The sequence below is a fragment of the Pimephales promelas genome, chromosome 15 (assembly GCF_988280905.1).
Source record: "Pimephales promelas chromosome 15, fPimPro1.hap1.1, whole genome shotgun sequence".
NCBI classification, from domain to species: Eukaryota; Metazoa; Chordata; class Actinopteri; order Cypriniformes; family Leuciscidae; genus Pimephales; species Pimephales promelas.
This window is the reverse complement of record NC_142783.1, coordinates 6,338,077-6,410,165: the sequence shown is the minus strand read 5'-3', so window position 1 is coordinate 6,410,165 and position 72,089 is coordinate 6,338,077. Positions and strand designations below refer to the sequence as shown.

General features: G+C 38.5%; 2 protein-coding genes across 4 annotated transcripts; both read left to right on the top strand.

Annotated features, from left to right (window-relative positions):
* Positions 1 to 1,451: 1,451 nt before the first annotated feature.
* On the top strand, positions 1,452 to 3,076 carry LOC148973465 (uncharacterized). Its single transcript, XM_089120310.1, has 4 exons — positions 1,452 to 1,561; positions 2,073 to 2,409; positions 2,538 to 2,660; positions 2,743 to 3,076. Exons 1-4 carry the CDS (start codon positions 1,452 to 1,454, stop codon positions 2,896 to 2,898), a joined length of 726 nt encoding a protein of 241 aa, XP_088976436.1. The 3' UTR covers positions 2,899 to 3,076.
* An 8,977-nt stretch (positions 3,077 to 12,053) lies between these two features.
* On the top strand, positions 12,054 to 48,835 carry kiz (kizuna centrosomal protein). 3 transcript variants are annotated; one of them, XM_089120059.1, is made up of 15 exons: positions 12,062 to 12,315; positions 12,890 to 12,952; positions 15,639 to 15,801; positions 17,095 to 17,175; positions 20,673 to 21,240; positions 21,399 to 21,639; positions 26,058 to 26,174; positions 26,551 to 26,718; positions 27,080 to 27,230; positions 33,915 to 34,080; positions 34,595 to 34,657; positions 36,012 to 36,095; positions 36,611 to 36,668; positions 47,543 to 47,586; positions 48,449 to 48,835. In XM_089120059.1, the coding sequence occupies exons 1-15, from the start codon at positions 12,251 to 12,253 to the stop codon at positions 48,550 to 48,552; spliced, it is 2,136 nt and encodes a 711-aa protein (XP_088976185.1). In that variant the 5' UTR covers positions 12,062 to 12,250; the 3' UTR covers positions 48,553 to 48,835. The 3 variants fall into 3 exon arrangements, 2 of the variants coding, with proteins under 2 accessions (XP_088976186.1, XP_088976185.1); XM_089120060.1 differs by lacking the exon at positions 34,595 to 34,657 and having other exon boundaries at positions 12,059 to 12,315; XR_016146635.1 differs by lacking the exons at positions 36,611 to 36,668; positions 47,543 to 47,586; positions 48,449 to 48,835 and having other exon boundaries at positions 12,054 to 12,315; positions 34,595 to 35,370; positions 36,012 to 36,096.
* Positions 48,836 to 72,089: the final 23,254 nt, after the last annotated feature.

Genomic DNA, 72,089 nt, shown 5'->3' with positions numbered 1-72,089 from the left:
GAAGTTTTACCTTTCACTGTGAAGATCTAAACATATTTAGATATACAGGAAATCGCAATGGAAGACGAAATTACTGTTAAAAAAATATATTTGTCATTGAATCATTCATTCAAGACATTAGTTCAAAAACGCTGATTCCCCATGTAATACAGGGAACTACACTGCGACCAAAATGGTCGCATATGAGACCTTTTGAAATGCCATTGCGACCATAATTTCGAATGGGTCGTATTTGTATCACTGATTATTTTTGTACCAACCTTATGTTTTAGGCAATATGCTATGATTTACTATGAGCATTTATTAAAACAGAAATGTGTATTTTAAAAATAAGTTTTATAACGTGCTCTGAGCATTCAACACATCAAGTTGGGTTCAGACCCGCGACTCCCCATCGCCCCCTCCCGGTTTGGTCTAGACGACGGCGTAGCCTACGTTGATATAAAAACAAAAAAACTCTCGTTAACACGCAGCAATTGCATAACGTTATATATCTCATTATAGCCTACAATCTGCACGTGTGGAAATGAAGCGGACAATTGACTCCTTTTTTAAGAAGGGAAGTTCAGGTGTAACAGAACCATCACTTGATGTCGATTCGACATGTCAAACGGAGCCTGTGAGTGAGAATGAGGCTGAGAAGGATTCGTCAGGAAAAGCACACGCGGGAAAAATGACACGGACATATGAATTTCGACATCAGTGGCTCGAAGAATACCAGCGGTTAAGGTGCCAAGACGGAGCAATGTACTGTGTGTACTGTAAATTCTGTGGGCCTTCAATTGCAGGACCGTCCAAATTTGTAACTGCGTCAAAACAATTCAAACACGAATCATTGAAGCTTCACAATGACAGTATGAAGCACGCGAAGTGTAGAGATAGGTACATATCCCGTGACGCAGCAGCACTCCCCGCTGCATTTCGGCATCAAAATTGAGCAAACTGAGCAAGTGAGGAATCTGAATTGATAATTAAGTTCAATGTAGCTTATAATATAGCTAAAGAGGAAATGCCTTTCACCAAATTTAAATCACAAATTATTCTTTTGAAGAAGAACGGGGATACGCTAATCACAAATCTGAATTTATTGGAGTAATCTCAGACACTCTCAAGCAAAAGACCTGTGCCAAAATTTCTTCGACCCAGTACTTGTCATTCATGATTGACGGCGATACCGACGTCACCACGAAAGAGTGTGAAATTGTTTATGCTCGAGTCATTGAAAAGGGAAGACCTTCCAACATCCTCATTGGCCATATTGAGGTTCAACATGCCCATGCAAAAGGTAATTTTCATTACTCATATATATTGATTTATGTAGGCCTACTGTACAATTCTAAAAAGCAGTAAAAACACTAAAAAAAATTATCTTAGGTATTTATGCTGCAACCAAGGCAGCCTTTACTGGTCTTGGGCCACAATGTGTGGACTGGTCTGACAAGACAGTATCTATGGGGGCAGACGGTGCTGCTGTTAACCTGGGTCACAAAGGGGGAGTGACAGCCCTCCTACAAGCAGATGCTGGAGACTTTATCATCTCGTTTCACTGTATGCCTCACAGGTACGCTGTAGTAGTACAATTGTGTTTTACAAAATGATTATTAAATAATTTCCTTTGCATTATTTTAGGTCTGACAACACCACATATTTTTGGTTATTTTGACCAGTTGTCATTTTGTGCAATTAAATGCTCTGAATCTTATTTATTTTGACTTTGAGAAATATTGTCAAAAGTTGATGGAACAAAACAAGATTGTTCATATTACTGAAACACATACCCATCAACAGTAAAAAAAAAAAAAAAAAAAAGAGGAAACATTGCTTTTGCAGTGGTCTTTTAATTTTTCAATAACTGTAAATATATTTTTTGGTGCTGTTAATTACATTTTTTATTAGGGTTAGTCTTGTATTATTGCTTGTTTTTTTTCTATTATTATTACTATTCATTTATTATTATATCAGATTGTATTGCTAGAGTATAGCATATCACTGTGATATGTACAGATGTTGTAACTGGCATAGCGAAAGTAGGTTAAAGCTTATTCTGACATTATATACTATTTAGTCTACAGATTGGAGCTGGGGTTGCTAGCTATAAAGCGGGAGATCCCAATGATAGGGCAGGTGTATGACCTGCTAAACTTGGTCTGGAAAACATACCATTTTAGCCCCAAATCTATGAGGGAACTCAGGGAGCAGGGAACAGACATTGGGGTCAATGTGAATGCTCCAAGTGGAGTGAAGGGGACTAGGTGGCAACCCCATGTGTCCAGGTCTCTGGAAACATTCCTCAAACAAGGAAAAGACCGCACTCTCCAAAGCCCAGGACAGTTCACTGCTGTTTATTTGCATATGGACCACCTGGCAGGTGCCTCAGCAAATGCAGAAATTGCTGGAAGAGCCAAAAATGTAATACTTTTCACATGGGGACAAGTCTTTCAGTATTTTATAATTTCAGAATGATTATTAAGTCATTTTTTACATAGGCAGGAAAAATGAATAATGTGGTTGATCTGTGTGTTTACGTTACATTACAGATCAAACTCACTATGGAGGACGGGACTTTTGTGGCATTCTGCCATTTCCTGGCAGACCTTTTCTGTTATATTAGTCAGTTCAGCCACTTTTTTTTGCAGATAAATGATATCATCCTACCTCAAGTAAGGGTTGGGTAAGAGGGGGGTTGGGTGAAATCATTAATCATTAATAAACATACATGCTAAACAAATGATTGTGTGGCAGGCTGTCAGTGGGATTGAAAACCTTTTAATCACCATAGAAGCCTTGGAAGCCCAACCCAAACCTGGTGCCATGCAAGAGCAGCACCACCAGAATCAGGACAATGAAAGACAGGAGTTCAAGTTTCAAGTAAATATATTTAGGTTATCTTGTGTTTAATATTAGAAATAAACTGTAAAATGTACAGAATGTTCTACTATTTCATAATTTTATTTTAATCCAGGAAGTCAACCTTTCAAAAGGGGCGGCTACAAAACTGGTGGAAGGCGAATCCATCAGCCAAGCTGCCCCCAGACTGCAGCGAGCAATCGAAAGGACATGTGAGTCCACTGTGAAACACCTGAGAAACAGATTCAGTAGCCTGCTGTGTAAGTTGTTTGTAATATTGCTATTACATCCAAAAGGACACACTTAACTTCTATGTTGATATAATGCATTGATTGAAACTCAGAATTTTTCTTTCATTTGTGCTGAAGAACACAAAGGACACACCAACAACCACAGCGTTGCAGTCCTTTAATGCCTTCAACCACCATGCCTGGCCAGATGACAAACGTAGGCTCTGGGACCACGGTGTGAAGGATGTAGAGTTTCTCTTGGAGAATTTCTCCACAGTCCTGAAAAGGTACCACACCCACCCCCTTCAGACTGTTTTCAAGTTAAAGGACAACTCCGGCGCAAAATGAACCTTTGGTCTAATTACACATTGCTACCTAGTCAACCGTTATCTGAGATTTGTTTTCATGATTGCTGAATGTAAATAGTTTTATCTCTAAAAACAGTTTAGCCTATAACGCTATAATGCTAGTATATAGGGCATAGAGTAATGACAAATAAAAATTGCTTGTTATTACAACTAACAAGGCTCAAAATAGCCCCACTATAACACGACAGCATAATAAGGGTCCCTACATTCAAACCGAAGCATTGAGAACGTTGTTAGTGTCCATACAGTTTAATAAGAAGATATTTTATACACACAGTCAACTTCGCGAATACAGGAAGAAGCCATCTTTGAATAATAGTCCCTATCAGTCGATCTACGAACGCCGATCCATGCGCTGAACTGTGCAGAATCTCATATGGTCCGTTGTTTTCGGAAGAAACACAAACACAAACCGTTTTCTTCTCTTCAATATGTACACGTAGCCTACTGTTCGCGCTCACCTTATTCACATCTCACCAGCGCACTTGGATCGGCGTTCGTAGATCGACTGGTAGAGACTATTTTTTAAAGATGGATTCTTCCTGTATTCGCGAAGTTGACTGTGTGTATAAAATATCTTCTTATTAAACTGTATGGACACTGACAAAGTTCTCAATGCTTCGGTTTGAATGTAGAGACCCTTATTATGCTGTCGTGTTACTGTGGGGCTATTTTGAGCCTTGTTAGTGGTAATAACAAGCGATTTTTATTTGTCATTACTCTATGCCCCATATACTAGCATTATACTAGCGTTATAGGCTAAACTGTTTTTATAGATACAACTATTTACATTCGGCAATCATGAAAACAAATCTCAGATAACGGTTGACTAGGTAACAATGTGTAATTAGACCAAAGGTTCATTTTGCGCCGGAGTTGTCCTTTAACATAATATAACACAAAATGAATAACTATATTCAATTTCTATTAAAAATCCCAGGAATGGGTGCAATCCAGAACTGGCCAAGGAAGAATTTCAGGCCATGAAGATGATGATATACACATCTTTTAAAGACAAGAGCTACCTTGGACTCTGGGAGGTGATGTTAATCACTGAGCCATACTGCTCAGATTATAAGGCAAGTGGTTTTGTTTTTAGCAGATTATACACACACACACACACACACACACACACACACACACATTCAATCTATATATTATTATACCTGTTTCTTTGTGTGTTTTTTAGAACATCCTACACCTGATCCAGATCATGCTGGTACTCCCTATTTCTGCTGCTGTCTGTGAGAGAGGTTTCTCTAAACCGAAAATAATTAAAACAGACATAAGAGCAAATCTTCACTCAGACACTGTAGAAGACCTTATCAGAATCAGTGTAGAGGGGCCTGAACTGATTGACTTTGATGCCAGAGAGAGTGTGCAGAACTGGCTCTCGCAGGGGCAAAGGGCAAGGAGGCCCAACTATACACAATGGCCAAATTCAATTTTGGCATGTGAGGGGGATGTCCTGTGAAGTAGACATCCATTGTTTTTTTGTTTTTTTTTGTATCTTTAATACCAAAAAGTCAATAGCTGCTGAAAATCTATTATTATATTATTTTATGGATTATATTTATTTTATTTTTAAATAATAAGAGTTAAGAGTTCAGGAGTCTGCCCATCTGTGCCAACCATACCATGTTGAAATCCAAAAGAAATTAATTTTGCACTTTATTGTGTAGGCCTACTGTATTTTCTATTGCAGTAAATCTATCCCATCAATTGTAAAGAAAACACGAAGGCATGTGGTTTAAAAATGGCAAGTAAAATAAAAAGCACATTTGCAGGCAATACAGTTTCATTATTGTTCAATATTATCCAGAGTGGCTTACTATAAATAATTTGTGCGACCAAATCATGTTTTCCGCCAGTAACTGAAAAAGTTAGTAGCGCAAGCGCCACCAGTGGAAAAGGTTAGTGTGGTTCCCTGTAATAAAACAAGTCTTAATAAGTGAGCCATTGAATCATTCCTTCAAACAGTTTTTTTTTTTCCAATAATTTATTAAAATTAATTTTAAAAAGTTCAAATAGACTGCAGTCTGCAGCAATTAACATTTTTTCAGTCCTGTTATTTTGTTTAGTTATTCTGTTCAGAATCTCTATTAGGAAAAAAATAAAAATAAAATGTGATTCTCAATTCTCAACTGAACTAAAGTAAGTATCTTTTACAGGAAAATGCCATGTGCTGTCACAAATAATTAGAAGACAGCCTCTTCTCATAGGATAAGGTCACGCAGTCTGTCACCTGTAATCTGATCTCTTGGACTCTCTGACCCCGTTTACACCTGGTATTAAAATGCGATCTGTATCCAGATAAGTTATCCGGATAATAAAAAACGCATGTTAATGCAAGGTGTAAACGCGTTGTGATCGGATCTGCCTGACCACATCTGGAGGTAGTCTGGCTCGCATTGTGTCCGGATCTTTACTAGGTGTAAACACAATCTGGTTGTTGAAACCACATATGTATATTTTACTCCTCCCAAAAATGCTAAAAAATAAACGAGTGAGAGCGTGTTATATAGGCTATGTCATGTTATAGCCTAGTCAGATGCGACACGCGACACACATCACCGCAGATGAGCAGCTGAGCGTCTATTCAACGTGCAAACATCGCAAATAAAAGTGAAAGTAAGTCACAGACGCAGTTAACACATCTTCAAGTAAAGAAATGAAATTATCTTACCAGGCCTGTTGCCACTCTCTCTTATTGATGTCTCTGATTTGGAAATTAGCTGATGATCAATAAAATGCCGCTCAGATCTGTTGCTTTTGGTGGCGTGCAATCCAATAAATCTGCATATAACGCAGGAGGTGAAGATCGGATTTATATCCGTTTTGCAAAAACACATTTATGTGGCCAGGTGTAAATGGAATCAGTACTTATTATCCGGATAACTTATCTGGATACAGATCGCATTTTAATACCAGGTGTAAACGGGGTCTCTGACAGATCCTCACACCATATTGAAAAGTTCATTACTGTTAGATTAAAATATTGTGGATGTGCAACATCGCAATCGTTATGTCTCCAGATTATCTTATGAAGTGACTTATGGACCTGTACAAGTGTGCAGTCGTACATTTCCTGTCCTTTTACAAAGAATTAGCTTTTTCCTCTCTATCATCATAAGACATAATGCCAATAAATGGCAACTGCAACTGTAGGTTAGTAGTCTCAATTTGCCCGTTCTGAGGGGAGTTTCCTTCTCTATAGTAGAATAGTCTAGCTGGGAAATGGAAAAAACTGCCAACATGTGTAATAGATGTCAGAATAAGAGAGCAATTTACAGTAAGTGGGTTTAACTTCTTTCTTTCTTATCTTAGAGAAATGGTAAGAATCCGGAAGATTACCACCTAAAGCGAATCTCAATTGACAGCCAGTAGTGTTGTCCCCGTATCCCTGACAATGCTTGATTACTCACCTCTATCAACTTGAGAGACACTTACCTTCATGTTCTGAGCATCTATCTAACTGATGTCTGCCTCTGTGCTGATAGAAATACCCAATAGACACATGAAACTCTCACTCGGCTGTCTTTTTTTCCCCGATGTGGACACCACACAGCTAGAGACAGAAAAGATAATTTAGTGGACCATTTGGACGAGGGTCAGGAGAGTGTAGTTATTTCTGAAGGCAGTGACACCTGTGTGTTTACCTTGTGGACATGCCTTCATTAAGTAGTGTGGAAGAGCCTGAAGACAGAATCACAACAAGCGTTGAAAGGAAGATGAAACTGAACTGAGGAAGAAGAGCGGACTTAACCAATATCTCCTTCAAGATTCCACCCAGTGACCCAGTAGTTCAACAGTAAGCAATAGGTCTTAATAGGTCACAAATCCACACTTGTGACGCAGGAATTTCAATAGATCTGTTCAGTCTTTAGTCCCAAAACACAGAAAAGGATAAGCATTTTCAAGCCATGAGCTTCCTTGGTTATTTCTTTTGAGTTTTTAGAATGGTGTTTTTTGATTTATGTGCAAAATAAGGTATATATTTGGCTAAAGTCAAGATGGAAAAAAAAAGTAGCACACACATCTTTTCTTGTGTTTTGTGATGTACACCCAAGTGTAACATATCAAAAATAAAATAAAAATGTAGGCTAGGGCAGAGACTTTTATGCCTCAGTTGTTAATTGGATGTGGGAATGACTCTCAAAAGTGCAGGCAGATGAATGTGAGCTTGCAGGGACAGGGTTTAAGTGGACAAAATTATTGGAGAAGTTACGCATATCATTAGAGAGAAATCTGTCATTTTCATCAGAAAGTCCAGATATGACATTTTCATTAAACATTACAAGGTCAATATTTATGAAAGATGCACAGATTAATTATCACAATAAAATCTATAAGATGCATTTAGAAAATAGATTAGAGACTGACCGATAATCGGTTTTACTGATATTTTTCATGCTCATAGTGCCGTTCACTCACTGGGTTGATGATCAGAAAATGCTCCAAAAGCATGGCCACTGTATGAAGATTTTAACATGATCCACACGTTTAAAACTCCTTAAACTATATTAACATATACCATATTTTCGCTAGTAAAAATGAATAAAAATACAGCTCAGTAGAAATGAATAATTATCTCCACGAGAGAAGTTCTGTGTAAATGGACAAATAAAAACAGCACTCTGTCAGTCTCTGTCACTCTGACCGACAAAAAACATTATTAATAATTCTGATTACATGCCAGAAGAGATGGACTCTGTAATTGTGATGATGTATTCGCTGTTTTCTTCATTCTTCTGACAATGTTTGCGTATTCCAGCGAATGTATGTGTAATATATGCGTTTTTATATTCCACCATATTACAAGTATATAATATTTATGCTCATATTTATGGGGAGTTGATAGACTCTCCTGTCATTTATTTATGTTCTCCATATGAAAATATTAGACTTTGTAAATGTATTTTGCCTGTTGTTCATATTAATGCTGTTGTTATACAGTAAATAAAAACATGCAAGATTACTACACTAATGTTGAAATGATTTTTATTCAGGTTGTTTAGAATGTTTTATGCTTTAAAAATTTTAGTTTTTTGTTTTTTTTACACGCTAGGCTATATTTGTTAGAATCGTTACCTTGTTTGTTGTTTACCTGATCAAAGGTTTTATTAAAAAAAAAAATTTAGTGACAGTGCACTATATTTTTTCTATTTTTCGCACTCTTTCAGACTATTGATGTAGAAGTGTGTTTTGTTTTGTATGCAAGGAGGGAGTGGAATAGCAGAAATTACAGTATAATATATGTTAAAACAGGTTGTTCTGATGTCAAAACCAGAAATATTGGTTCTGTATATTGGTTATCGGACACACAAACATGCAAATGATCAAATGATAGTATTGTCTTACTCCTTTTTTGATCCAATTCCGGATTTTAAGTTGTTTCTGCTGACATAAGGAATCTATGTGATCGAGCGGTGCCTCACGTGCACAATATCAGTTCTTACTGGTTGACATCGTAGCAACTTATGAAACAACTAAAATAAAAGTTATGTGGTTACTGAATTTAATTTCTTTGTGACATGTAGGCTGTCAGTGTGAGCATCACCCACACTCTAAAAAATGCTGGGTTGTTTCAAAATGGTTGGGTCAAATATGGACAAACCCAAATGTTGGGTTAAAAATGTAATTGAAAAAATTACAGTTGAAAGTGAAAGTTGAAGTTGGGTTAAAATTTTAAATTACATCTTTAACCCGAAATTTGAGGTGAAACAACCCAGGTTGTAGAGTGCAGCCGTGGGGTGGGTGGGGACCTAATTTCCAAACAGATTTGTTGTGTATGTGAAGGACGATAAAAAATAAAAGTTTAACAACCAAATGTTACACTGTGACTATAACGATTTAACAAAAAGAACGGTGTGCGAGGCCACCATGGTGTTCAGTTTCAGTTTCGCTTTAAATAAGTTTGTTATAGGCTTGGCATTTAAAATCAATTTTGCTTTAAAAGAATGACACAACTTATTTTTATTTTATACATAGGCGATGGTTAGAGCAAGCTCGGACATATTCGGTTTGAAGTCGTTCATTTTCGATGCTGCACCGATGCTGCACCGTGCGCGCTGTGGCGAAATGATCAACTTGTCATTTTTGCCGTGCTCGTGTGGACTCGTCAAGTATAAAGGCTTTATTTACTCAAGTGTCAGCGCGCGCTCTGATTGGTAACTGACCTCAGAATCATCTTCAGCACTCAGCCTTCGAAGCACCACTACTCCGCCTCCGTTTTCTTCGTAAGCTGATATTAGTATTTAAACATTCTCTATCATATTATTTTTTTAATGACACACTGTCTCTTTCTCTCTCATACACACACACACACAGTCTCTTTCTCACACATATGTAGGCTAGTTATAAACTCTTTAGACTTTTAATGATTAGTGTTTTATTTTTAAAGTTTGTGGGTCGTGTAAAAAATCAAAAAAAAAAAAATATCCCTTATTTTGGGGATGGATTCCGGGAAATCTCCCTTATTTTCAATGATCAATGTTGACAGCTATAGAGCTGGTAAGTCCCGCCCCTTCCGCTAGCCCCGCTGGACCTCTAGGTTGAAAAACCGTCAATGCAAGTGAATGAGAGAAAATAATTATTTTCTAATCCCGTTTGAATTGTGCAATGAATGTAACATATGTTGTCTGTGAATTTTTTATATAATGTTTCGTGTAAAGAATGCTGCAATTTAGCGGGTAGGATTTTCATACGGTTAGACTTTGTGTGAGAGCACTTTGTGGACTACAACTCTTTCGACGTGTTTGATATACATCACCCCCACTAGCACACGGATCCTGCTAAAGATGCCTGTGTCTTTGGTGCACTTCACCACCTTCTTTCAGGGCGAGGACAAACTAGTTGAGCGTGGTGAAAACCGTGATTTGTGGAGGGAAAATGTGTTATGCGACGACGTCACATATGCGACGTGTAGTCTTTCTCGTTATGTCTATTCCACAACTGCTTGCCAAAGAACCATACAATATACTGCCAAACTCGTTACATGAGAAATTATATAAAAAATTCACAGACAACATATGTCACATTCATGGCACAATTCAAACGGGATCCGAAAATAATTACAATTGCGTGTAGAGAGAATTTGACAACCGTTTATCCCGCCCCTGGCCCCTCCCAGACCAAACATCTTGATGTAGGTCTGGCATGCCACGCAAACAAATCATGGCACAGAAAAGGAAATAACAAAAGTTCACACAAGACAGGAATCATGACAATAACTTTGGGTTTATGTTATGATTTTGACACGATCCTTGGAAAATGTTCTCCCCTGTAAGGAGTCAAAAGAATGTAGTAACTACTATAGAGTAGCTGCATCCCTATTCAGAGGCTACATCCTTCGAAGAGCGGAAAATCAGACCGGGCGTTCGTGAGGGGCTGCCGCTTTACTTTCGTTTAGTTGTTGGCTTATTTGCATCATTGAGTTGATCGTTTGCAGGGTCTCCCCCTTTTGGTTACCGCCTCCCCCTTTTCCCCAAGCCTTTAAAGGGGAAATGAAGCAGTGAATCAAGTTTACATGATTTACAAGATGGATTTCCAATGTATTCAACAATTATATAAGGAACATTACAAATGTAAACATTTAGAAGAAAAAAAGAAAAAACTTTGTATCTTTCGCCGCCAGCCCAGATAGCAAACTGACATTGAATCAACGTGGAAACGACGTCTCTCATGACATTGAAACAACGTTGATTTTGCTCATCGAATTAACGTTGAACCAACGTCAGACGCGGCATTCTTCAAAGCTAAATGAAAATCGAAAATTGGTTTGCTTTCATAACGTTGAAACAACGCGTTGATTTCAAGTTGATTTTCCGTTAGTTTTGAAAGAATGACGCATCTGACGTTGGTTCAACGTTAATTCGATGAGCAAAACAATGTCAGATCAACGTTGTTTCGATGTCATATTTCCACGTTGATTCAATGTCAGTTTGCTATCTGGGAGGGCGCCGCCATTGTGCAGTTGACGTCACGGGGTTGGTTGGCTTAAGTTTAACAGGCTCTGGGCATTGAAAATCGCGACATCAAACTGTGTTAAACTTTATACCAGTGTTTTGACCGCGAACGACTAATGTTAGGTACAGATATTAGACAAAAAGACGACGTCTCATGTTATATGTTGACAAACTGCACATAGAAACATCTGGGATAGGCAAGGTCACGATGGTTCCATCTGTTGCAGCCTATCTTCATTGCACAGTAAACTTATTTGTATTAAAGATTATGATAAAATTGATCATTTTAAAATATTTTCTTCAGTAATAAATAATTTTGAGTTCATACTGAAATCCAGCTCAGAAGAAGTTAGAAATGAAAGATTCCAAATAAAATGGTGTTGTCGCTTTATGAAGCACCATTTTTAGCACAAAATATAGCTTAGCTCTACATATTTAGGAAATACTATTTTGACAGTTGGATTAACAATAATCTTCATCGTCTTGGTCGATTTTACCTTTTATTTCGTGTAAAACAAGTCTGTTTCAGAGACAAAACGCTTGTAACTTAATTGGTGGCTATCAGACTTTGATCTCGTGTATGTTGATGTATCTGAGGGAAAACGTGGCATTTGTACATTTTATATCGAGCTAACCTGGATGTCTGAAGTAAAATTCACCCTTTCGTCCCGGTTTCAGCTGTTTCTTACCGAGGTGTCTCCCCGCCGCCTCAGCATCAGAGAAATTCGCGCCCTTCTGTCAACTTGCTCGCGCGGTCTCCTGGGTAACGGTGCGTATGGTAACCATTGTAAACAACGAGCTCTAACAGCGCTGAGGTGAACAGCGAACAAAACCAGCCATGGCTGTCTGCAACACCGAGTATTTCGATCAAATTGGAAATATTCAAACGAGTATACACGAAAGGTAAGAACGCGGTGCACTTTTTCCTTGAGCTTATTCGTAATGAATGCTGTATTGTCTCTATTAAATGTTTGGAAATTGAAGTGGGCCTTGAATGAAGCAGCGCGGTAGATTTCAGCTCTCGCGGACTGTAGCAGCTGTCTGGCTCGGTGAGCAGGAGAGTGAGAATAACCAACGGGACAGCGGTGAACGATTCTTTAGCTTTTGAAAAGACATGCTTTTTTAATAATCACCCATGTATAGCAGAGAGCTCAAATATTATGTCGGATGTCTTAGCTATCTGTTTTGGATGTCGCCTTTTTCATAATTGCTGTATTATGATGACAGATTCAGTAAGTTAGCCTATCACAATGTTGGTTGTTTTTCTCTTTAGTTTTTGCGGAGGATGTAGCTAAAGTTATAACTTTACCTAATGTAAAGATGTAAAGAACTATTAATGTACGTACTATTATAAAGTTCGTAAATTTGGTAACGCTCCCTGGATTCATCTAGTAACTTAGTCAAGCTCCTTCTTTTTTTATCTTACTTAATTTAGTATTTGTGGAGACGAATTGTTTAATACTACTTTTTTGTTTAGGGAGAGAAGAAGACATGAACTGGAAGAAAAACTGTTTGCCTACTTAAGATCAGATGAAAGACTGTAAGTATAACACAGTTGACTCGTACATTATGAAATTAATAGTAAATATATCAAGAAACCTATGTATTTGCATGTTTTTAAAATACCACCAAGGCTGCATTTATTTAATTTAAAAACAGTTATATTGTGAAATAATATTGAAATTTAAAATAACTGCTGTTTGAATATAAATTTAATTTATTCTGTCATTACTCCAGTCTTCAGTGTCACATCATCTTTCAGAAATCACAAATCTGTCTAATATGCTGATTTGCTGCTCAAGAAATATTTATTATTATTATGATCAACGTTGAAAACAGATGTGTACAATTATAACAACAGCATTTAGCTAAAATAAAAAGCTTTATAAAACGCTTTGAATGGTAAGATTATACACTACCAATCAAAAGTTTGGGGTCAGTAAGATGTATTTATTTATTTATTTTGGAAAGAAATTAATACTTTTATTCAGCAATGATGCATTAAATTGATCAGAAATTACAGTAAATACATTTATAATCGTATAAAAGATTCTATTTCAAATAAATGCTGTTTTTTTAAGTTTCTATTCATCAAAGAAACCTGAAAATATTTACATTTATTTATATTTAATATTTATATTTACTTTTTTCAGCATTAGATAATAATCAGAAATGTTTCTTGATGCAGCAAAATAAGAATATTAGAATGATTTCTGAAGGATCATGTGACACTGAAGACTGGAGTAATGATGCTGAAAATTCAGTTTTGATCACAGCAGGGATGCATTACATTTTAAAATATACTCAGATAAAAATAAAGTATTATTTATATGTCACAATATTATTTTATTTTGTATTTATAATTAAATAAATGCAGCCTTGGAGAGGTATATATATATATATATATATATATATATAGTAAGTACATTTAATTTATAAAGCACATTTATACACAGTGCAAGACTGACCAAAGTGCTGTACAATGAATAAATAAAAGAAAATAAAAACACAGAAACAATAGTCATAAGCATAAAAAACATGAAATAAAAAACAAAACAAAATCTTCAATATCAGGGCGTACAGCACAGAAATACAAAGAACAAACAGGAGTTCCAGGTTAAGGAACCAGGAAGGCCATAGAATAAAAATGGGTTTTTACCCTGGTTTTGAATATAGCAATGGAGGGGGCATATCTAATATCCTGAGGGAGCTGGTTCCACAACCGTGGAGCAGGAACTGCAAACGCTCTGTCACCCCTCTGCTTGAGCCGTGAGCGCTGCACAAGCAGAAGCCCTTGCTTTGAGAATCTGAGTGACCTTTGAACTGAATATGGCTGTACAAGTTCAGTGATGTAAGTTGGAGCTAGCCCATTAAGTGCCTTAAAAACAAACAGTAAAACTTTAAACTGAATCCTAAAATGAACTGGGAGCCAGTGCAAGGCAGCCAGAATGGGGGTGATATGCTCACGCCTCCTGGTGCCAGTTAAAAGACGTGCTGCTGCGTTTTGTACCAACTGCAAACGTCTAAGTGATGATTGTAGGAGGCCAAGGTAGAGGGAATTACAATAATCCAGCCGTGATGTAATAAAAGCATGGATAACTTTCTCAAGATCGTCATGAGATAGGAATGACATCAGGCGGGCAATCATTCTTAGCTGGTAAAAACTATTCTTGACAACAGAACATATATATATATATATATGATAAATGCCGATCTACTAACCTCTCAAACATCCTCCTTGACCATCATGGCCCCATATCAAAATTCTTTATTTTTATAAATGCATTTAATTGAGCCATCATAAAAACAAACTGGCCTCAAGTACTTAAACAGAAACAGATGACCCCAAATCATCAATAAATGCTGATCGATAAAAAAAAATATCAATACATTTATATATGTGTGTGTGAATGGATTCCGCTCAAGTATAAAATATATTGATATTTTTTGCTCCATATACTACTGTTTCTAGTGTATCCAACACTGACTTTCAGATTACAATTTTAGGGATTCTTTTACAACCTGAAAGAGGCCATAAAGAAATGTTTTGCTACAGTATTACATTTATTGTGCTTTCACTTATTACTTTGATAAATTAAATAAAAAAATCGTTTGTTTTTTTTAATCATCTTGTTTATAAACATTTTATTTTATTAAGTCTATATTGTAGTGACATACGTCTTTTGTTCCCGCCACACTTTCTCCAAAAAATGGTTATTCCAGGATAAATAAGTAGACCGATACGCTCACTCATTGATGATTTGGGGTCATCTGTGTCTGTTTAAGTACTTGAGGCCAGTTTGTTTTTATGATGGCTCAATTAAATGCATTTATAAAAATAAAGAATTTTGATATGGGGCCATGATGGTCAAGGATGTGTGAGAGGTTAGTAGATCAGCGTTTATCATTCATTTGAACATTTCAGCCATTATTATCCATTTTCGCCCTTTGCTAGTCACAAAACTCCATCTTAGCTGCGGAGAATCCATTAGTACTATTGTAAAGAGGCTCTTGACAAATATGTAATTTTTTAGTTTGTCCTGTAATATGCACATAGCACGCAGCAATTAGTAATACTAATAAGCTAGCATTAACCTATTTATAGTAATGTTTGACCTATTTGTGCATGTTTCTATATTTATTTTTATTAATGCAAAGTCAATGCAGCCTTTTTCTATACAGTGAGTAGCAAAGCTGTCCATTTCACATCTGTCTCTTGCACACAGGACTAAGCTGAAGTGTGCCAAGATGCGCTGCTATTACAAGGAGCTGCGCGAGAGAGAGCAGCGAGCAAAGACACGCAACCTTGAGCTACTGGGGAATGTGGAAAACTTGGCATCCAAATTGAAAGAATTCTCCATTGATTGTAGTGGGCTGCTTCAAAAGAGGGTAACAACCTTGGACAACCAATATTCATCGTATGTGCTTCCTAAAAAAAAGTACTGAGTCTGTGTCAATTGTTATGCTTATTTCAAAGTTTTATCTTAGACGTATAGATGTATTATGGTTAGTGCATCGCTTTATCATTCCAAGCTGTGTTTTGGTTGTTATTCTCATGTCAAAGCACATGTTTGCGTTGTTCTGATCATAGAGGTGAAATGAAACGTGCGTTGACCCAAACGATAGCCGCTCAGTACCAAACATATTAGTGTTGTCTGAATGTTTGCATTTCCCCAAAATAAGGCATTTATATTTCTCCCCTCCCCCGACATATATTCTGAGCCTCAATTAGACCATTGCCATAATCCTGTAATTGTCTGTCTAATTGTCTTCCAGTGTTTAAACTTTCACACTTATTGTTGTTTGGGAACAATCATAAACACTCCAGCACTCATTTATCACCGCACGCAAATGAGAAAAAGAAAACAACAGCTCCGTCAGATTGTCACTTAAAACTGAACAGTGCTCCACAGCTTAATATCAAATTAGACAAATTGTTTAATTACACTACTACCACAAATTAATCGCCCTGTATTCAGATAGTGAAGTGCCACCGAATGTCCCTTTTTGTGAAAGAAACCCGTTTTCCTCCTTTTTGTGTGTGTTGTGTTTTGTTTGGTTGCTGCAGCGCTAGCCTAAAATTGCAATTGTAAGAGATACTTGCTAATCTAGCTGCCAGTCAAAGAATATCACTTTAATTTCTATCACACTAAATTGAACTCGATTGCTTAATTGCTCAAATTCATACCATCACCTCATTTCTCTTTTCTTCCCACTCTGATTCGCTAATATTTGTCTGCTTGTAACTGCACGGAGCACTTTAGATGTTATCGTGTGTAAAATCGGTGTAAATGGTAACTCTGGTCTCTTTTGGGAGCGCAGATATTGTCTTACGAGAATGAAGTGGGAGGTTGGAGGTAATCCCAGCGCCGTCATCTCTGCCACTGGTTAACTCGCCAAACTGATTAAGAGCCTTGGCAGGCACTATTAAGGGCACTCACAAAGGAATACACACGCTGATTGGCGCTACATTTAGGGGCAGAAACATAATCTTCCTCTTCCATTGCTTTGTTTGCAATGTTTCATGAAATAAGAGGTTATATTGGAATTGTTTTGTGTCATGTGTCCCGTAACTGCTATGCTATTAAGCCAGTGCCGTGTTACAACTAAGCAAATTTGTTTTGTCATTTAGATGGTTGAAACGATCTATATTAGTGATGATTTGACTTGAATTCATTTCAGTTGGAGTACAAGAATCATATTACCAGACTAAAGAAAGACAAGAAGAAAACGGAGGCCAGGGGGGAATCAGAAGCGGACGAGGTAAGAGAAAATTATCATGTCATCTATGGAAATTACAGTTCAGTGGGGAATTTACAAAGCTATCTGTGTGCCTTTGATAAAACTGCAGTGCTGTGATGGGATCCAATGGAAGTGTGTCTCTTTTTTTTTTCAAAAGAAGAGAGTTGAGAGTTGTAGAGAAAAATACCACAACCATTATTCAGCTCAGCCTCCCTCTTCAGGAGACACTTTTGACAGTTTATATGGGGTATCAGTGTTCAAAGGCCACAATTAATTTATAATCAAAAGCAAATTGGAAAGTGCTTGAAGTAATTTCTGTTTTGCTCAAATGACTGCTTTGGTTTAACAAAGGAGTATCACAGTCTTAAAACAAAATGATATTACACATTTTAAAAGGCCATTTACAATTAGAAGGGGGGAAAAAACACAAATGGAAAAGAGTATTTTGAAAGCCTCTTACAGCTACAGCAATCCAACTGACCATGAGTCACGTTTCTCGTTGTGACAGTCACATCACACGTATGACGGCTAAAACAATATGCGTCCAAACTCTTTCTGTCACTCCCTGGAATAAAAGTCGCTGTTATGTAGATTGCTCAGCGGTGGTCGTGAGGCTGTTCATTTTCCCTCTCGTATCTGTAGTGCCACAGGTGTCTAATCCTGGCTGCTTTTGCCCGCACCGACAATGTAGTTCAAGCCCGTGGCTGTAGCTTTCCCTCTCTTCAAGCGACTCGAGCTCTCTCGGATGAAATGTGGAAGACAGCTCATAATGACTTAGAGCATTCTGTCTAGAGCAGTCACTTGTGACTGTGCCGTATCCCCCCCTTCCTCCCCATTTCCCAGCCCCCCCAAATCCAGCCTGCCGATATTGTAATGAGCAGAGATGGGAGGAATCACTCCATTATGCATAGGCGCCACCACTGGCTGCGTGCATGTCCCCGAGGCTGCAGCATTCATTAAGGGGAGCTTACCAGCCTGAAAGCTGGGAAGCCATGATAACGGGATATGATTTTCATATTTAATATATTCCTTGGAAGAGCAGGCGCGTGCCGCAGATTGATAGAAGAATCAATTGCTACTTTAGCGAAACACTTTCTACTTTGCCCTGCAGCTAGCGATGGAATCACTCAGCCAAGAAATTAACTTTTCCTCTCACTCCATTTCTTTTTTCCTTTCTTTTTTTTTTTTACTTCCACACTGGATCTGCCAGACAGACCGCGTGGTTTACAGTGGATGTTATTAAGCAGCTAACGGGTTGGTATTTAAGACCCTTATCAGAAAAGAAACAGAAGCCATGTTTTTTTTTTTTTTATTATTATGTGTGCTGATTTTTTTTTTTTTTTCGGTACACATCCACCACTCTTCCTCCGTAGTGCAGTATTTCTGTCATGAAACAGAGTTTAGGAGCATAGGATTGTTAATAAGATTAAAAGTTAAGACACTGATCTCAGTGCACTCACCTGAACAGACAGTTGGAAGAAAATCTAACCTTGACCAAAAGAAATCAAAGTCGGTTTGTATAAAGCTACAGAAATGATACCTTGAAATGTTTTGGATTAAAGTTTATTTGAAAAGAAGCCACCTTAACCTGAATTGTCAGGGTTGAGTTTTGGGGCCAAGGACTAGTGGAAGTAAAGCAATGAGAGAATGATATAGCAGACATTTAGCTCCCACTTACTGGCAATGAGGTATCCTTGACCGGCCAATTAATTTTAGCACTTTGTAAATGCTTTGACTCTTTGTACTTGACATGGCTTTTTTTGTTTTTCTGCAGTTTTACTTCCTTTCATTTTCATCACATTTTTACAAATGTATGTGAAGATATATTTCACTTTTTACATTGGTTAAACTCTTCCCATGAGTATTCAAAAGGAAATGCTTCAAAACGTTTAGTTCGATTACCCAAAAATGAAAATTCTCTCACTTTTGTGTTTTTTTTTTTTCCAAACCGGTATGACTTTCTTTTTTTCTGTCATACACAAAAGGAGATGCAAGGGTATTCAAAATATACAATAGAATAGAAGTCCATTGGGACTGACTCTTAGTATCAAGCGTGAGGCGCACGTAACTTTGTGGGCTGGTCTTAGGCGCTGTTGCTATTTTACCAGCGGGATGAATGAGTCTTGCACCCGACGCAAGTTTAAAAGGGGTTGGTCTGAAATAGCTTTATTATTCATAGGTGTGGTTTGGGTGTAAAGTGAAATAAACCTATCAGAGCGTCTTCCAACACACCCTTTAAGAGCAGTTGTGCATGTTGCATGGCGGATTGTTATTGTTATGGCGAATTTATCAGGCGCACGCTAGGAGCGGTTCACAGCTGAGGAGACCGACGTTCTAGTCAGGGTAGTGGAAGACAGAGAAGTGATTTATATTTGAAATTTTCTTCTAAAATGACCATTTTTATCAAGCTTGTATATTTAAGTTCAGTAATTTCACTTAAATGGCAATGAAGATTATCTATTAATTGTCATTTAAGTGAAATTACTGAACTGAAATATACAAGCTTGATAAAAATGGTCATTTTAGAAGAAAATTTCAAATGGCATTTAGAGGCTTTTGCATCTGAACTCTTCATATATATATATATATATATATATATATATATATATATATATATATATATTATATCTATAAATTAGGGCTGTCAAACGATTAATCGTGATTAATCGCATCCAAAATAAAAGTTTGTTTTTACATAATATATGTGGGTGCACTGTGTATAATTATTTTGTATATATAAAAATACACACGCATGCATGTATATTTAAGAAAAAGATATTATTTATATATATATATATATATATAATATAAATATATATATATAGTATATACATGAAAATATTTCTTAAATATATACAAGCATGTGTGTGTGTGCGTGTGTGTGTGTGTATATATATATATATATATATATATATATATATATTACGGCTGTCAAACGATTAATCGTGATTAATCGCATCCAAAATAAAAGTTTGTTTTTACATAATATATGTGGGTGCACTGTATATAATTATTTTGTATAAAAATACACACGCATGCATGTATATTTAAGAAAAATATATTATTTATATATATATATATATATATATGTATGTATATATATATATATAATATAAATTTATATATATATATATATATAGTATATACATGAAAATATTTCTTAAATATATACAAGCATGTGTGTGTATATATATATATATATATATATACATATAATAATAACACACAGTGCACCCACATATATTATGTAAACAAACTTTTATTTTTGATGCGATTAATCGCGATTATTATTTGATTGATCGCGATTATTATTTGATATTTGATTATTATACACGCCAGCATTATTTGCATAGTGCATAAACATTATATTGAACACTTATCGAACTTTTGTTATAATCTTATAGAGGAAAATTATGTCAGGATAGTAATCGTTAACGTTCTTGTGCCTAGCCCTAATTGCCATCATCTCCTTTCTGCCACCACTTATATCTACCATATCTATTGTTTCACTTGAACAGCACCTGAGCAGGTTCCAGTTCCCCAGCACACACGGATCATCACAGAGTGCTGTCATCTTCACGGGTCACCAGACCTCCAGCCGCTCATCAAGAAATGATCAACGTTCACCATCTCAAACAGAGCTGATGCCTAATCATCCTTCACTCTCTCCTCTACAAAGTGGCCTTTGTATGCACTCCCATGTTTCAAAAGCCAGTGGCGCTGCCATTTTATCTGATAACATTCTAAACTCAGGTGATTTCCTTGAGGACAAATGTTTGAGTGACGTGCATGAAAAGCAGATGGAGTCTGATTGGGACTTCTCTCAGAGGGCAGGAGAGCAGCGAAGATGGGAAGAACGAATCTCACCTCACATGACCCTGAGGGAAGCTGAAGTGTCCTCTCTATCTGTGACCGTGAAGAAGCCTGCGGACATTGTGTCATTACAGCGGTGTCCGACCCGCAGTCCTTCCCCAGATACCACCGATCCAAGAGATAACTCGCAGTACATGAACTCTGGAGATGAGGATGAGGAAGTGTCTGCAGAGGATGAAGGTGACTCTGTGCCGAGACATCAAGATCTTCCAGGTTTGAAATTCCACCTCAGTTACTTTTAATTTCACATTGTCAGTAAACAGATGTATTGACATGACTTGCCAAGTTTCATCGATGTTTGTCACTTTTTTCAATTGATTAGCCCAATTTAAGAATTATACTTACTCATCGTGGTCTTATATCAATTTCAGATCACACTAACAGCAGACGTCCCAGCATTCTCAATCCAGCTGGTGAAATTAAACCAGACCTCTCGATGCAGACGGATAGTGATGTTTCACTTTCACCGAGTCAAAGTGAGCATCACACCTGGAGAGGAGATGTCGTAATTCAAGAGGAGAGTGTAATACCTATTCAAACCAACAGTGGCACACATGAGCAGGTCAATACACCACAGCATGGAAGGCCTGACCCTCTCCAATCCCCCAACAGGTACAGATGCTTGGATTGCTCCACGGTTTTCTCTCTTCTGAAAGCAGCTAGAAACTCTATAGACCTAAATACTGGCCCTGAATGTTTACTACGCAGTAACATTTCTCATTATCAATGAGATTGCAGTATCACGTTAACTTATCTAAGTATTATCATAGAGATGCACCTGATTATTACTCTAGTTTAGAAGATATGATGAAGAATGAAACAGAAACAAAATTTTAAAAGATTAAAGCGCCGTCTAATGGATATTGGTTTCCCTTTAAGTTAGTATTGTTTTTATTGCCCGATTGATAGTATTTGCATAAACCTAAAGAACTTAGTTTTAAGTATATTTGGTTATTTTTTAGGGGTATAACGGTTGACAAAATTCACGGTTCGCTTCGATACGACACAGTGGTGTCACGGTTCGGTAAGTTTTTGATTCAACAAAAAAAAAAGAAAGAATTCAAATGCTTTCTTTACTGGATCTCTTAGTGCTGTGTAGTAACAGTGTTGCGTGATCAAGATCGCTTTGCGCTGCACTGATAAACGGTCCGTGAAGCACCAAAGTAGCACATTTCTGTTCCGCTTTTATTATGTTTGCCATTTGTTATCATTGAGGCAAGGTTGTGGTGGTCGCGACTGCTAACAAAATTTTGCTCGCACCGGCAGTAAAAAGGTCCAGCGAATCGTTCGATTTGTAATGCGATACCGAACCGAAAGCCTCATACCGAACGGTTCAATACGAATATGTGTATCGTTACACTCCTATTATTTTTACTTGAGTCCAGATATCAAGCAAAGCAAAAATCTTTTTTAGTAGTAAGCATGTTAAAAACACTCAGCTGATTCAGTCAGTAGTAGAGTTTCTACTCAAACCACAACAACAGGGAGGTTTTTTTTCTCTGTGTGTGGTTTTCTGGGATGGGGGATGCGTGTACATGTGCACATGGGTGTACAGATATAATGAACTGGGGTTCTGCAGCCAACAACCTCACTCAGCGGGGCTCAATTGTGGCTTTAGGACACCTTGTATGGATGGCTCAGACCCTGAATCCAACATTATTGCCCTAATCCCAGATAATGCTGTAAGGGAGCAATTTTCTCCTCCGGAGATTTGACCCCAAGTCCCAGGAGACTCAAATATTTCTTGACTTCATAGAATGTTCTGAAGAATGAAAGTGTGGGCATCATGAAGGCTCCGCTCAGACAGATAGTTAGTAGGTTTGCATGATGTGCATGGACTTATACTATTTACAGTAGTATATATTGTACATTAACATAAAAATGTACACATCTCAAATGGACATAGATCTTTTGAAAGTAAACTGTTATATATTATGATGAATCTAAAAATCCCCATATAAAAGCTGGGGCATTTGCACTAATGTACTTGATATATATATATATATATATATATATATATATATACATTTCTGGATTAGATTGTTTTTTTGTTTTTTTTTCATGATTGATACCACTATAGATTATGTTTACATTATAGGTTTTTGTATACCTCAAAATGAATAAGTAACTAATAGTGTGTTGATTAAAAACAAACTGGTGCGATTTCTCTGTTAGTGCTGTTCATATGAATACGGTAAGTGTGAATGCTACGATCTGAACCCTGGTGCACACCAATCAAGCGGATCGAAATGAACTCTGGTGTTATCTGGTAGCGCATCACGGATCAAAGACAGCAAAACGAACCAAAAACGGCACATGATGTCACGAGATGTGACCCTAGCAAGGACAGAATGCTCAACCATACCGTTTTTTTTTTTTTCTCACAAGTGTCGGTAGCCTCAATATTTATGAATCGATTAAGTGGAAAAGTGCAAGTACTGGTTAAAAAATATTGAGCAAACGGATTAGCTGGCTATTTTGACTCTTTTTTTCTCTCTAGTGCCACTCACTGTAGAGCGTAAGCAGAGTATATACAAAATTTCTACGATTTGCCACTGCGTTCTCCCTTCAACCCTATTGTAAAACATGTTCCTGTGGTTATAGACATCACATTAGAAAAAGAAACCATGATGACATGCAGAAATTAAAACAATGTGATGATGAATCATGACGAAATTCGCAACCCTCCAGGACAGTGTAAGTTAAGGTTTATACGAATTACTCCAGCCATTTTGCTCTTTATTACTTATTTTATTATTTCTGCGTTGAATAAATCGATTAATGAAGCCTGCTTTATCAATATTGCCAAGTGTATACATGGAGTGGATTATCCACTTTAATGAGTTGGTTGAATAGATGTTTAGCACAAAGGTATGCATGCAAATTCTGCATTTTTGGCAGAATAATTTGTTTGCTTCATGCATAAAGGCCCTGTGATCAAATGAGATGACTATCAAAACAAACAACCCCTTCACTTTAGATGCTAATGCGCATGCAAAGCCCCAGTGGTTCCCTATGGAGGTGATTGTAAAGTGTTTCCTAGTAATTTAAGACCTTTCAATAGATTAAAATGACATTTTATTGACAAAACCCACCACTTGGGCTACTGCGTTTCCTGCCGTCTGTTAAAAGGATATGGTTCGTAGTGACCTCTCTCTCTCTGGCATATTATTCGTCTTTGTGAATGTGAGTTTCTTTGGCCTTGTGAAGAGGTCTGGCTAAGAACAAAGCTCTTGTAACGTTATTGTGCGTGTAAGCAAGAGAAGGAGAAACCATTAGTATGAATCTTAGCATTTAGTAAATACCGTGTCACACATGTTGTGATGCGAAAGTGGAGTCAAGGCTATCGTGCGCTCAGGTCTAGAGAGGAGAGTGTATCATTGTATTCTTTCGAGCGTTCCCTTCATGAGGCTGTCCTCTCAGCCTCTCATATGACGGCACGAGTTTGTGTTTTCAAAGATCTCGATGTGCTTCAGTTGATCTTTTGACTAACCCATTATACTTCTACCTTTGTAAAAGGAGAGACCAGCACTAAAACACCCTGTAATGGATCCGTTGTCAAGCCCTTTCAAGTATGATGCTGCTGTATCCTTCACCGATTGATTTGTTAATATATTTTTGTCTATTTTCATGTTTTAGCTACTTTTCGGAAAGAGTCACATCAGTTCCCTTGTTGCGTGATTCTGTCTCTAGGGTGGGCTAGAATATATGCTTGTGGATCCATTATTGCTGTTATGGAGAAAACAAATAGCTGAAATATAGAGAACATGCTCCTCATAAATGGTCTCAAGCGCAAACACCTACTGTATAGATGTTGCCCACAATACTCTGTAATCAGCTGCTGTTTGGGTGTGTTAGGTGTTCTGAAGAGCCCTGGCGAATACACTGTGGGAAGATGATGACGGAGCAGAGGGATGTATGGGGGGTGTTTCAGCCGCTCTGAAGAGGACTTTGCCCAGATGGATTGTGCTCCACAGAATGTCATGGATATAATTCACACAGGCAGCTTAATCAGGGTGTTTCCAGGAAACAACCTGCCAAAGAGAGGCAGCGATTGTTTGGTGGCCCCTGACCCCAGGGCCCATTATAGATTGTCATAAATTCTTTTTGGCCATTTCATATGGTGGGGGGTTTAGGTTTTGCAGAAGCTATTCTCTAAAGGCCACCCAGTGCTTAATACGTCAGTGTGAGAGATATGGATTCGCTAGAACAAAATGAGCCCTGTAATATGTCACATTTCTGCAGCAATCCAATGCCAAACCTAAGAACAAGATGTTTTATTTTATTATTCTTTGAAAGTGCAAACATTACAAAAAAAATGTTTGTACTTGATACAATATGTTTTTATTATACAGTACTTAAATTCAATGCAAAATCAAAATTGACTCAGTACATTATTGTCAGTACACATTCCTGGACAATTACTGGGGATCTGTGCATGATATTCAAAAAAAAATTGTCTTTGTAACCTTGTAATGTAATTAAATGCTCCACTTCTGAAATGGTTTTCTGTGAGCTATTGGATGATGATAAACATAGGCATGCATTCCCTTATGCTACTATTATAGAGAATGCAGCCTTTGTAAAATCACATTAATGCTAATTGATGTGAGAGCAATAATAGCATATAATGGTAGAGACGAAAAAGGAAAGGATAAGTCTAGGTGCTGTCGAGGGTGATCTCAACCTTCAGCCTCCTCATCCCAGTACTAAATTCCCTTTAAAAGTGGGTTCTGGAGGTTGTCTGGAGGAAAGTATTCCTCCACAATCCACTGCAAACTCACTTTCAGGCCTGGCACTGTTCTGAAATCGATTGTTCACTGTGATCATGTCAATTCCCAGTGGATAATTTTAAGTTCCACCCTATTTTTTTTTTTATTCCACATCCTTATTTTACTCAGAAATATGTTGCATTACATAATCTCTGTAACATTAATGCAGTAGGAAAACACAATAAGTTAATACAAATAACACTATAACTATAAACCAATAATTGACTTTCTTGTTTTTGTTATTGAACTTCTCACCAGGCTCTCCATGGAAGGATTTTGTCGTCTTCTGGAAAGCATTGAGCGCCGTCTCGGAGAAAAAGACGTGAACCTCTACAGAAGCGCAGTCGATGAGCAGAAACTCAGTGATATCATCAGGTCAGAGAAGGAAGATGTTTTGTTCCCCTGCTTGAGTCTGTTGGTGTTCACAGATTCAGTGGAAATTGCATTATCCTGCTGTTAAGAGCTCTCGCTATAAATTAAGTGCCATTACTTTGCCACCAATAACACTCTAGCAATAAATCTTGGTTTCTTAAGGGGTTTTGAATCACAGTGACCATTTTGCAGTGGAGTTTTATTGCTCTCCGGGGTTTGTTTGTGGATTGAAGGACGTGGAGAATATTTATACTAATCTAAAACTTGTACTTTTGGTAATACCGCATTATTAGTGAGGTTTTGAAAGCTGAAGCTGAAATGTGTGTGCCTGCACTCCACATGTTGTCATTTTTAGCCTGTTTCTTCATGCCTTCCCCAGTATATGTGGTCAGTGTGGGCGTGTGGATGGTGTGGATCTGCATGCGTGCGGTGCTGTGGTTCTGCAGCAGCTGCCCCTGCTGTCCTGCAGTCTGTCTCATGGATGCCTGTTACCCAGTGATCTAGTCAGCACACACTGGTCATCAGCTACAAAGCCAGAAGAGATCAGGTATAGTGCTGTACTGTTGTCTGGAGTCATAGCATCTATTCAGGTCGTTTCACTGTTATACAGGATACGGTATAGCAAGATATTGTTTGAATAATATCGTCGGCTAATATTGGCAGGTTTAATTCAATAAAAAATGCATTAAAAAGTAGTCTTGCGGTCCAAGAGTCTTATTTTCCCTTTTATTTATTTTGAGAATGATTTAAAGTGAGTGTAGCTGCTGTTTACTGTATTTGATTGAGTGGCTTTTTAGATAACAGTTCATGTCCACCTTATTGGTGTGTTGTTTTCTCATACTGTCATAATTAGATCATGGAAATGATGTGCCTGTGTTAAATGAGTTTGTCCTGGTTTGGGCTTGTAGGTTGAGCCTGTCGGCTGAAAGCGTTCCGCTGTGGGATTGCTGTTTCAGGCACTTCCGTCAGCTTCGACAACACAACATCCTCAGTACTGACCACATCATCCAGCTCTTCACTCGACTCCTGGTGACAAACAACGCCACCTACACTGACAAGGTCTCGCTCTCACTTGCTTTCTGCTTCACAGCAATCTCCCAAACTCAGCACAGGTGTTTTAATACTACAGGATTTTTTGTCACAGGCCTTTTATTTAATTTTTTAAATGTTCTACAGCCACAAATCAGTTTATGATGATTAAAATGTGTCAAATTTGAGTCAAATGTAGTTTTTTGTTTGTTTGTTTTTCTTAGTCTTAGTCCTGTAAAATGTACTTTTTTAGTCTTTCTTGTCCTGTTTTTGTCTGTCTGAGCATTAGTGTATTTTTAGTCAATGAAAACTTTGTCACAATTTTGTCATGCTGCATAATAATAATCAGGATTAATTTGCTCAAAATTCTAATAATTTTTTTTTATTACATTTCATCCAAATTATTGCGCTTTCACCTATAAGCAAGACGATGTCTATTCATGGTTCATTTTACCATTCGTAAATGGTTCATATCTAGTTTCCTGATTTTTTTTTTTTTTTTTTCATATTCTCAGAAATTAAAGGGGTGGTTGATTATAGTTTCACTTTTCTAACTTTAGTTAGCGTGTAATGTTGCTGTTTGAGCATAAACAACATCTGCAAAGTTACAACGCTCAAAGTTCAAAGCAAAGGGAGATAATTGCTTTTAAAGAAAATGCTTTTTTTTCAAGGACTACAACAAACGGCTGGTAGGAACTACACAAGCTTCCTCCCGGGTTTGTGACATCACCAACCCTAAAATTTACATAAACCCCGGGAACATGCAGTCCATGTTGAGAAGAGTAGACTTGTAGTCAAGCACATTTGTGAGTCAGCTCAAACTGTAGGTCTTTCCACATGCAATAGAAAGTCACTTTGTGTGCATCTCACAACAGTTCCTATACAAGCAATTTATAGATTATCCTGACAGAATGTGCTAATTGAAGATAGTTAACTCCACATCAGCAACACAAATTCATCAACTAACCATTCAGAGATGTCCTGTTGCATTCTACATGTTTCCACTTCTTCTTACTCTCAGTTTAAACATAAAAGGCAGAACAGTTTCTGACATTTTAGCGTATGTCTGCATGAGGAAATCAGAGCTGCTAACACGCACACTCTTGAAGCTCCGCCCACTGTGTTGGGAGGTGCAGCTCATTTGCATTTAAATGGCCAGACACAAAACGGTGCAATTTTGCTAAACGTGACAACTTTAACATGCTATATGAAAATATATGTGGGGTATTTTGAGCTAAGACTTCACATACACACTCTGAGGACATCAGAGATTTATTTTACATCTTGTGAAATGGACATTATACCATCCCTTTAAAACTAAATTGAAATTCCTTATACTAATGATGAGGGCGAAAGATCTGAAAACACAGGCAAAAAAAGTCTCTCAATTTGAGAGATTCTGCGTAAATTAAAGTGTCTAGAAGCACTTGTGCTCTCAGTGATGAACTGTAATCGTCTATATTTGCGTTTGGGACAATACAAAAGCGTTTTTTGCTGTTGTTTTAATAGAAAACCTTAATGTAATTGGGAAATGTACTTGGAATTTCACTTTTTTTAATTTTTGAGAGAAGTTTCTTGTTTTACCAGTTGGCCTTAATGATAAATAGCCAGTAATAAATTAGGAAACTTGATGAGGTAAAATAAACCACGCAAATTCTTCTGATTTGTGCTTCGGTGAATGTGCAAGTAAAAATTAATTTCTGTTTATTATAATTGATTGCAAAATAATCCTGATTATCAATTTAACCATAAAAAGTACATTTGACACAGGACTGAGGCTTTTCCACCTTCGGGCCAAACCGTTCCATTCTGTGCCGATTAGTGCTGTAGCGGCGCGTCGATGATTCGACGTCAAAATTGCGTCGACGTCATATTTTTGCGTCGACGCTTCTTTATTTATTTATTTTTTGCATGTTCCCGGCGGTACAGCTTGCCACACACACGTGGGAGACCGAAACATTGCAGAATAGAGGACGAAGACAACTAGAAGTGAATGTGCTATCCATTAAATGAATCACACACAGTAAACAAACCAAATTGCAATTTAGATGCGCAAACTGGGTGCCGGTGTCGTGAGACGTACAAGCTCGCGCAGATTCGGCTTGAAGTCGTTCCCGGACGCGGCGCCGGGCGTGCTGTTACAAAAAAAGGCGTACACACAGCCAGCCACAGTCTTCCTGGTCTTGCGCACCCAACGCGTCATTTTTGCCGTGCGCACATTCGCGCTCGTGCGGACGTGTCGAGTATAGACCATTTCACAAGATGTAAACAACACTGGTCCAGAAGCACTTCCTGTTTCAGTTTTTTAACACTACATAAAAGCTGGAATAAAATACAACCAACAGAACATTTAAAACTGAATCAAAAAGGTAAACAAACATCTTCAAGATGTTTTCTTTACATGTGAAATAAACTGAAACAGGAAGTGCTTCTGGACCAGTGTTGTTTACATCTTGTGAAATGGTCTATAAACAAGGCTTTACTCCGTGTCAGCACGCGCTCTGATCAGTAGGTGAACTCCGCCTCCGTTTCCCTCCTCAGCTGATATTAATATTTAAACATTCTCTATGATAAAAAATGTTTGTAAAAAATATTTTAATACGGTTTTGGCGGTTGTAGAGTTATAATGATGGTGTTCAAATACATAACATTAGACTAACGTTAGCCAGCTTATAGTATCTTGATTCAGTATGCTAGTATTTATTTGAAAATATTCTTTATATTAGTCGTCCAATTAGTCATTAGATTAGTCGACTAATCGATAAAATAATCGCCTAACTAATCGTTTAGTTAATAATCGTTTACCCCAGCCCTAGTGCCGATCAGGGCCAGCCGGTACTGATATGGGTTCGTTTTCCACTGGGCGCTCTCTGGAATGTAAGTCTTATGTGTCAGTCGTTGCCTTGGTAACACAACGGTTTACTGATGATGTCAGATGTAAATAGCGACCACGTAAAGGGCCGTTCACATATCGAGTCTTTTGCACGCTCAAGTTCGTTATTCAAAGTTTCACAAAGGTTGAGAATTTACTTCTGGTGGTGGTGGGCTGGGCGAAGTGTTGCAGTGCTTATGAGTGGGTTCAGAATAAACTAGTCGTCCAGTGCTTTGATTTGATGCAAAAAAGTTTTTCAAAATTGGACAAAGGTACAAGTATGGCCACGATTCAGCTGTGTAAATCTGTCAACCGGTAGACATTTGGACTATCGTTTCTTTCGTGGTTACGGTCGCGTGACATTGCTGTGCTACGCTGTCACGAAAGCTTATCATTTGCATGTGTTTTTAAGTACGTTTAAAGCCTAGTTCACACTACATGATTTTAAAATGTCGGGCTGAACTGTGCAGTTCACACTACATGACTTGCTCTCAGTGAAATCATGAGTGTTCAAGTTGTTTAGCTGTTCACACCACACAACACAACGTGATTGATCCACAACAGGAGGTAACTCACTACACGAGTTAACAACGCACTACATAGAGATACAACCACGATCGGATGATAAGAGCATATCATTTGTGACTCAATGAGAGCTGTTTCAGTACTATAATACGGTCTAAATCCTGAAAATAATCAAACAAATAACGAGTTGACAACAACACGATTCTATCTGGTCTAGAAACCATGTTTTGTAACGAAAAACCACGCAATAAAACGAACCAGAAATGACGCGAAACTGCAGAGAAGAACACAACACGCGAATATGGACGTCAGACAGAAACTAGTGCTGCACACTGTTTGCTCGACGATCTGCTCTGAGAAAAAAAAAACGCAAAAAAGAAAAAGTAAGATTTACCTGGTGTCCTCAACCCATGCGTTGCTATGATTGGCTGTACTCATGACATCACTGAGATTGAGTCGCGCGACTGCGCGAGATATCTAGCATGCTAGATATTTTTCTGAGCTCGGTGACCTGTCTGCGAGCTGTCTGCGAGCTGTCTTTGATGCGTTGTTGGCTCTTTCACACTAACTGATTGGCGAGCGTTAATCGTCCGCTAATCGCCCGCGATTTGCACGCGATAACACCCTGACTTGTCGGCGACTCAACGATTTGCAAATCGGGCTTAAATCGGGCTTAAAATCACGTAGTGTGAACTAGGCTTAAAGCGCTGAAGTGCAGTAAGCAGCGAAAGAGAGCTTTCGGAGAGACTGTTTCTCAGCACTGACAGAGAGACGTGTGCACTTCAAGATAAAGTGTGTGAGAACTGAAATGAGTGATACTTATGTGTCAAAGTAACCATGTCTTTGTAAGTAAACACAGTAATTTATGTCTTGAACCGTTTAGTATGTTAAATTTGGATCTGTGCAGTCTGTCATAAAGTAACAGCATCCAATTTATCTGCTGTCATTATTAATGTTAATCACAACAAAAAAAGTGAAAACCTCTCATTGCTCTTGACTGAATCACTTTTGTAACTTTAATTAGAATAAATGTATATTTAATTTACTATACAGTGTTTTTATACATTTGATTACTTTATGTAGTATTTTGATCACCATTAGGTTCAAGACTGTGTGCCTAATGGCTTTAGTGAGGGAAAGAACTACAATCGGCAAAAGCATTGCATATGACATCGAATTTAAAATATAAAAAACTACTCTTTTACAATTACAGTACCTTTACCTCACATGTAATAGATTTAACTATTTTGAGAGCATAAAGAGATCGACTCGATTCTGTCATTCACAGTGCTATATGGGAATGGGTGGAGCTAAAGAGATTTGTGTAATTTTCTGTACAGCATCATGGGTATTGTAGTTTTGATCCTGCAGCCAAATTAATGATTCATTCTTAAGATAAATGATGCAGTCACTCTAGCTAGAACAAGCGTGGCAGCACACACAGATACAGGACTCATTCGCTCTAAAAGAGCGCAAGAAAAACATGCACATGAATGGAAAAGACCACTGTATTTTTCAGACAGGCTCTTTTAAAAGAACTATTTTAACTTGACTTGGTACATTAAAATCACAGCGCTGAGTGATTAACCCCCTTCAAGCCAGTCGCGACGAAAATAGTCGGAGCGCTTATTATGATAACTACGGTAATCTGCAGGCAGTGCAAAAAGACCGGCTTTGAGGTGTGAATCCGGCCCCAGGAATTCCACTGTTGAACATGATTATTTTGAAAATAAGCTGAAATAATGCAGGCTGACGGCTTCAGCAGAAGCAAATAGCATGGATTTAGTAGCTCACAGTGGGGCTGACTTTATCAAGTCATTCAAAATCAATTTCCCCATGGAGAAAATGAATGGGGTTTTTACTTCCGGAACCTGACTGTTGCACTCTATTGCCGTTTCATTATATGATGTATGGAACTGCCATCATGAAGTGCCAACATACTGATACTGATAACAGGGCTGTGATTACAAAGATTAGACTAATGCTAGTACAACCAGACATGAATGTTTTCACGCATCGCAACAAACCTTAAAAAACTTGATTGATTGAGATATGTATATGTATGTGTGTGTATTATTATTTTTTAATATGTCCTATGTATTCCTATTATTATTTAATGATTCCTATCCATTTATAGTTGCATACCATTCTTCTAGAAGAAGAAAAAAAATGTTCTTTAATAGATTAAACTGGAAATGTACTTTAGCAGTGCCAAAACTGCTTTTAAAGGTTCAGTGATTCATGTTATTTTCCATAAAATCACTTTTTAATGTTTGGTGGTGTGTACGGAGACATTATTATCCTGGAATATGGAATAATTACGAGGAAAGGATGTAGAATATGATGCACCTGGTTTAGTAAAACGACCTCATCTTGTAAATGCAGATGGGCTTTGAAAGCAGTCTTTCTTTGTGGCATTACATAAATTCCAGCTTTTTTGTTCTAATGTTCTGGTGATACTCTCATGTTGTTATTAGACTGTGTTATGTGGCATTTGGCCTGTAAGATGGCATGTAAATCTTTTGCAAGGGCTTGATAATATTTGATGACTGACCCCTATTCCTTGTCATTGTTTGTGATAGTTTTATGCACATAGTACATAAAAATGTATACAGTCCTGGTCTTATGGTTATGGAAACCCTGAAAATATCAGGGAATTTTAAAACTGTGATTTCCAAGACTGCAAAAGTCATGTATTGCTAGGGTTGGGTATCGTTTGAATTTGAACGATTCTGATTTCGATTCCGGTTCCTAACGATTCTCGATTCCGATTCTTTTAAGAGGCAGGGTCAAAAAAGTTTAGCTAACCTTGCTAACCAACGGCCTTTCTGAAGGAAATAATCCTTTCTGAAGGAAATACTCCTTCTGTAAAAATACTCCTTTTGTCACAAATTTTGCATTTTGCCGAGATTTCGTTATTTTTAGAAAAGTGAAGCCACACTTTGGATCGCCGACGTAAGGTACTCGTGTTTGACTCGCGTGGTTATGCCAACACTTCCGGTAAATGCTTCTTCGTTGGTGTTGTTCAGCGGTTTCTTCTTCCGCTCGGCGGACTGTGAATATCGAAACTAGGAATCGAAATTTTAACTTTTGAACGATTCCGGGAAAAACGAAAAGTTAGTCTCGGTTCCAATCGATTCTCGATTCTCGATACCCAACCCTATGTATTGCTAATGTCATTTTTTTGCTGTAAAATACTTAAACGGTTAGAAATTGCCAATGTAATGTGTATATACCCGGTACAACTTTTTTAAATAAGAAATCATGAATGACTGAAAAATTATGTGAGAACCCTGAAATTTCTTTGTGTCATCCAGGCAGGAGAGCTGTTGAAGAGGCTTCTGACCCACGAATCTGAGACCCATCAGCCTTCAGAAAGTGAACTCTCATCTTCTTCCAGCCTGCCCTCCCTTCTGCGTGACAGTGTGGGAATAAAGCCCGCCGGGCCTTCCGGAAAAAATCGTCCAACCGTTGGAACACAAGGTACGCTTGTTTGACATTTCAGCTGGCATTTGCAAATCCTGCTTATCTCAAATATCTGTTTATTTATTTATTTTTTATTTTCGGATTCAAATGAATAGCCTGTAATCCATGTATTATTGAGCAGTTTAAATACACACAGATGTTAAGAGCCGTGCCCGGCCAGATAAAACGGAGAGAGAGAAACCGAGAGGGATGCTCTAAAATGAGGCAATGGCTCGTTTTCAGTGGCAATGCACAGAAACATCAGCTCGGTGGCTCCGTTCTGATGAAGGACCTCGAGTACTCGCAGGATGCCAGAGCTCTGACCCTCATGAGAATACACTTTTGCCCAAATCTCATTTCTGACAAAGCCAGCCAGCCTTCATTCTCTCTCTAAACCTGTCTCAATCAGTCCTGCTGTTCAGATTCGAAAAGCTCAGCCCCCCTTCACCAGATCTTTCTTTTCTTTTCTCCTCTGTCTCACTCTTCCACCATCTCTCTGAGCTGCGCTTTCCTTCTCTTTTCTTTGTTTCAGGAATTCAAAGTGCTGAAGAGGACAGTGCCGACCAAAGCCCAGTGGAAAGTATTCCTATTAGAGGTAAAAAGGCAGATCGAAGAAGCGCCCGTTCGGGAGTTCTTCTGTGTCTGTTTTGTCTTTCTCCTCACGCAGTAGATAATGGGGGTCCCCTTTTTTTTTCCCAACTGGATGGCTACTGAAAAGATGATCAAGGTGAATCAGAGGTCAAAGTCCCACCTGAAGAGTGGAACAGTTCCTCTAATTATCGGCAGAGAAAACAAACCCGTCTCTTTTCTTCTGCCCTAGGTATGGGTGAAACTGAGATTCTCAGAGCGCATAATGCGGAGGTTTAATTGTCCGCCGGCCGGGTTGGGGGTGCCGCGCGAGATCTGTCATTGGTTCTCATTATCTGCTAAACAATGCCAGCCAGAGGCGGACTTGAAAAGACTGGATGTCAAGGCATCCTTTGAAAAGCCTCGGGGTAGCAAGTCCCAGCGCCAGCTCAGAAATGTAAAACTATCCATTATTCCACTTGGCTATCTGATTTCAAACTGTGCCTTTCATGCGCAGGGCTAGCCCAAGAGCGCCACGGAGAGAGAAGTCCAGCTTCTCACTGCAACTAATCAAAGGCATTATGGTAGTGGAAAACCGCCTCTGCTGTCCCTGGCCGCTCATGAGCTGTTTACAGGCGGCTAATGAAGACTGCATTGAGTTCTGTCGCCTTTCGCATTACATCACTTTGCAATCATCCGTGGAAACGTCGTCCGAACGTTGGCCCTCCGCCGTCCTTGTCGGTAAAGCGGCGTTTTGCACAATAGTCATTTATGTATATAGAGAGCCAAAGGAAATCTTTTTTTAATTTATTTTTTGAAACATTCCTATATCTTGCAGTCATTACACCAGGAGAAACGAGCAACATGTTTGTTGCAGCCATGCTACAAAAGTCTGGATAACGAGATGGCGGAATGTATTTTGTCTTTGGGGATCATAAGCACTTTGCGATTTGTTTGTGTGTTTGCTTTGAACATTTAAAACTGACATTTTTTTTTTTTGTTTGTTTTACAGGGCACGTTTGTTTCTCTTCGCTCGTTTTCACAAAGTATTTTAAGCTTGAATGCACGCTGCTTAAAGATCTCAATTTTGAAAGTTTATTCGACATGAAAGACAGGGTTTTAAATGGAATCCTACAAGATGGTGCGGAAACACAAAAGCCGACGGGTTCTTTTTTTTTTGTAGACGGCAGCCTGCATGTGTGCGTCTGGATTAGATCAATAGTTTAGTGCGCACTCACTCTGTTTTTCACCTCCTCTCTTTGCTCATCAGAGGCCTTAAAGAGCTGATGTTAGTTCATCAAACATCAGGGCTCTGGAAAGTTGCAAGTTGAGGTCTTGGCAAATATTTGACTAGCTGCTCTTTCTGCCTCTTTTTTCTATAGAGACCAAAGCATATCAGCTGCTTAAACAGTCTGTGGCACAAGAGAGGCACTGGAGTGACTCGGAGGAGGAATCGGAGCCGTCAGGTAACGGGGAATGATAGCAAATAAATATTCGCAAGTTTGACAAAGCATGTGTGAGCGAGTCTTATTCCGAAGAGGCTTTGTTTATTAGCATGGAAACATTAAAATGTTTTATATATAATAGAATTTATTTGTTTCAATTCTTCTTAACATCACTATTCCTGAATTTAATTAGTTCAGTTGACTCAAAAGCAAGTTGTGTGTTCCGATTGGATTTGTAAATAATTATTTTTAGGTGGCTCAATTAAATTCATTGTTCCCCCCAACTCAGGTGTCGTAAATTCCAAAGACATATAGGGAAAACCTTAAAACCTTGATTTATTTTTCTTTAAAACAGAAATTATTACCCCTAATTTTACATTACGTTTTAATTGCAAAAATGTTTTGTGCAATAGCCATTTAGTTTGAGTTATTCACTGTCAATATTGATCATACAAATGAACAAGAGTATAAATGTGTAATAATAATCCACCCTTGTCCTTCTTTTTTTATTGAAATGATTCATTTGTTATTCAAAGACGTCAACAGATTAAAGAGGTCTGAGGCGCTCCGGGACCCAGTAACACAAAATAGCCAGTAAGTACTTACAAAATAATATTTATATAAAAAAATTGTTTCCATTTGTCCTCTTTTAATAAAAAAAAGCAATGTGTGTTTGTCCTTGAAACACTCTTAACATCATTAACATAAGTTCACGTGGGAGGCATCAGTCAAGCTGTATTTTCATTCAGGGCTTCCTCTCTCATCGTCGGCATTATTTGATTGCTTCGGTAAATCAGGACTTTGAATGATGAAAAACGATCTTCAGGGTACATTGTTTAGGTTTTCACATCAACACAAGTTCACACAATCAGCTAAGACACGCAAGCCCTCCCAGCAGTGCCTCTCCTCCATGAATCCATTAGGGCAGGTAATGGATGGGTAAACCTTGTGAAGAGTAATCGTCTCTGATTTCACATGCTTTTCAGAGCATCACGCTGACACAAGGGTCGAAAGTCTCTCTCCCCGTCTCTCCGTCTTTTTTTTTTTTTCTGCCCAGTCTTTATGCCCACTCTTTGCCCGCCTCCCTCCCCCCCTGCGCTCTCTCAGCTAGTTTACACTATTTGCAGAGGAAAGGGTATAATGATTGCACTCTGACAGAGCTCTCTGATGGATGCCACAGTCTGCCCAATGAATGGCCTCATTAATAAACATAAGCCGTCTCTAGTGCGAGATGCTTTCGGGAACATCCCAGAACCTGGTAGTCTCGCAGAGCTCCTGAGAGAAGACCCTCTATGATGGTTAAAGATGATGGTTAGCATCGCAGCATTCGCTTTGCTTTCAGGTAAACCGTTTCGTGGCGTGCTGAAGAATTCCTCTTGCCAGTCACTTCTTGCGCTTTATTGCCTCTACAAGTGCCCTGCACTCGAGCACCAGTAGAACACTACATGTGCTGTTCCCCCTCTCTCGCTCTCTCTTCTCCGTCACTTACTGTTGTCATTCTGTCACCGAGCCGATGGGCACATTAAAAGACCGTCTGCTTCGGTCCAAAACTCACAAAAAAAAAAAAAAAATCGCAGTAAAGCAAAATAAAATAAATCAAGTGCCTCTCTTGCTTTGTCATAATTATGATTTTGCGCTTAAGCCGGGACCGTAGCTGAAGAATCGGAGTTTAAAGCAGGCACTTTGGTGCAAAAAAATGCATTTATGGGCCTTTGTGCGCCTCCTCATTATGTGTGGGGCTGATTCATTAAGTAATTGGTTTGCAGTTGTTTACATGAGTATTAAGGCCCCCTATTCAGCAGTCTTTGAGAGATACATTGTGCAAATGTTGCATGTTATGAATGCCCAATGAGAGGCGGGGGGCCAGGCCTATTGGCCAAACACTGCGCTGGGCTGAAAAGACCAGAGAAAAGCGTCAGGCGCTGCTTTGCATAGCAATGACTCGCCCATAATAAGCTTTCCAGATTAAATACATGCAGTCCATACAAGATGCAAAGAGATACTCTTAACACATTTATGTGTGTTCATTTCACTATTATAGCACTGAAGAGAATTGGGGTCTTTCATATCCATCCCCATTTTTTATTATTTTTTTTCCCCTTAATTCCCTTCCCTGCGCTCGCCTCTCGTCAACGTGCCATTTTTACTGCTAAATACTTTTATGGAAGACAGCGTTTTATTGTGTTATGATTCAGAGGCTGTGTGCGGACGGTATTTGTTACGCCTGTGTGCTGCAGTGATTCGGGAAGGGGAGAGCTGCAATAAGCAGCTGCACTCCATGTAAAGACCTCTTGTTCCTGCGCTTTGTTTAAGGCTGCATGCCACAGCTTCCTCCTCTTCAGCGGCTATTGTGTCCTCAGCTACTGCAGGCATGTAGCGCAGGTCTCGCCCGCTCGCTGGATCTTAGTGTCCCGCTCTGTTGCTTTAGGAAAAATAACAGGTTGACTGGTTAGCGTAACATCCTCACCAACATTTCTTCAATTTAAAACAATTGTGCTCGTGTAACAGCAGTGCGATGTTAATATGTAAAGGAAGTTGTTTGTATTAACAAATTTGCATCATTGAGATACTATTATAGTTTTTGTTTGTTTTTAAATATGTCTATATATTTGTATTAATTTTATTTCAGTTTCAGTTATTTTAGTACATCAAGTTAACTAAAACAAAAATCAAGGCAACATTTCTCATTTTCATTTAGTTTAACTAAAATATCCCTGTTACGGGCGTCTTCTGTTGTCTAGAGTGAATGAATGTGTTGGGTGGTGGTGGGTGGGACAGCGGGTAGCACTAAATAGCAGTAGCCAGTCTCTTTCTTTGTGCCTCTCATTATCCGCCTGCTTTGTCTAACAAAAAAGAATATTCTATACACAACATAAGCCCTTTTTTTTTACCTAGATGAGTTCTTCAATTTGTAAACTGAAACAATACAGGAGGAAAAAAAAATGCAGTGGCTCAGTTCTGGAGGTGATGTCTACGTGTACACAGCGCATTTAAAAAGAAAAGTCCCCTGCCTATCCTCCTGCAGTTCTTGCCGTTCGCCAGCAGAGGGCACTCATATTTAGGCCAGCTGTGTGGTACCCAACAGTGGCAGCTGCTGGCACGTAGAGGGCGCTCTCTCTGTGGCTCTGAATCATTACCTCACTCCAGAGCTCTTGGCTTTTACAGGGGTCCAATCAATGGTAAATCAGTGCTGCTGTGGGTCACAGATGTAGGAGGTGCTACTGCTACCTTGCACAAATACTGATCTAAAGAGCATGTTCTATTAGCATAGCTGTGGAGGCGTATAGATGTTTATCTATGTTTTTATATGCTAAATTCTTATGATAGGTATAGATCTTGTACTCATACACATTGGTGTAGAAACAATCTTCCCTCAGAAGTAATTACAAAGAATCAGCAAGTAACAAATTGAATCAAACATGTTTTTATTTAAACAACATACACAGTCAACTCAACCAACAACAATACATGTGTACAGACATTGTGCTTTACATAGCATGCCTATCAAATATCTACAAACACACATTTATATATATATATATATATATATATACACACACTGTGTATATATATATATATATATATATATATATATATATATATATGTGTGTGTGTGTGTGTGTGTGTGTGTGTGTGTGTGTGTGTGTGTTTGTAAATTCAAAGTAAATAGTAAATTCAAGTAAATAATAAAATATAAATTAATAAAGAAAAGTAAAGCAACATCAGTGAATTACAGGCAAAACCAGCCATCAGTATCGATTCATCCCCCTTCAGCTATAGCTAATTTTGAATATAATTTTTTTGAAAACACTTAAATTAAGTCTTAAACATGAAATTTTAAAGTGGAAAGGCTGAGAATATTTTCTTGTAAAACGTACAATAATCAGATTTATGTACAACTAATTTTCAACCTTTATTATATTTTTTTAAATATGAGTGAATATCTGTAAAATTTGACATGACATGCATACTTTTTCAGCGGTTAAGTCCAAATTTTCTTATGAGACTCAATTGCTTTATATGATGAACAGACATAATTTAGGCTTTTACTCACATTTAAACATTGATCAGCGAACATAAACAGAAGCTCAACCGAACTTGCTTAATGCTCGAAAACAAACCTTTTTGATTCTTGCAGAAGTTCAAACGTGCTGCGTAACACAAAATTATTCTCATTGGTTCTTGCTGAAGCTCAAACGTGCTGCGTAACACGAGAATGAACCTCATTGGTTCTTGCTGAAGCTCAAACGTGCTGCGTAACACGAAATTAATCTCATTGGTTCTTGCTGAAGCTCAAACGTGCTGCGTAACACGAAATGAATCTCATTGGTTCTTGCGGAAGATCAAACGTGCTGTGTAACACGAGAATGAACCTCATTGGTTCTTGCTGAAGCTCAAACGTGCTGCGTAACATGATATGAATCTCATTGGTTCTTGCTGAAGCTCAAACGTGCTGCGTAACACGAAATGAATCTCATTGGTTCTTGCTGAAGCTCAAATGTGCTGCGTAACACAGGAATGAACCTCATTGGTTCTTGCTGAAGCTCAAATGTGCTGCGTAACACGAGAATGATCCTCATTGGTTCTTGCTGAAGCTCAAACGTGCTGCGTAACACGAAATGAATCTCATTGGTTCTTGCGGAAGATCAAATGTGCTGTGTAACACGAGAATGAACCTCATTGGTTCTTGCTGAAGCTCAAACGTGCTGCGTAACATGAAATGAATCTCATTGGTTCTTGCTGAGGCTCAAACGTGCTGCGTAACACGAGAATGAACCTCTCTGGTTCCTGCTGAAGATCAAACGTGCTGGGTAACACGAGAATGATCCTCATTGGTTCTTGCTGAAGATCAAACGTGCTGCGTAACACAAGAATGAACCTCATTGGTTCTTGCTGAAGCTCAAACGTGCTGTGTAACACAAGACTGAACCTCATTGGTTCTTGCTGAAGATCAAACGTGCTGCGTAACACGAGAATGAACCTCATTGGTTCTTGCGGAAGATCAAACGTGCTGCGTAACACAAGAATGAACCTCATTGGTTCTTGCTGAAGATCAAACGTGCTGCGTAACACGAGAATGAACCTCATTGGTTCTTGCGGAAGATCAAACGTGCTGCGTAACACGAGAATGAACCTCATTGGTTCTTGCGGAAGATCAAACGTGCTGCGTAACACAAGAATGAACCTCATTGGTTCTTGCGGAAGATCAAACATGCTGCGTAACACGAGAATGAACCTCATTGGTTCTTGCGGAAGATCAAACGTGCTGCGTAACACGAGAATGAACCTCATTGGTTCTTGCTGAAGCTCAAATGTGCTGCGTAACACGAGAATGATCCTCATTGGTTCTTGCTGAAGTTCAAACGTGCTGTGTAACACGAGAATGATCCTCATTGGTTCCTGCTGAAGCTCAAATGTGCTGTGTAACACGAGAATGAACCTCATTGGTTCCTGCTGAAGCTCAAATGTGCTGCGTAACACGAGAATGATCCTCATTGGTTCTTGCTGAAGCTCAAATGTGCTGCGTAACACGAGAATGAACCTCATTGGTTCCTGCTGAAGCTCAAATGTGCTGTGTAACACGAGAATGAACCTCATTGGTTCCTGCTGAAGCTCAAATGTGCTGCGTAACACGAGAATGATCCTCATTGGTTCTTGCTGAAGATCAAACATGGTACTTGACATGAGAATGAACCTCGTTGGTTCCTGCTGAAGCTCAAATGTGCTGTGTAACACGAGAATGAACCTCATTGGTTCTTGCTGAAGCTCAAATGTGCTGCGTAACACGAGAATGAACCTCATTGGTTCTTGCTGAAGCTCAAATGTGCTGCGTAACACGAGAATGATCCTCATTGGTTCTTGCTGAAGATCAAACATGGTACTTGACATGAGAATGAACCTCGTTGGTTCCTGCTGAAGCTCAAATGTGCTGCATAACACGAGAATGAACCTCATTGGTTCTTGCGGAAGATCAAACGTGCTGTGTAACACAGGAATGAACCTCATTGGTTCTTGCTGAAGATCAAACGTGCTGCGTAACACGAGAATGATCCTCATTGGTTCTTGCTGAAGCTCAAACGTGCTGCATAACACGAGAATGATCCTCATTGGTTCTTGCTGAAGATCAAATGTGCTGCGTAACACGAGAATGAACCTCATTGGTTCTTGCTGAAGATCAAACGTGCTGCGTAACACAAGAATGAACCTCATTGGTTCTTGCTGAAGATCAAACGTGCTGCGTAACACGAGAATGATCCTCATTGGTTCTTGCTGAAGCTCAAATGTGCTGCGTAACACGAGAATGAACCTCATTGGTTCCTGCTGAAGCTCAAATGTGCTGCGTAACACGAGAATGATCCTCATTGGTTCTTGCTGAAGATCAAACATGGTACTTGACATGAGAATGAACCTCGTTGGTTCCTGCTGAAGCTCAAATGTGCTGTGTAACACGAGAATGAACCTCATTGGTTCTTGCTGAAGCTCAAATGTGCTGCGTAACACGAGAATGAACCTCATTGGTTCTTGCTGAAGCTCAAATGTGCTGCGTAACACGAGAATGAACCTTATTGGTTCTTGCTGAAGCTCAAATGTGCTGCGTAACACGAGAATGATCCTCATTGGTTCTTGCTGAAGATCAAACATGGTACTTGACATGAGAATGAACCTCGTTGGTTCCTGCTGAAGCTCAAATGTGCTGCATAACACGAGAATGAACCTCATTGGTTCTTGCGGAAGATCAAACGTGCTGTGTAACACAGGAATGAACCTCATTGGTTCTTGCTGAAGATCAAACGTGCTGCGTAACACGAGAATGATCCTCATTGGTTCTTGCTGAAGCTCAAACGTGCTGCATAACACGAGAATGAACCTCATTGGTTCTTGCTGAAGATCAAACGTGGTACTTGACATGAGAATGAACCTCATTGGTTCCTGCTGAAGATCAAACGTGCTGCGTAACACAGGAATGAACCTCATTGGTTCTTGCTGAAGATCAAACGTGCTGCGTAACACGAGAATGAACCTCATTGGTTCTTGCTGAAGATCAAACGTGCTGCGTAACACGAGAATGAACCTCATTGGTTCTTGCTGAAGATCAAACGTGCTGCGTAACACAAGAATGAACCTCATTGGTTCTTGCTGAAGATCAAATGTGCTGCATAACACGAGAATGAACCTCATTGGTTCTTGCTGAAGATCAAACGTGGTACTTGACATGAGAATGAACCTCATTGGTTCCTGCTGAAGATCAAACGTGCTGCGTAACACAGGAATGAACCTCATTGGTTCTTGCTGAAGATCAAACGTGCTGCGTAACACGAGAATGAACCTCATTGGTTCTTGCTGAAGATCAAACGTGCTGCGTAACACAAGAATGAACCTCATTGGTTCTTGCTGAAGATCAAATGTGCTGCGTAACACGAGAATGAACCTCATTGGTTCTTGCTGAAGATCAAACGTGCTGCGTAACACAAGAATGAACCTCATTGGTTCTTGCTGAAGATCAAACGTGCTGCGTAACACAAGAATGAACCTCATTGGTTCTTGCTGAAGCTCAAACGTGCTGCGTAACACAAGAATGAACCTCATTGGTTCTTGCTGAAGCTCAAACGTGCTGCGTAACACAAGAATGAACCTCATTGGTTCTTACTGAAGCTCAAACGTGGTACTTGACATGAGAATGAACCTCATTGGTTCTTACTGAAGCTCAAACGTGGTACTTGACATGAGAATGAACCTCATTGGTTCCTGCTGAAGCTCAAACGTGCTGCGTAACACGAGAATGATCCTCATTGGTTCTTGCGGAAGATCAAACGTGCTGCGTAACACAGGAATGAACCTCATTGGTTCTTGCTGAAGATCAAACGTGCTGCGTAAAGGCCAATTTATACTTCTGCGTAGGGTGCGCGCAGTAGGTACGGCGTAGCATACGCACAGACGCGTCCCATACCGCGTACCCTTCGCCGTCGCCTGACGCGCACCTCTTCAAAAATGTAACTACACGTCGCGGCGACGCGGACCGCAAGATCGGTGATTGGTCGGCTTGGTAGCATCGCATTTCCTCCTACGCATTTCCGCACGTACCTTCTCACGCATTTCCACCACTGTCTATGATTTCCACACGTACCATCTCCTCCGACGTCTTCTGTCATTTCTGCCTTTCAGTTTTAGTAATTTCACTAAAGTGAACTGTTTTTCCACCTCATCAAGCTCCAACTCCAACATGATCCACTCTCTTTCAGTCAATATTGCTTGTAGTAACCTAGCCGTGAGGAATCTAAACACAGTGGAACATTAAAACCCTCCGCCGCCAACTAGCGTTTCGGAGCAGTACTGCAGAGCAACCAAGACCTGAACGCAGAAGTATAAATGCTCACAACGGCGTCGCCTACGTGCGTAGCCAACGCCGTACACTACGGCGTACCCTCGACGCAGAAGTATAAATTGGCCTTAACACAGGAATGAACCTCATTGGTTCTTGCTGAAGCTCAAACGTGCTGCGTAACACAGGAATGAACCTCATTGGTTCTTGCTGAAGATCAAACGTGATGCGCAACACGAGAATGAACCTCATTGGTTCTTGCGGAAGCTCAAACGTGCTTCGTAACACAAGAATGAACCTCATTGGTTCTTGCACATCAAGCGAACATGCTTGTGCTTCTGTTTACCACAACTGATGTGTGAGTTGATGAATGTATCTATGTAAATAAAGAACTAAATTTAATGTTTATCATTTAAAGCAGGGTTTCTCAAACTCGGTCCTGGAGGGCCACTGTCCTGCAGAGGTTAGCCCCAACCCTGATCAAACACACATGAGCAAGCTAATGAAGGTCTTTAGGATCAGTAGAAACTCACATGTAGGTGTGTTTGATCAGGGTTGGAGCTAAACTCTGCAGGACAGTGGCCCTCCAGGACCGAGTTTGAGAAACACTGATTTAAAGTGAAAATTTAGACTAAACCGCTCAATTCATATGGATTACTATTTATGAACTTTTTGAAGCGTCACAGTGGTAGTTGCATAGCTGTCAATGGAGGGGCAGAAAGCTCTCAGATTTCATCAAAAAGATGTTAATTTGTGTTCTGAAGATGAACAAAAAAACTTACGGGTTTGAATCAACATGAGGGTGAGTAATTTTCATTTCCATTTTTGGGTGAACTAACCCTTTAATAAATATAAGTGAATATCAGTAATATTTGACAAGACACGCATATGTTTCCCCTTTATAAACAGCATATTTCAAAAGGAATGATATTACAATGATACACTTTCATCAAAACTAATAGAAGAGCTGTAATCGTACGTGATCACAGGTATTATGAAAATAACTTTGTCCAGACAACAAATGCAGACTAACTGCAGCCTATTTGCATGACGCACATTGCTGCATAGGATGCCGAGAGACGTCTTTTATTCATAGCTCAGATATCATAACAACAACCCACACACCCCATATATTAATGTATCAAATGCTTGCCTAAAAACGCACAGGGCACTTTTCATCAAATATCGCAAATACATCCAAATGCTCAAAACAATGCGGAACAGAGGGAGAGCGGAAAAAGTAAACGCTGGTGCGGAGGGAAATAGAGAGAGGTTGCCGTCAAAGCAGTAATTTGCATCATTTTACACATTACATTCACCTCTGTGTATGAGAAGCAGCCAAACAGTGGCCAGCCCTGTCTTACATATTCAGATTCGTTGCCTCAATTAAGTGAACCTCAGTGCAAGATGAACTGGCATAAATGTTTATGGAAATGGAATATTAGATTGGAGGGTCAGTGCATACACAGCTCTCTGTGATAATAGTGTCTTGAAATCAGACTCGTCACTGTCAGAAGTGGTCTAGCCGCGGATCGAGCATTCCCATGGCAAGCAAGTTATAGAAAAGAATAGCCCTATTTACCCACCAAAACATGTATTTATTATTGAGCTCATCATGACTAAAGGGGGGGGGGAGCCCTCTAGATTTTTCTTTAGCTTTCAATATTCAAAAAAAGAGAATGGCCTCCCATATTTTCAATTTGAACAGAGAAAGGGAGATGGAAAATTAGACATAATATGTTAGTTTTTTTTGTTTTGTTTTTTTTCGAATAATGTTATACGAATAATTATTTGAATAATGTATTATGTCGAACTCTCTAAAGTATTTTTTTTTATACACCAGGACAGGACAAAACTTGATAATATATTTATACTTTTATTTAGAAAGTATGCATTTAATTGATCAAAAGTAACAGTTGAACCTTTATAATGCTTTAAATGAATTCCGCTTCGAATAAACCATTTTTTATAAGAAATTCTGACCAAAAAAAAGTATCCTGATTTCCACAATTTGTCGATAATATTTAATAGAAATTGATAATGATTTCTGTTGTATTGTTGTGCTGTGCAAAATTGCTGCCTAAATAGTCTATAAAAAGAATTCAGCCGCCAGTATCTGTTTCAGAAAGGTTTTTTATGAGTTTATGCCAGTAATGTCCCTTGACCTCGGGACTGAATACATCTACGTGGCACTTTTTGTATCCGTCAACTGTAACTTTGATGCTGTACTATTCATAAGTTTGCTGTTGTATTCTTGTATTGAGCCAACGGTGATTTGTTTGACTCTTATCATAGCATCTGCATTCATTCATCAATCGAATTTCTGAAATGTTGTGCCTTGTGCAGAAATGTTCTGGAACAAAAGAGCTAAGCTGAATAATGTGAGAGCCAACCTAATTGAGTTCAACTACGTCTTTACAGCTCCTTTGGTCAGTGTCAAGGTTGAGCGTACGTGTGAATACACATACAACCGCTGTTTCATCTTTTCATCCAAAACCATCAAAGGAAAACTAGATATTCTTACTCTTGCTCCCTGAATCCTTTAAAGTACATCAGCGCGAAAACAAAATCAATGATATGGATATATGAAGACACGGACGGCGAGGATGAGGGTGAAGATGAAGACGTCATTGTTGAGGTCTGAATGGATGCCCTGTGCTGATGTAAATGAAGAAGGAAGGCTGTATGAAAAGTAGCGCGAGCTTTTGCATATGCATCAATGCAGATCAAAGGCTTGTCAGGGGTCATGCATTTACATAGATATCAGTGATGCTATGGGAACCCAGGAACCCGGCAACCCAGCGCACTTGTGAATAGAGAGCCTTGGCCGGGTCCTTCAGTGCCATTAGAAAAGAAGTCAAGGAAGTTTATTTGGCCGATCACCCCATCTGAGAAACAGGCTTAGAGGGGAAATGATGTTCTTCTGAGTTTGGTTAGTACCTTGCAAAGAAAAGACGATGTTGTGTAAGAAATGATGGCTTCCGGGAGCATGTTGTTGTGTGTTGTGGCTGAACTGATGTTGAGCGACTGATTGAATGAGATGGTTTTTACATTTGACATTTTTTTTTTTTTTAGATAAAATGTTTATAATTACAAACAAGTAAGAAAATGTGTAGTCTCACAATCTCTTGTTTTTCATTTCTCACAGGAAGAGTGCGAAAAGTAAAGCTTTCTCTGCTGTCCAGTCAAAGGGTAAGACCACTGTACAAATGACTCAAATATGTTAAAAATGCGATATTATGCTTATGTTCCACAATCAGATTTATTTATTTTCTGAATACACTACCAGGCAAAAGTTTGGAATAATTAATATATATATATATATATTTTTTTTTTCTCAACTAAAAACTGTAGTGTTGTGAAATATTTTTTCATTTTTAAAGAACTGTTTTCTATTTCGATATGAATTTTTCAGCATCATTACTTCAGTGTTCAGTCACATGATCCTACAGAAATCATTCTAATATGCTTTTATCAATTATTTTAATAGTTTTCTTGATATTTGTGTAGAAGCCATGATTCGTGTTTTCAGGGTTCTTTGATTTGAACCGCATTTATTCGAAATGTTCAGTATTTTGTAACATGGTAAATGTGTTTACTGTCACTTTTGTTCAATTGAATGCATCCATGCTGATATTTTTAAAAACTTTTGAATGCTGGTGTATCATGGTTTACACACACAAATTATTAAGCAGCAAAACTTTGATAATAATCAGAAATGTTTCTTGAGCAACAAATCAGCATATTAGAATGATTTTTGAAGGATCAAGACTGGAGTAATGATGCTGAAAATGCATTACATTATTTAAAAAACATAATATAATATTTTTTCACATTATTACTGGGCGCATAAGAGACTCATTTCAAAGTTTCCAAAAATTGCCCAGTGTGTCTGGTTACGTTTAGTTTTTAGTTTTTATTTGCTTTTTGTTGTTTTGTACCAGTGTCTCTGGAATTATTTACTTTGTTGCGGATCACGCTCGAGCGCAAATTCATTACTTCCCCCTTACTGCAACGGAATGTTAATGGTGTGCGTACATATTTTTGATTGCAGCGTTTTGGGGAGAATCAGACGACAGCAATTCTGAGATCGAAATGGCCTTGCGTCCTCAGTCCCGCAACACCAGCAGCCACGACTTTGATGATTTTTATGATTGATATTTCTTTTTTTCTCAGAGTTCACACTGTCACATTTTTTTTCCCCCAATGAGCAGTTAATATGTTTGAAAGAGATGCCTTTATGCGATCGCAAAACAAACAGAAATCTTCACCGAGGAATGAGTGCGACATTCCGTGAAAACAAAAAAGAGCCATCCACTTTATAGTGGCCAAAGACTGTGAAGGGTTTTCAAAACATGTTTGGGTTAACCCTGCTTGAGTCTCTTTAGCTGAACAACACTTGGACCTGGTTGAAATAGATTAAACTTGGTTTTTAAAGTGATTCCTTTGCACTGTGTTGAATATTACGCAGTTTAGATGCTGCAGGTATCTGGCGTTGAGTTGGAGTGGAATGCTCTGAGTCAACTCCCATGAAAAGCCAGCGCACAATGGCCACTCTGCATGCTGCTAAAACACCTTTGAACTCACTCAAGTGCCCATGGCCCATTTAGGAGGACAAAATGCGTTGTGCTCATCTCAATATAGAAACAAACGCTCTCTGTATTTGCGCTGGTAGAAGGGCGTTTTCGTCAGCCGAACGCAACGATGGGCGCCCACTTTCAAAATTCGTCCGGTTTTAAAATGTGCTATTGTTCATATTCACACTTTATTCTCTGCTAGCATCTCTGGTAGACATGCTTGCTTCGATTAATTGTTAAAAGTTGTTCCCTCTAATGCTTATTTTTAGACTCAAAATGATGGATAATTATGATTAGGCATTGAAAAGAGCACCGATCAAACACGGCGATATCATTACAGTAATAACGGTTATTTTTTTCCAAAAACAGCCAATCAGTGAGAGCGACTGTAACCCTTTTTCTAATGGACCTGAAAATAACATTACGAACTAAAATTGCAGCGCGTGGATTTCCAGATCTGTTTCCCCAGCCATCTGTAATCTACATCGCCAGTGACGGGGGATTGTCAATTTTGTCTGTGGCTCCCGGGTTCATTAGGTTTCATCATTGATGCTGGTATATTTAACATGCACACGGGCATGTTATCCTGTAATGAGACAAAACCTGCAGCATTCTATCCATCAGTATGATTCCATTAGTTAGCTTTTAAGTAACTTTATGAGGCCGAACCTGCGAGAGTAGGACTCCACTCTCATTAGCCGTAATGGCTCCAGCCAGCCTTGACCCGCACGCGTCAGAACGCGCCTGCATAATTTGGGGATTGCTAAAAAGCTCCCCTCACATAATATCTGTGTTAAGGATCATGTCAACAGATACTTGTGTGATGGAGGAAGCCGTGCGAGAGAGTTACGTTGTGCCGGCCCGTAACAACGCGATAAACGCTTTTTAAAGGAACTGTGTAATAATGGCACAAAATAATCATAAAACCACAGAGTGTGACTTGCAAATGAGGTCACATCAAAACGGAGAGAGTGTTTTGTTTCCAAATAGACCATGCTCAGATTTCTTTTGCAAAAATGTGTGTACTGAGCCACTTTATAAACATGCATGAAGGTGTCTCAGCAGGGAAGGTCATTAAAGCATTCAGATTCCGAGACTTTCTCAGTTTAAATGATCTGCCTGTATATAATGGCGTATCGTGCGCTATTTCAAGGCTCAGTTTGGAAAATCCAATCATTTAATGAATAAAAGGTGTCAAGTCTACATGTTTAAGTCTTTCTTTTATTAAGAAAGCCTGTGTTGTGCATGGGGTGTGTGTGACTGTCACTCATACCCCACAAAAGTGCCTTCTTTGGCAGAATGATATTTAATCATATATATATATATGGTTTTATTATTAATAATTGTGTTATTATTAATTTGGAAAAAATAATTAACACTTTATTTTAGTGTTCTTGTTACATGTACTTGCATGCAATTATTGATAATTTACTAATATTACTACACTAAGTACTTGTTAATTCATATTTCTCTGTACTTAAATGTATAATTACAGTGTAACCTAATTAAAATAATTTCATTCTTATAATAGCTGAAAAATATATATAAAAAAAAATATTTGTGTGTGTGTATATATACCGTACTTTCTTTAAATGTTAACATGATTTTTGTTCTCAATTATCATGCAGTTCTGCTAATTTAAAGCTTGTTTCCTTTTTAATTGGCTAAATTGCTAGCATCACTAGGCGCCTAATCTAAACTTGTATTCTGCTGATAAACAATATATTATGCAGCAAAGGCCAGACATGTCTGTTTTTGTTTCTGGGAACAATCTCAGCCAATAAAAGAAAGGAAGACCTAGATGAAAGCGAGTAGGGAAGTTAAACACTCTCATTAACAATGATATGCCAGCATTGTGCTATTTGCATATTGCATGTTTGTGTAATTTATTCACGCTTATTCGACAAGTTGAAGTTTCAAGTGTGTCCCTTCCACTCTCCCCTATCCACTTTTATTTTTATCAGGGAATAATGATTTAAAACAAGGTCATTTGATCTTCTGTTTCAATAGACCTTAATGAAATATTCATTTACTCGCCTGTGGTTTCTCTGACAGTGTTTCTGAGGATGTTCAGCGAAGACACAAAGGCCACGCTTTTCATCATTCAAACCCACGTTTCACGTTTTGATTCACACAGATATCGATAATTATACCTTCTTTTACTTAGAAACCTACAGTTTACCTAACAAGAGGGTTTATAGGCGTCCAAGCAAAAGCCATTTTGTAATATGCCAGTAGGATTTGTGGGCTGCACATAATATTGAATCTTTTTCTTGGGATTATAAAGACTAAATGTTCTGTAGTGTGTTGTGTGTTCTAATACACAAACAATCATTAGTGCAATATGAATGTTGTGATCTCAGTGAATTCACTTTCCATCTGACTACAGTTAGATTTTTTGGACCAGAAAAAAAAAACAAAAAAACAAGAGCCTGCATTTCCCAAAGTACAGGTCATTTTATACAGTTCATTGAGCAAGCGTTGTCATAAAAAGTGGCGTGCAACGCATTCAACGTGTATATTTTTCATTATGCCTGTTTTTCATTGAGTCTGCATGACCTTGGCAATAGACATACATTTTGAGCATTCCAAAAAATTTTGTATTTGTATTTGTAATACTCTGTATTTTAAAGTGTTTTAATCAATTTGGAACTATTTTCACAAAAGTAGCATTTCAAAAACCCTCAGTGCAAAAAAAATCCACACTGATCACACTTGAAATAACTTGTCGTTCATTTAAAACTTGCTTTTGTGCTGTTTTGGGGGGGGTTGTACGTTTTCTTTTACAATACGAGAGACATGTTTCAAATCGCTCAGTGCTGTAATGTACAGTCTTACCGGCTTGGTAACACTATAATAACTGCACGCTAGTAATCATTTGTTAAGCACGAGTAAACAGTTAATGGGCTATATGCACGCATAAGTTCCGCATTTGACGTAAGGATGCTCGTCCATTTCCGGTTGTGTAGATTAAAGCGGAGGAAAACCGGAGAAAACTGGATTATGGCAGAGTCTTCAATATTTACTGTCCTCCCGTCTTTGAAACGAAACGTACATACGTTTAGATGTAATTTTATATATAGTTATGTTTATTTAATATAATTTTAAAAAGAAGCATAAACACAACGAGGGGTGTCTGTTTTATCTGTTTTTGTGACTAACGTTTCATTAGTATAACCATGGAGTATAAAATTCAATATAAATTCTCGGTATTGCATTGGACTCTATGATCGGCGGAAGTTATTGAGCATCCTTAATCCTTCACCGGAAATAACGCCGTGCATAGAGCCCATTCATCATTTATGAAGCATTAATAGACATTAATAAGCAGTTTATAAATAACGCTATAAATGCTTTTTTCTTGATTTATTAGCATCTATAATTCGTTTAATAATAGTCTTTTCATACATTGTTAATGATCAATTAATAATTTGTAAATGAAGTATAGCATTATTTACAAACCAGTTATTTGAAGCCCTCTTTACACGAGAACGCTCGCGGGTGAAAACGTCAAAATATTTTATCGGATGTGCCTTTCGTTTACACGGCGACAGCGTTTTTGAGGCTTAAAAACGCAAAAAAGTGAAACCACCCTCCAGAGTGGAAATCTTAAAAACGCTCCACCGCCGCGTTCCCGTGTAAACGGTAAAAACGCAAAAGTCTGCTTGACAGTGAAGGTTGTACGCAGGCGCGCGGACTTGGTGGTGTTGTAGTATGCACTCCTATCCGCCTGAAGTGCATACTTGAATTTCACATACTTTTGCGTCAACATTTGCACGCGGATTTCCCACACAAAACGCTTGTCTAAACACAGAATAAAAAGTGATGACGCAACGCCACTTTTGCCTTTTCTCTTCAAAATCGTTTCTGTGTAAACATAACCTAAGAGTTGTCAGTCATCCATAAGATCACTCAGAAAGTGTAAGTAAATGTAGTAAATACAGGTAGTTATAAAGAATTTAGTAGTGGTCAGTTAAGGTTAACTATTTTGTGAGCTCATCTAAAGTGAGGACTATTCATGCCTTATAAAGGAGATTTAAAGGTGCCTCAATCTTCTAAACCAGGGGTTCTCAACTCAAGTCCTAACGAGCTGAGGATCTGAATCAGGTGTGTTAAATAAGGGAGACTGATGCTGCGTCCCAATTCGCATACTATCCGTCCTAAATAGTATTCGAAAATAGAATTAGTGCGTCCCAAACCGTGCAATCAAAGATAGCCGGATGGTCTACTTTTTCCGGTCAGAATCCGAAGTGTAGATCGATGCACACTCTTACGCCTGATGTTGCCCACAACCCATTGCGCGTTGGACGAGGATTCGGTTAGAGAAATACAAACACGAGTAAAAGTGTAATAAAAATAAAAATAAATAAAAAAAACTACAGACACGGAGGTCGCGCGAGTCCCGCGGTTATGTTGAGATGTTTAGATAGAGGTTTGAGTGATTAATTATCACTATCTAACCTAACGAAAATAATTTATTCAATGTTCTCCACATTATATTGCATCTGCAGCAGCATTGTGAACTTTTGTAAGGATACGTTTAGCCATTACTTTTTAAATGCATCATTATATTCAAATAGCAAAACAAGAGGAAAGTATCTGCATTAAAGACCCACGATTGGCAGATGAATGTGCTCCCGAAACGGTAGGAAATCAAATTAGATAGAATGGAGGATTTTAACTGTGACAAGATGATTGACAGGGCAGTTTATGGTGATAGGATGCACGCAGCACGCAACAGAGCTGTCCGTTAAAGATGACGTGATGGTATGTCCCAAAGCTTGCCTACTCTTTTGCTACACACTCAAAAGTATGTACTTTTTCCTCACAGAAAGAGTACATACTTTTAGGGCGTAGTATAAGCGAATTGGGACGCAGGGATACACAATATGCAGAGCAGTGGGTCGTGAGGACTGGAGTTGAGAACCCCTGTTCTAAACAGTCAAATGTAACAGACAAAACACAGTGATGCAGAACATAGAAATATTTAACGGCCTTTAAATCGCCTTTATAAATGCTTTACAAGGCATGACTAGTCCTCACTTTAGATGAGCTTACAAACATAGTTAACTGACCACAACCAAATGCTTTATAACTACCCGAATTAACCCTGAATTACAGCATTAATACATGTTAATAAAGCATTTATCAACACACTAAGTAACCATCACTATGTGTCTGAATAATAAGATGTATGAATGTTTATTTAAATAGTTTTAGTAATCTTATGAATCACTGAAAACTCTAAAAAAAAATGCAATTCTTCATTTCGAAATGATAAATTGATCATTAATAAAAGATGAAAATACATTTATTAAACAAATTATAGACATGCTTTTAAATCAAGAAGAAAGCATTTATAGCTGTATTTATGAACTGCTTATTTATGAATGATGAATTAACCGTTTACTCATGCTTTTAACTAATGATTATTAGCGTGTAGTTATTATAAAGTGTTACCAAAAAGCTATTTAAAATAAATTATTTAACGTAATGCAATGGACCACACAGCCTGCAGCCTACATGTAATCTTCATCAAATGTGCCAGTATAACTGAATTGGTACTGTATCTGACCTTTTGACCTTTGGCTGAGGTATAGAGCTGCCATAAAGCCAAAACAATCTGTTACTTTAATTTTCTATTATCGCTGTAAAGCCGCTTTGGAACAACATTGTTAAAAGCGCTATGTAAATGAAGATGACTTGAATATAGTAATTTGGCGGCCTTTGCTTATTATGTATCATACTGTGAAATTATGACCCAGTCTTCCTATCATATTCCACCAGGTGATGCCTACACACAAACACTTTGAATGCATATTTTAAACAGCTACAGTATATTTTAATGGTCATTTATTATGGCTTTTTGAACATGAAATTTAAAACAATCAAACCAGTTTAAAATCTATAGACCAAACAATTTGTTGTTCAACATCAGATATATGATAATATGATAATCAATAAATTAAAATGATTGTGAACATTATGAGAAATGCATTAAAAGCAACAACTTTAAATAAAAGTATGTATATATCAAACACTATAGTAGAGTAAAAGTTTATGATTTGGAAATATCCGAATCATTTTATGACTTTCTCACCAACTTGTTGGTAAGCAAAAGGAAAATGCCTTACTGGCTCCACACCATGAGCAAAGACATTGATACGAGGCATCTGTATGAATGAATTTCTCTACTGAGGAATGTTCTTTGCACAAGATGTATAGGCTTGTGCATTTCCCCTAATGCAACAGTAAGCTGTACATATGTAACATATAGCAGAGAACACAGATCCATAGCAGTGGAACTCTCAGCATCACTCAGTCAGGACCACTGGGCCCTTCCATCTAATGCACAAAATCAAATTATAATTAACCACATTTAAGTTGGAGCAGCAAGTCCCTCCTTATAGGTTTCCTGTGATCTCTGCCTCTTTTTTCCGCTTCATGCCCATGGAGTAATTAATATGGTAAGACATCATGTTCGGTGAATTCCTTTGAGATGGGTTTGCGAAAGCTGTTAAAGCCGAGAGGCTGAATTAGTATTCATGCAGATTTTCTCGCTACTAGTCCGCTCTCCCATTGGGACCGAGGGCTAGATTGGGTAGACAGACAACGTTCATCCTTGATTATGTGAGCGGAATGCCACCCGGCTGCACGAGGGAAGCGGGAAAAGGGCCGTTCCTTGGGCAGCAAATCAATTTCTGTGATCTGCTAAATGGAACGACAACAGTGTGATACTTTAACCCCACACATCAGGGCACGGAAATAAATAAATAAAGCTGTTGGGATGATTACTGCCCATTACCTATAGTCTGGGTTTCTCCATCAGTTATGAACCATTTAGAGTGGATTTTTACATATGCCATGATTGTGCGGTGGCATTAATGTACTGGTCATATCTCAATTAGTGTGAACTCCAAATCCAGCTATTATTCAGAACTGAAACAGCCAGTCGGGTTTGGTTTTGTAGATAATTTGCTGATAATTGGCATCACCTGGTAAAGCGATATACTCAGTGTTGTAGTACTCGAGACTCGGACTCGGTCTCGAGACCATATTTTAATGGTCTTGGTCTTGTCATGGACTCGTGTCCATTTGGACTCGGAATTGACTCGTACTCGAACATTTTTTTTTTAGGACTCGGAATTATTCCCGAGTCCACTCGAGTTCAATTGAAAATATTTTTCATGATTATTAATGTATGTTAATAAAATATTTCTTTAAATTGATTGACACGCCCAGTGATTGGTGATTTTCTAGTGCGCAACTGCGCATGACAAATTGTAATAAAATTACTTTTAACACCACCTACTATGTGGCCTTTTTACCCTAAACTGATCGTATTTTTTAAAGTCTAAGTAAATTCAGTAAAAAAAAAAAAAGGATTTCTCTAAGTAAATAAAAGTAAATTAGGTAATCAACCCTCACTGGTCTCGGTCTCGACTCGGACTCGACCGTCTCTGGTCTCGGACTCGACTCTCTATGGACTCGGTCTTGACTCGGACTCGACTCTCTCTGGTCTCGGTGTCGACTCGGACTCGAGTGAGGTGGTCTCGACTACAACACTGGATATACTGTATAACAAATCTCAGCTGGTAGACTTTTATTTTGCCGCAGAATGTAACTACTACGTTATCACTGTTACATACAGTATTCTTGCAATGGGCGATATAAACTAGTACAGAGCAGATCTCAGTCGTCTGCTCTTCTTAGAAAATGTAACTATGGTAGCCTATCACATCTCTTTATAGAAATATGTCCAGTTTTATCTTCATATAAGTATAGTATACCCTTGTGGGTCACTATATAGCAATTCTCAAATGCTTGACTGCTTGCTTGCGTAAACTATAGTATCACCCACAGCTCTAATCTGCTAACTGCAACTAAAAGGCATTGAGATATTATAGATATCAATATAATGCTTTGTAATAATGTGTATTTGCTGCACATGCACTCTGTCAATTGGTTTCGAAGGAGGATGTGAATGCTTGAGGGCTTTCTTCACTGTGGATCTGTTCTGCACCCTCTGCTACCTGCTCTTTTCCAAGGCCAAGGGTGACCCTGCCCTCTTCTTAAGTAGCCCAGATTGTGAGCTTTGACTTCCTATTGGATAATTAACCCAAAGCTGAGTCTTATTACGGCTGTCTGGCAATCTGGCACAAGGTAATTCTCTGCTCCCTGAATGCAGGGCCAAAGCACTGCCACCTTATGCTCCATGATTGAAGACAATCTCCTGAGATGAACAGAATTAATCATTATGGATAAAGGAGAACTTGTTTTTCTTGGGTCTCTTTGGCGTGCGCAACTATTGACTCTTCAAAAGGGGTCACCTCTCGCACTCACCTGTGATGGATCGCAACGTGTTTTTAACCTCTGCACTTCAGGCGCAGTTCATAACCTGCCGTTACATCGGTAGCATTTCACTTCATCCTTCTTTGTCTGTCCTACCACAGGGAATACAAATGTTTATAGACTGAAGGGTGCAGACTCCATCTGGGAAAGCAGAAGTCACATTACGGTAATCTCTGCCTGGATTAAATCTGTTGTTCATGGAGATGTTAACAAAGGTGATAAAACAAGATTAGCCAAGACACACAGAGCAGGGATTTTGGAGTGTGTTCTTATTAGCATTCACTGTGCTCTGGAGAAGAGAGCACGCTCAACTCTCCTCACGGGGGGAACAGGGTTCAGCCATTAGCATGAATAGGAAATGCTAATTTAAAGCCTCAGACACCTGCTCCTCAGCAGCGGTCCTAGCTATGCATAGTGAGAGCTTCTAGCTCAGAACAGTTAAGGAAGTGAAAATGTTTCATGAATGTATACAGGGCACCACCAATCAGGAAGCTTCTTTCAAATCACGACTTCCCAAGCTGTAAGCTAACAATCTGTGAAGCTACTCTTTTGAAAACTTGCTAGTTACCAACAAAGCTAACAACACTGAACACTTTTAACCACATAAGGCCTACTACATTATTTTTAATATGCACATTTTTAAAGCCTCTTAATTATCAAAACTTTGCTTAAAAATTGTTGTACACAATCTAGTAAATGCCTTCTATCAGAGTCCTGCATGGGTCTTGTTTGATAATCCCGAACCCGCCCCGCAGTATTTAACAGAACACCCAACCTGATATCCAACAGTAACACTAATTTTAGTCAGTGCCCGACCCGACCGACATAAAAACCGCGATCAGAACCGCACCCGCATTTAAAATCTAGTACATGAGAGTAGACAAACATCATTTTCTCATGTAGCCTAAGCATTTTTTACTGGTCGCCAAGAGTTGAAAAATGTTCATATTTGGATAAAATGCAGCGCTCCTCACTGTCACTTTTTACCCAGCCGTCCAATCACAGTGGAGGAGGGGCGGGACTAATACCACACCGACCAACTGTCACAACATTCAAACTGCTGCGGATATTCTGTTTCATAGCAATTAGAGTTGAGTCGAATACTCGGCTGAAACGAGTATCCGGTACGGATAAAGCACTTTTGTCAAGTACGAATATTATACGAGTCAATATCTGTGCTCGCATAAAAAAAAAAAAAAAAAAAGTTATGTTGAGATTAAGGCTGAGCGATATATCAATATAAAGAATATATATATTTTTAAATGTGATATGTAATTAGACCATATTGCATATCGATATATCGATATACTGTATATTTAAACCCTGAGGTGGCATCAGAACCTGATCTAACTCTCAAGTCCACTTCAGAATCCGTACCCACCTGTGAGTCTACTCTAAATTCCCCTTCAGTCCTTGTTTCTGTATCAGAGTTTTCCTCAGAACAAGAACCCATTCCAAGGACCAGAGCATTGCCAAATACAATAGTCACAATGCTTCCAGTAGATTATGTTCCAGAGTCTGCTCCAGTGAGTATTGTTCCTGAGAGAGAAGGTCCCTAGTCCGATCCCGAGAGTACACACTACATTTCCCATAATCCTCCTTGGACATCACTTGCACACCCTTCTTAATCACAACACCTGTCTGCCGTCATGCTAATCAACTTTCCATGAAAGCCAGCACTACGCACACAGGGGTTGTCTGGGTTCATCCTTGCTAACTGGAACTGTTTTGATAATCGCTCATATCTGCATCTACTTACCTGATTTGTCTTCCGGTGCTCCATTCATCTGTTTCTGCTTCCCTGTTTTTGTCTGTCATCTTTTGGCTGGCGTTACATTATAAGATCCTGCTCTTATGCTGCATTCACACCAAATAACACAGTCTCATCCCAAAAAGTCATATAACTGACGTAAATACGTCAATATCCGCCTTTTTAGGGCCCCCTTAAACGTCGGTAGATGGCGATCCCGGGCCGTCATACAACTGACGCTTTACCTTTAACGTCAGTTAGGTTTAGGGTTAGGTTTAGGTATGGGGTAGAGTTAGGATCCCATAACCTCATCTACCGACGTTTAAGGGGGCCCTAAAAAGGCGAATATTGACGTATGGTCAAAAGACGTCCCAAAACGTCAGTTATATGACGTCTTGGGATGAGACCGGGTTGCACCAAACGTGATAAGAGCGTCTGGTGCAAGTGATTTCCACGTTAAGTCAATGTAAAGATGTCCTGCGGCGCGAATGTGGCGTTTAGCACGCTGGATGCAAATTCCGTTTATAATGTTATTTTATGTTTGACCTCAATGAATTGTTTTGAAAAATATGACTTGATTTAAGATAGTTTCTGATGAAATAGAACAGTTAAGATTGAAATCTGGACAAATGCTGCCGTCCCGAGAATTTTAGGTTTGTACAAAAACTAGGATAAAACCTGTTGCAAAGCATCTTTTGCAGCGATTTTTGTATGAGCATATCAGTGAACACCCCAGACCACTCGGTGAGTTTCACGTCTTTGTAAACTAAAGTTTAAAGCGTTGCATGAATGATTGTTCCAGTGCAACACAGAAACCTAAAATTCTCGGGACGGCAGCATTTGTCCAAATTTCAATCTAAACCGTTCTATTTCATCAGAAACTATCTTAAAACAGGGCTTTAAGTGTAAAATACCGAACTAACCTTTTAAATGCAAGGCCGGATTTACCACCGGGCCGACTGGGCCTGTGCCCGGGGGCCACTGACCTCTAGGGGGCCTCCAAGACCCCACTATCTGTGTGACCTCTTTTTTATTATTATTATTAAATTAAATTAAATTAAAATTCATTAATACGACTCCTGTGTGGTTGTGGGTATCAGTTTTTTGGCTGTGTCGGATGATGACGAGTCGGCTTACCGCGGAAACTGTTAATAGTGGCAAAACAGGTGGAAGAAGAGTTGAGGACATCGAAAAAACAAACAACATAGATGAAAACCGAGGAGCAGCAGAGCGACCAAACAGAGAGGATTTAATTAGGAGTAATATTCCAACCATCTCTACTTTTTTCAAAAGTTGGCTCGATGAAAATAAAGAGCCTGGTGTACGGTGATGCTAGCAAAGAGTAGCTTAGCACAACATCCCGCCTTGCTATTTTAGATGAACCTGAGCATCAGCACCAGAACACAAGACAGAGACCATAGACACCTGTTCAAGTGGCTTTTCCCCTTATTAAAATTCTTGATTATTAGATGCCCGGATCCAGGGAATTGGTTGATGAAACATTGATTAAAATTAAGATACAATTTATACAAAATGAAATTCGCTTTAAAGAAAGGATTTGTGCTTTCTTTCTTTTTATTGTGTTTTTGTTCAAAGGTGATTGAACAGTCTGCTCTGTTCTGTTGTGAGTGACAATAAAAAAAAATATTTTTAAATTGCATTATATTATTTAAAGAGGCTATATGCAGCTTTTCCCCCAAAAGAAACGTAACAATACCTTTTTTATTTTACCATTTATGACTAAAACATCTCCTGATGAGCATACTGACACCTTGTCCGCTCACAGTGGGTGCACCTATAAGCCTGTATCCTATTTTTCCTATTTTCTGTCGGGTCAGACTTTTCCCACGTTGTCTGCGGATGTGACGTCAAGCGCGTTCATGTTAAACGTTTCAGATCACTCTGCCACCACCGCTAGTCAGCAAGTAGCCTACACTCGCAAGCTTTATCTCAAACAATGTTCTTACCTCTGTAAACATAATGTTGACCTCCTTGCAGCAGATGACTAGTGAAGTGTGCACGTAAAAGCGTGTGTTGCGAGAGCGAGCAGAAAGGAAGAGCAGTTCTGTTTTTTGGCCACAAGTGTCAGTCGCGAGTTTAAATTTCAGGAAACGCATGTAGCCTCTTTAAGTGAGGCTGAGGACTCATAAATAACTACAAATCTGCTTATGTTTTGTTACACGTTTATGTATGTATGTGTATATATGAAGAGTTCAGATGCAAAAGCCTCAAAGTGCCATTTGAAATTTTCTTCTAGAATGATCATTTTTATCAAGCTTGTATATTTAAGTTCAGTGATTTCACTTAAATGGCAATGATAAATGCCTATTAATTGTTATTTAAGTGAAATTACTGAACTTAAATATACAAGTTTGATAAAAATCATCATTAAAGAAGAAAATTTCAAATGGCATTTAGAGGCTTTTGCATCTGAACTCTTCATATATATATACAGTATATATACTGTATATATATATATATATATATAAAACAGTTAATATGACATTTATTGTGGGTTTATGTGAGGACTGTTTTAAGTTCACATAAATTAAAAGTTGTTTTATTTTAAAGCCTAATAAATGTTTTTAATTAATTTTTTTATTGACAGCTTTCAGTTACAATGTTGAATGGCAATAATTGGGAATTGCATCGAGACATCAGTAGCTTTATTAGTGATACTGGCCTTCATTCTAACTGTTTCTAACTCATTCTAACTCATTTTAACTGTGAAATTCTTACATTATACATTTTACACATTACACATAAGTTTTACATTTAGAACAAAATATCTGAGCTACATTTTTTAAATAGGTAAGTAACGCAGTTATTTTGTTTTCCCTTGTTGTTTTTTTGATTGACACCTCTCCTGTCCATATTGAGAGAAAAGTGCAGAGGCGTTGTGCGCTGTCTAAACATGATGGTTAATCTACTTCTAAAATAAATGTGAGCATGCATTTACTCATCTCACTTGAAAAAAAAACATATTTAGTATATTTCTCAAAATGAATTAAAACAGTGAAATAAAAACTCAAAATGTTACACAAACCTGGAATAATTAAATGTTAAATAACACAAACACACTTTCTGTTTTTAATTTTACTTTATTACCAATGTCTTTGCTGGTGAACTCTCATTCCTACGTAATAATCAAGAAACTTTACTGTCTAAAAATAGGCTAATACCAAGCTGGGGATTATTACACAGGAATGAGAGTATAGTTCCTAGCCATATCAGCCTATAAAATTGCAACCACATTTTCTGTCGGTCTTAGCGCACGATGTAACTACAGAAGAGTCAAGTTTTAAATAGGAAAAATATCGAAACTCTTTGGTCAGTTTTTTTTTTTTTTTTTTTTTTGAGAAATGCTAATGGTCTTGTCATAGGGTCTTGTCCACTTCAATGATGAATGCTATGCTATGCTAAAAGGGATACCATCAGAACAGTAGATCGACTGAATGGATTCAAAAATGGTAAAACTCAACAGTTTAACTCTCGGGGAAATGTAAAATAAGGCTATTTCCCAAAAAAAGGAGTAGCTATCCATATAATGTGTCATTATTACGTTGTAATTTCACAGTAAGTACAGAGTAAAATTAATTGACAATGTGAAGCCTAATGTATAATTATGGTTTGGTTTAGGGGGGATGCTTGTAACTAAGCATAATTTATATGTATAAACTTCTTCAGTAATGCTGGAATGTCACTAAAATGAATCAGACTTCCCAATGCTATTTGAAAGAGACAGGCTGCATTTGATTTCAAAACTGTTAAAATGATAACCAGCAATGAAGCATTATTTAGCCTACGCTACACCACTAATTTTCTGAAAAAGCTTTGAAAAACTGCTGAGCTACTGAAATATAAGCCTGATACTTTTAGTTAGAACTCCCTTTAACTGCATGCGCAATATACACTCACCGGCCACTTTATTAGGTACACCTGTCCAACTGCTCGTTAACACTTAATTTCTAAGCAGCCATGGCGGCAACTCAGTGCATTTAGGCATGTAGACATGGTCAAGACAATCTCCTGCAGTTCAAACCGAGCATCAGTATGGGGAAGAAAGGTGATTTGAGTGACTTTGAACGTGGCATGATTGTTGGTGCCAGAAGGGCTGGTCTGAGTATTTCAGAAACTGCTAATCTACTGGGATTTTCACGCACAACCATCTCTAGGGTTTACAGAGAATGGTCCGAAAAAGAAAAAACATCCAGTGAGCGGCAGTTCTGTGGGCGGAAATGCCTTGTTGATGCCAGAGGTCAGAGGAGAATGGCTAGACTGGTTCGAGCTGATAGAAGGGCAACAGTGACTCAAATAACCACCCGTTACAACCAAGGTGGGCAGAAGAGCATCTCTGAACGCACAGTACGTCGAACTTTGAGGCAGATGGGCTACAGCAGCAGAAGACCACACCGGGTGCCACTCCTTTCAGCTAAGAACAGGAAACTGAGGCTACAATTTGCACAAGCTCATCGAAATTGGACAATAGAAGATTGGAAAAACGTTGCCTGGTCTGATGAGTCTCGATTTCTGCTGCGACATTCGGATGGTAGGGTCAGAATTTGGCGTCTACAACATGAAAGCATGGATCCATCCTGCCTTGTATCAACGGTTCAGGCTGGTGGTGGTGGTGTCATGGTGTGGGGAATATTTTCTTGGCACTCTTTGGGCCCCTTGGTACCAATTGAGCATCGTTGCAACGCCACAGCCTACCTGAGTATTGTTGCTGACCATGTCCATCCCTTTATGACCACAATGTACCCAACTTCTGATGGCTACTTTCAGCAGGATAATGCGCCATGTCATAAAGCTGGAATCATCTCAGACTGGTTTCTTGAACATGACAATGAGTTCGCTGTACTCAAATGGCCTCCACAGTCACCAGATCTCAATCCAATAGAGCATCTTTGGGATGTGGTGGAACGGGAGATTCGCATCATGGATGTGCAGCCGACAAATCTGCGGCAACTGTGTGATGCCATCATGTCAATATGGACCAAACTCCCTGAGGAATGCTTCCAGCACCTTGTTGAATCTATGCCACGAAGAATTGAGGCAGTTCTGAAGGCAAAAGGGGGTCCAACCCGTTACTAGCATGGGGTACCTAATAAAGTGGCCGGTGAGTGTATATTGAATTGTATTTATTTATTTATTTTTTTGATAACCTTGCCTTTACTTAAAAATATTGCTTGCTATAGTTAAATATAGTAATTCATTATACTTACTGAAGTTGTGAGGTTTAAATGTGCATGTATTAGGTTGATTATCAAATAGCCATTGAAACAATTGTCAGAATTCCCCCAAAGAGGAGTTAATACACCCGGAAATGTGTTTACCCATTAAGTGTTTACCTCAATAGGTTATAAGACATTGTACCCAAAACTTTGAAACATCACCCATATGACTTCAAAGCATGCTTCCAGAATAAAAGGACTCAAGGTGCATGTGTGAAGAGAAGGGAAGCATTGCAAAAGCAAACTGTTCTGCACCGTACTTGAAATGGGGAACAAGTGCTCTCAAGTTGCATTGCTTTCCATGTACTAAGAGGCCACCAATGTTGAGTTTGTGTTTATGTGAATATCACATACTTAATAAGTGAGCACTATCAGTTTCCTTATAAAGGACCCACATCATTCATCTTACTTGAGTCAAAGAAATCTTAACACTTGACTGATGCAAAGGGGTTACGACTTGGAGGAGGGACACTGTTGGCGATCATCCAATCAGCAACATTTTAGTGAATGATAGCAACCCTAGAGTATGTTTTTCTCATCCTAGACATTGATTCCTAACACAGTCTCATCCCAAAAAGTCAGATAACTGACGTTTTGGGACGTATTTTGACCATACGTCAATATCCGCCTTTTTAGGGCCCCCTTAAACGTCGGTAGATGGCGATCCCGGGCCATCATACAACTGACGCTTTACCTTTAACGTCAGTTAGGTTTAGGGTTAGGTTTAGGTATGGGGTAGAGTTAGGATCCCATAACCTCATCTACCGACGTTTAAGGGGGCCCTAAAAAGGCGAATATTGACGTATGGTCAAAAGACGTCCCAAAACGTCAGTTATATGACTTTTTGGGATGAGACCGGGTTGTGATTCCACATTAAATTGCCATTAGGTGCAATATTTTCTCACAAAATATTAATCTGCATTGTTCAATGTGGCTGATCAGTTATTGAAATTAGAAGAACCAGCAAAAGATGATCCAGTTCGTCAAAAATATTATTCACCTTGCATTCAACTCCACATCGAGCAAAGCAAGGCCACACATTTTCGATTCACTGCAGCGTATGATTGAAATCGGTCGTTTTGAAGCTTTTCTTTTGCGACCACCGCTGGATAGCTGCTTGTATGGTTTGTTTCAGTTGCCAGTGATAAAATTACGAATGGCAAGTCCTCGAGCGAGAGTGTCTTTCTGTTCGTATACACACATCTATGTCTTTTATTAATCATGGACTTGTACTAGAGCAGTGAAAACATTCTATTCAGCTGATGATAAAAGACCGTCAAGCGATGCCGAATCAAAAAGAAGGCCAAGACGTATTCATGTAGTGGAAGCGCTGACTATCGTCTGTTCGGGTAGCTACCCTTCAGGTGCAACCATTCTCTATAAACCCATTTCATTTCCATTAAACAGAATTTAATGTGACACATAAAATTCTTTTGTTTCCGGATTGCCAAACTGTTCTTCACCCATGTTTCTTCTTGAGCTTGACTCTGAAAGGAAAGGTCATTCGTGCAGCATCTCAGGTCTAGTGTCTTGTTTTATGTAGTTTCACAGTTTTAAGTCTTTTCTGTGCAATCGCTTTTGGAAAATAACATTTTGTTCATGGTTTTAAACTAAATCACTCCTTTTTGGCGTCAGGCACCAGCATACAAAACATACAGTTTTTAGTTTTCAGTCAGGAATTAGATGTATAACACCTCCATTTTTTCTTGTTTTAGGACTGCTCTCATGGTCTCAAAAAAAAACTCCTTACTTCTTGTAATTTTAAACTGATATTTAAATACTAATATTAGTCATGGTGCAGACATTTCTATCTCAGTCTGCTGAAGTTATCAATTTCATGAAATTGATTCTAACTTCTAATTTTATGAGGAAAAACAGAACCAGATTCGCCGCCTAAATGGCCATTATCTGAATATAACACTTGTCCAGCAGGAAAATGAGCCTCGGTAGGGGTTTAAGCGCTGTAATGTCGGTGAAGACTCTGGAAGGGCAATGCGGTCAATCAAAGGCCACCTAACATCTCTCAGCCCCGGTGTTGGGTTTTCTTCTCCGTAATTCTCTGATTTGACTTTGATGTGCCAATTTGCTGCTGATGAATAATTGTCTGGTTTGCTGATAACTTGTGGGAGTCAAGAGCGTTCTGGTGGCACTTAATGCAAATGGGATATTTGGGTTTGGCAAATCAGGACCGTGTCCCCTGCATGTCTACCATGTGATTCGCTGGATAACCTTACCAATTAGTGGTGTTTGAAGAAGCTATTTTTGATTAGAGCAATCAGTAAACAGCACAGCCTCTCTGTGATTGTCCTTGTGATTAGATGAGTTGTCACTTGAGAAGTTGTTGGAGATTTTAATGTATGGCCTTATAGTCCTGGAAAGTACAGTAATTACCTGATCTGTTTTCTGCGGCACAGCACTCAGAATAAAATGTGGTCGCTTGGAAAATTCTGACCAGCTCATTTCGCTCCTTTTTTTGGAGGAGCAAAGTAATTGAGCTCAGTCAAAGTAGCTAGTGTCTGAGATATGAAATTCAGCATTTCCCAGGAAAGAAACTGTGGCATATCAAGTGGAAATATGTTGCTTTGGGTACATTTCGCCGCACTTTTTATGTGACACATCCACAAGAGGCGCTATAAGCAGTATCATGTTTTTCTCCATTGATTTTTTTATTTATTATTATTTAAACAGGCACAAGTTAACATGCAATGTGCCAGGTTTCTACCTTCCCATGGCAGGTAAGATAGAAAACATTTAAAAAATACAATTTACAATGAATTTACAAATAAAACTATCATGTGGTCACTCACATTTTTCCCCCTTCCTAAAACCAACCCCTTTTGTCAAATGCTTTTGTCAAACTGGAAAAAGTTTGAAGATTTGTACATGTAATAAGGTGTGATGGGAGAGTATGCCACTGAGTTATGGCTATAATAGAAAAGGCTGATTTGCCAAATGCAGTTTTGCAATTGGGAATATTGCACTTTCCTCTAGTGGCCGACCGAGTAACTGCAATTGAGTTGGGAGCAATACATTTTTTTTAAAGGGGGCGTTGATTGCGATTTGACTTTTTCATTTTAAATAGTGTGTAATGTTACTGTTGGTGCATGAACAGTATCTGCAAAGTTGCAGTGCTGAAAGTTCAGTGTAAGCAGAGATATCGTCTTTTAAAAATCAGGAAGTTTAATGCCAACAACACTACAACGGGTTTTAGACGTCACTAACCCATTCACTTACATCAAACCTCCCTCCGGAATATGCAAAATGGGGCATGGCCATATTTCTGCGGCTCGTTGAGTGTGTTATGTTCATCCAGCTGTCAGGTCTTGTGTGTTCGGGCTTCCCACGTACGCTGTAGTTCATCAACAATGGATACAATTTATGTTTGATTATGTTCCTGAAAATGACGATCGTAATCTAGCTCTCTGTGCTGCGCATTTTACGGAAGACAGCTTCCAGATTCTCCACGAGTTCAACACCGGATTCAACAAGAAACTGTTACTAAAACATGAAGCAGTTCCGACTTTAAAACAAGAGGCAGCAGTTGTTGGGCCACAACCTGTAAGTAGGCTAAGACTTAATCATTTTAAATGTATTTTCATGTATATTTCCAGACATAGTGTTTTAGTTTTATCAAATGCCAGCGCTGGTTTTATATCCACTTAGTTTTGCTATTTCGTGTCTACGACAAACGCGTACAAACATTTTGGACCTGAATTTGTATATGTATAGTACATATACAAAATAGTACATATACAATATTTGTATATGTGAATATTGTATATGTACTAATTTTATAAATGTATTTGATGTTATTTTTCGATTTGATCAAGAACGTAAACCAATGCCAACGCTGTTTGTGTATGTAGTAGCCAGTCAGTTCAATGCTATTGTGTAAAACAAACATCTATAAAGTAAAAAATAAATAAAAAAGGCAAATTACCATTCAGAAACGTTTAGTACAACACATTCTCATCCCAAAAAGTCATATAACTGACGTTTTGGGACGTGTTTTGACCATACGTCAATATTCGCCTTTTTAGGGCCCCCTTAAATGTCGGTAAATGGCGATCCCGGGCCGTCATACAACTGACACTTTACCTTTAACGTCAGTTAGGGTTGGGAACGAGACCGTTCTTCTTCGACTACTTTTTGTTACCGGCTGCTCACCGCTTAGGAGTTTTACCGCCACCTACCGTATAAGATGACGTACTGCTTGTAAACAGAACGTTTTGCGCCTCCGGCTATATCAGTACGTCATCTTATACGGTAGGTGGCGGTAAAACTCCTAAGCGGTGAGCAGCCGGTAACAAAAAGTAGTCGAAGAAGAACGGTCTCGTCTCAGTTCTCGCGCATGCGCCCATAAGGAAGTAATGGAAAGTCGAATAAAGTCGTTATTTACGTTTTTTTTTCGCACAAAAAGTATTCTCGTCACTTGATAAAGTTATAGTTGAGCCACTGTAGGCACATGGAATATTTAAACCTTTTCTTTTAATGACTTTCTGGGCCGTCAAGAGGCAGTCCCTCAGGCTGTCTATGGAAGAGTCATCCAGCCCTCAGATTCAATCAAAAATATCTTTATTTGTGTTCCGAAGATGAACGAAGGTCTTACGGGGTTGGTACAGCATGGGGGTGAGTAATTAATGACTTAATTTTCATTTTTGGGTGAACTAACCCTTTAAGTAGGTATTGATGTCTCAATAGTAAGAGAGTTTCTTATATGTCTAAAATTTGTAAGATTCAATTTCAGTCCATTACTCTGTTTTTTTAACATGTTTAAAGGAAAGAATTGGGTCCAGGATAACCCCCAAGTATTTGAATTTGTCCACATTTTTAATTGTATGCCCTTTTACTGAGACCTCAGGACATTCCTTAAGTTTGCATCTGTGTTTAAAAAGACATGGTTACAGCTTTTCAATATTCAACGTAAGACATGAGTTATGTAACCATTTAACAACCTTATGCATTGCATTTGTTAATGCCAAAGCAACCTCTGTAGCATTCTTCCCATGAGTGTACAGAACAGTATCATCTGCATACATTACTAAATCAATATCATTACATACTAATGGAGGGTCATTTTTATATATATAAAGCAGCGGCCCTAAAACTGACCCTTGTGGGACCCCCGTGGTACATCCTTTCAATGGGGAAAATGTATGATTCATCCACATCAACTGATGTCGTCCACTCAGATGAGATTTGAACCAGTTTTGTGTTTATTGAAAGATTATATTGAGCCAATTTTCCTAATAGTATCTCATGATTAACTGTATCAAAAGCCTTACTTAAATCAAGAAAAACTGCTCCCACCACTTCACCTTGATCTATTTTTTTTTTATTATTATTTTGTTCAAGGAAGTAGCAGCACGCTGTTTCGGTTGAATGTTTTTTTCCTGAAAACAAATGGCATGGGGTGTAAAAAGGCCTTAGAGTCAAGGTGAGAAATTAGTTGTTCTGCTACAACCTTTTCAATGACCTTTGAAATGGCCGGGAGGATACTAATGGGTCGATAATTGCTAACCTCTTGTTTGTCTCCAGATTTATACCCTGTGGGATCACAATAGCAAGCTGTAAGGCACTTGGAAAGGTGCTTTCTTTAATAGATTTATTTAATACTTTAGGGACTCTTTATGAGTTTTTAAGAAAGCAGTATCAAGACAATAAATGTCCTTTGCTTTACTATTAGTTAGAGTTGAGAGTATTTTACTAACCTTTATACCGTTTGTAGGAGTCGTAATAAAACCAGCACTATCAGACTAAGGAATAATTAAACGTTTTTTAGTAAAATTCTGACCCAGTGTTTCCACGTAATTCAGAAAGTAATTGTTAAATTATGCTGCAATAGCTAGGCTATCGTTTTGAATATCATTATTTATTTTGATCTGTATGCTTTCATACTTGGGCTTATCCATGCCAGTTAATTTATCAATGGTCTTCCATAATTGATTCTCTTTTGCTTCTTTAATGATTTCAAGGAAAAATGATGCTTTAGCCTTTCTAAGCTACATTGTAACCTTATTTCTCCTTTATAAATTAGATCAGTTGTTAAACCCGATTTTAAAAACCTTTTTAGAGAGGAATCTCTCTTTTATTTCATTAGTTGCCAGAGAATACTAATTCTAAACCAAGGCAATCTATGTTTAACTCCAGGTTTTCTGACTATTGTTTTTGTACTTGCTACTATATTTTTAAGGACTGACAATGTTTCATTGCATGCTTGCTTACATGATGTATTTCCAACAGTGTCCCTTCAATTTGTTTGCTTTATTTCATTCTCAATTTGTATTAAAAAAAAAAAAAAAAAAATATCCACGCCCACTATTTTGCCTCATTTAGTATTCCGTTTCTCGTGGAAATACGTCACAACACTGGAGAAAATTAGTTTGAAAATTACAGGGACTTTAAACAGCCTAATGTCATGAAAAAAAAGTGTATTTCTTGTATCATATTTCAGTGTCCAGTGACTGGCTCTAAATAGCATGCAACTTTACTAAGATAGAAAAGCCATACATATGGAGTGGATTATGTGACAAATATCTAAATGTTTTCATTTGCAAATTTCATTTTGACCAGTGTTGAGGGTAATGCAGTACAAGTAACTTGAGTTACGTAATTAGATTACTTTTTTCAAGAAACACATTGCTTTTAAATGTACAGCAAAATATCTAAGTTACATTTTCAAATAAGAAACAGAACTTTATCTTTCACATTCATTGACTGCATCTATCCTGTCCCCATATTGACAGAAATGATTAATGGTAGGAATAAGGGCAGAGTGTGTGTGAACATGTTGGTTATTGTGGTTCTAGATTAAATTTGCAAAAAACAAACAGGTCCATTCTCACCCCCAAGGCGTCACTTAACTGACGCCTTGGGAAGCATTTGGACATGCTTCAATATCTGACGCTTTAGGCGCCCTTTAGCGTCAGTTAGATGATGCCCTAGGATCGCGTGTACCCTACCCCCACCCCACACCTAAACCTAACCGCGTCCTCTAACTGACGCTTTCCTTTAGCGTCAGTTAGATGACGCCGTAGGATCGCGTCATGTAAGTGACGCTAAAGGGCGCCTAAAACGTCAAATATTGAAGCATGGTCAAAGGTGACGCCTTGGGGTGAGAATGCGTTGTGGGTCCGAGTCCACCTTTGTCGAGTCCGAGTTGAACCCAAGTCCTTAACAATCCAGTTCCAGTCCAAAGATTCCCGAGTCAGACTTGAGTCCGAGTCAAGTCCGGCCGAGTCCACAAAGATTTTAATTATTTGAAATTTACCTTTCACAAAGACCCGCCCCTTTTAGTTACTGTTGCTTTGTCCGACAAGCCATTCGGCTCTCACTCCACACATCATGTTCTCACACAATGAAAAATATATTGCAGAGCAAAGAGGACACTGACAATGCACAGACAACACAGAACAGGTTACTTTTGGTATGAAATAAAGTCTCAGCTTTCTAATTTTGTCATTTCATTTGTATGAAATTCAAACAATAAATACCTTTTTGTGGCGCTTTATTTGTGTAGCGCCTCAGTTCAAACAATTTAACATGAATGACATCAGAAAAGCAAAAAGACATCAATACACACAATTTTTTCAAGTTCAAGTCTGTAATCTACTAACTGGTTTGGTTTGTTTGTCGGACAAAAATGGCGGATATCTCCATTATGATTGGTCAGATCGCCTGTCAATCAAACTCCGGTGAAAGGTCTCAACACCAACGCATTCTCACCCCAAGGCATCACCTTTGACCATGCTTCAATATTTGACGTTTTAGGCACCCTTTAGC

Bases quoted from the DNA above. Each gene is read 5' to 3' on its own strand.
- LOC148973465 (XM_089120310.1), top strand. From the start codon at position 1,452: ATGGGGGCAGACGGTGCTGCTGTTAACCTGGGTCACAAAGGGGGAGTG. The intron at 1,562-2,072 runs GTACGCTGTAGT...TTTAGTCTACAG, and splicing joins TTTCACTGTATGCCTCACAG to ATTGGAGCTGGGGTTGCTAG. The intron at 2,661-2,742 runs GTAAGGGTTGGG...ATTGTGTGGCAG, and splicing joins ATGATATCATCCTACCTCAA to GCTGTCAGTGGGATTGAAAA.
- kiz (XM_089120059.1), top strand. From the start codon at position 12,251: ATGGCTGTCTGCAACACCGAGTATTTCGATCAAATTGGAAATATTCAA. The intron at 12,316-12,889 runs GTAAGAACGCGG...TTTTTTGTTTAG, and splicing joins CAAACGAGTATACACGAAAG to GGAGAGAAGAAGACATGAAC. The intron at 21,241-21,398 runs GTTTGAAATTCC...TATCAATTTCAG, and splicing joins GAGACATCAAGATCTTCCAG to ATCACACTAACAGCAGACGT.